This window comes from Elaeis guineensis, chromosome 2 (genome assembly GCF_000442705.2).
Source record: "Elaeis guineensis isolate ETL-2024a chromosome 2, EG11, whole genome shotgun sequence".
In the NCBI taxonomy this organism is placed as follows: domain Eukaryota; kingdom Viridiplantae; phylum Streptophyta; class Magnoliopsida; order Arecales; family Arecaceae; genus Elaeis; species Elaeis guineensis.
In genome coordinates this window covers 90626918-90699006 of record NC_025994.2, presented here as the reverse complement: position 1 = coordinate 90699006, position 72089 = coordinate 90626918, and the positions used below count along the sequence as shown (strand labels likewise).

Here is a 72089-nt window from a genome sequence, read left to right as displayed (position 1 = left end):
GTTTTCACGTGATGAGGAATTTTTATATAAGAACATTCCTCATTAACTTACATCTAACATGATTAATAGAGAAAATACATAATTGCTCTGCCGTCGACATATTTAAATAAATATTGTGAGGTAAGCCTTCTTAAGCAGTTAAAATTCTGTTTAGGGACGTCTACATAATTTTGTTAAAATACAAACAGCCTATTAAGGTACCACATTTTTATAATCAAGAAATCATTCTGCCCTTACCCTCTGGATCCTGCGACGCAGGGGCCTTTAAGAAATAATAAATAACTTTTCTCTCCGCCCCACTCGCCACCCCTTTCCTTGTCCTCCCCTTCTGCCTCTCCTCTGTTTTCTTCTTCTCGAATTCATGGCGATCTCTAGTCAATTCAGCTTCGCGTCTAATTAGGAGAAGGTAAAGAATCCCAGCCATCTCTAGATCCTCTTCAATTCCATTCTATATTGAGATCAGGGTGCTAATATTATTAGAACCTCCAATTTTCTAGATTAACTGGTTTTAAACCAGCGTGTTGCATGCGAGTTCTAGAATTAATTATTTTTATAAAAAAATTATATATAAATTAAAAGATATTATCCATTCGGTATATTAGTGTTGATTGATATTCTCAATTGTACGTATGAATAGATTTTTATATTTTAATAATATAATATTGATATTTAATATTTTTTATTAAATATTAAGAATTGTTTGGAAGAAGAGTTTGAAAATGTGATCTATGGAATGTTAAAAAATTATTTATAAATTAAAAAATATCATCTATCGAGAATGTTAGTATTGATTGATATTCTCAACTATATATACTTCATGCTTTAATAATGTAATATTGATATTTACTATTTTTTTTATTAAGCATTAAGAATTGTTTGGAAAAAGAGCTTGGAAATTTGGCCAATGAAATATTAATTTGTCTCCAGGTGGTATTTATAGATAAAAAAATGGTTGCTTATATGGATAGTCCGAATGATTTATAAATTTTCACTCACTTTCTGTTTATATATATATATATTAGATGTGCGTTAGGAGACTCATCGTCTCCACATGGTTGCGTAATGGCATTCTAAGTTGAATTTGATATTCACTTGCCGTTAGTTTTATGAATGCATAAAATCTACCATCTCGAGCTAGTGAAGGTGCGATTTCAACTAGGCAACGAAAGATTTTCTAATATTTTAGATGATAATGATTTTTTGTTAATGATTTCAGTTTGGTCCACATCTTTAATAACACTAGCTTACGACCCCATTCGATGCATAGGATGATATTTTTTTAAAATAATATTTAATTTATTTTTTTTATTTTATTATATTTATTCTATATATATTTTAAAAATAGTTAAAATAATTTAAAAAAATATATTGTGTGCATAGCCTGCATTACAAGCTATTGAAAAAATCTTATGAAGATCTGACGATCCTAATTCTATAAAGCATCTTTCTAAATCTATCATTTCTTATTATTTTTATCTTTAACCATTTTTAAATCTTTCCATCTCTCCTTTCTCTTCTTCTTCCTTCTTCGAACCTCTCCCTTAAAAGAAGATATACCTTAGATGTTTACTTTTAGCTATTTTTTAATTCAAGATGAAAATAAATTGAATGAACATCCTCCTAAACCCATTATTTTTTATTATTTTTTATCTTTAATCATTTTTAAATGCTTCTATCTCTCTTTCTCCTTCTTTTTTCGATCCTCTCCTTCAAAAGAAGATATACTTTAAATGTTTACTTTTACCTCTTTTTTAATTTAGGATAAAAATGAATTGAATGAATATCCGATCTATTATCATATTTAGACTTATCTAAATATGGATAAAAGTTTGAACAAAGCATTCATCAGTATCTGTATATAATATCTATATCCATATTTGTCACAATTGTCTATTCGAATATATGAGTTTGTTTATAATCTTATTTAATTTTATATACTATTTATAAATTTTTTAAATATATATAATCATATTACTATTCTATTAATTTAATTTATTATTTATTTAGTAATATTTTTTATAATGTAATTATAAAATTTAATTATCTAATTTATATATACTACAAGAAATCTAATTTTTTGATATGAAATTTTAACGATAAATTTTTTTTTTATCGCAAATAGGTATGTTTTTATAACGAAAAAAATTTTGTTGTCAAAAATTAAGTATTTACGATGAAAAAAACTTTCATCATAAAAAATTGACTCTTTTGTGATGAAATATTAATTTTTGTTGCTAGAGGTAGATTTTTAACAACGAATTTTTTTTACAGCTAGAGTTTTTATTTTTTTACGATGAAAAAAATTTTTCATCGTCAAAAATTAAGTATTTACGATGAATAAAATTTTCATTACAAAAATTACTCTTGTGCGATGAAATTTGTTGTTTTTTATGGTGAAAAATTTTCATCGCTAAAGAATTTTTTGTTGAAAAAAAGAAGAAATAAAAATTTTTTGGGCATAATTTTGCCCCAAAACCCTTCACGCACCGATGCCATCGTCCCACTGCACCCTCCCTCTCTCTTCATCTTTCTCTCTCGCTCTCTCACTCTACCGAGCCGTGCCACCGGTCGATCGATTCAAGCCCTCCCCAATCATCGATCGGCGTCATCCCTCCGCACCATTATCCCACTATGCCAGTCAAATCAAGCCATCCCTCGTCGTCGTTCTCCCTCCACCGCAACCATCGTCGTCCTCCCCGGGTTCTCCCTCTCCCTCTCTCACTTTTCTCTCTCTTTCTTTCCCTCTCTTATGGTTGTTTGCTTCTCCTAGGGCCGCCTCCACCTCCACCATCGTCGTCGTCGCTCCGCCTCTACCTCTTCCACCGTCCCTCTTTGAAGTCCGTCGGGCCACGATCTCTCCGTTTCTCTCAAGATCTCTCACGTACAACCCCTCTCTTTCTATGGCTCTCTCTCTTTCACGGTCCATCCTGTAGGTTGCTGCCATCATTGTCGCTGTGCCACCGTCGCCATCACTGTACAACCACCACGATCTGCATCCATCTCGGTATCCCTCTCTCCCTCTCTCTCCCTCTCTCCCTCTCTTTAAGGGATTTACAGGGGAGTTTGAAGATTAGGGCATGGTATATTTTAAATTTTATGATTGTTAAATGGCTGCACAAATCTAAAGCAATAATTTTGACAGTTTGCAGTGTTTTAAATTTTGTTCTCTTTTTTGTAATTGATTTGAGTCGTTAGCCATAATTATGATTATTTGTTGTTTTACTCCTTATACGAAGCATAGTTTGAGATCTGAAAATAATTTAAAAATAAAAATAGTTATGATAATAATATATTAATCATAGCGTAATAAATTTATAAATCTTAAAATTTTCATTCGAAAATAATATATATAAATTAATATTTATTTTTTAATAAAAAAAATATTGATATTGTGGAACATCCGGTGGCCTCCTCTCTTGGAGCCTATTAAGGTAGCAGCACTTGGGGGAGGCTTACTCTATTTTGGGATCGCTGCAGGTGTGGTTCATCATAAAAACGTTTCATTTTTTTTTTATCTCGAATCTCTGCAAGCGTAGGTTTATCACAACAAGCAGCCTGGAGAAACCGTAGTAGTCTAGTAGAAGGGCCAAAGAAAAATTCGTGACACGTATCACCGATGGTTCCGATACTCCCCGACTTCTAAGAAATGATGACAAACATTTATTTGGAACTTAGAACCTTTCATTCGTGACGGCTTATCATTCCCACTTACACGACTCCTTGGAACAAGAGAAGATGGAGATCGCTGGCTCCCACATACATATATACGCATCCTTGGCAATATCAGATAACATTTGGTGGGCCCTCGTTAATAAATGAAGTATCTCTAGTTGCACTCCTCCTCGGTTGGTGCCTCTCCATCATGACTGCTGGGAGATTTTATCTTCTTTGATTGCTGTGTCGAAAATGATCTAAACAGAATAAATACACGTATTATTTTTTAATACATAGCGAGTAGCAATGGCTTTAGTTCACAAATAAAACCATGCGTTTTCTTACCAAAAAAAAAAAAAACCATGCATTCAGTCTTACCCAATGCCCACATCCCATCATCAGCATGATGCATCATCAGCATGTCATGTATCATGTATGCGTGGGCGCATGCATGCATCGAACTCCCTGCACTGATGGCATGGTAGCCGTACGGAAAAGATATACAGGATCAGTCTCGGGTGTCGCAGAGAGAGAGGGGGAGAGGGAGGGGCGTACGCTAGCCGGCAGGGGGTGGAGCGCCGGTACAGCAGAGAGGGTGGGAGGGACAAAAGGGTCGATCTGTCGATCTTGGCGGAACAATCTTCCCTATCCTCCGTTTTGTGATTTTATCTCTCTCTTTTCTCTGTCTCCTCTCTCCCTCTCACAGAAAATTATATAAAAAATAATTTATTAAATAATTAATTTTAAGAAAAAAATTCGGATTATATATATATATATAAAGTTGTCCACGAGTCAAAACAAAAATCCAATTTTTCTTACAAAATTACTAATTAAGTGTTTTTTATGCAAAATTCACTGAGTTTAACCTATGCAAATAATTGTATATGAGGCGCTGTGATCTTTATTTGATTATAAGTTGGAAAATAATATTTAGATGAAGTTTGTTTTTGTTTATAAAATAGCGAATAGATCTGAATGGATATATTCTACCAAAAAAATAGCTTATGCGCTTTCTTATGAAGTTTATGCCCGTCGCAAAAAAATTTGATCAGTATAACTATCTTTATATGTACTTATTTTTCAGAAACCCTTCAACTAATTTATTTGTTTCAGGTTCCAGAACAAATGTTGTCTTTGCTCTGTCATTTTCTTTTCGACGTGCTCTCTATCTCTTCCATAGTAGCACGGAGGGCCATCAAGTATCAATCATACTAGGATGATGGACAAAGTTATATACCAAGGTCTCTGTCCCGTTAATAGCACTTGGAATGGGACAGGCACTTGTTTCATTCAAGAGAATATTTCTTCCATGAAAAAGTTCCAAAGGATGATGTGAGAAGGAATAGCAATATCACTTTTTTATGTACATTTTTCTCCATCTGTGAGTCTGAAGAAAGAGGAGCATGCAAGTAATCAAATAAATTAGCAAGCTCGTAAAGGTGATGAAAGCCCCCTACAGCATTCTCGGGCCTCGTTTTCTAACAAACATTTCTCAGTGCCTATTGATCTTCCATACGGGCTTTAAAACAGTATGTTGGGATATACCGACAGACGACCCCGACCCCGACCGACGGATGACTCCGATGGACGACTTCGATGGATGACTTCGACAGATACTCCGACAGACGATTCCGACCGATCCCGACGGACGACTCTGATGGACGACCCCGACAGACGGCTGTCGACAATATCCGGCCGAAGGTGTGTCGGCCGAACCGACCCATGCTGTTTCCGACCGACCGAACGGCCTAACCCATATTACCGACTCACTGTCGGGGGTGGCAGCCGACATCCGACTTAAGCAAGGCACCAGACCAGCCGACGGTTCCTCCGAGTCATCACCCGACGTCCCGGCAGCTGAATACTGACGTAGGGTTGGCCAGCCCTCCCAAATTCCGTATGACCGCTATGGGCTGCTGTCCTGTCAAGGACGTGCTGTGTGACCATTCTGGAGTATTGTTCTGCCAGGGACATGGGTTGATTTTGACAACCCGCGGTGATTTGACAGTCCACGGTGATTTGACAGTTCTCGACGATTTGACAACTCTCCAGTTGTATGCACCATTAATGGCGGGATCACGCCGCATTCTACTATAAAAAGGGGTAAGGCAACAGTCTTGGTAAGCTCTCTGACGCTCCCTCCAACTCCCCAAGCATTCTCTAGCCCTCCCGAACTGAGCCTCTGATTTTCCGCTGTTGCCTAGTCTCTCTCTAACTTGACCGTCGGAGGGTCCCCGCCGGAGGCATCTCTGGTCTGTGAGGACTTCTCTTGCAGGTGCGCGACACCGGCGATCGGGGGACGGGGGATTGGCTGCAACAGATCAGGCGCGCCAGGTAGGGGCTCGACAGAGGTAAGACAACGAGCTTCACAGAAGCTTGAAGAGACCTCTCGAGATGACGAAAATCAGAGCTCAGCGATTGAGAGCTACCAGGTCGACGAGGCGCTCTTTCCGTCGGGAAGAGCCCTCTCCTTCACCCTCCATGGCGGAGCCCAGCTCTCCGCACCCGACGGTAACCATGGAGGCATAGATCGCGGCGATCGTGCGGCAAATGACCGTCCTGACGGATGCGGTCAAAAATCTCTAGCAGCGATTGACTCAGTTGCGGCGACCACCGGCGGAACAACCGGTGGCGCATCCCATGCCGTCCAGAAGCAGCCGCCGACGCACGCGTCCACTTCTATCTCCTCCTCAAGAGCAGCCGTCTCACCACTCCCACCGAGAAGGGTGGAGGCGACCACAGTGTGATGCCCGCCGGTCTCGACGTCCCTCTCCTTCCCAGCTGGAGCGGGTAAGGAAGGGGAAGCGGCCGAGGACACCGTCCGCCTCACCCTCACATTCTTCGAGAGGTTCGACTCCTAGAGTTTCTCAACACCGATGGTTGGACGACTACGAATGCAGGTTCGAAGAAATCGACCGCCGGCTCGCTCAACTCCAGGTGGATGGCCAGAAGTCTTCGAACGACGTCGACTTTCGGACCACCCAACCTCTCTCCCGACTCATCCTCGACGAGCCGATCCCTAGTCGGCGCAAGGTGCCGCACGTGGAGCCTTATGACGGCTCCACCGACCCAATTGACCATTTGGAGAGCTACAAGGCTCTCATGACAATCCAAGGGGCAACCGATGCCCTCCTTTGCGTCGGCTTCCCCGTCACACTCCGCAGAGCTGCCAGGGACTGGTACTCCAGCCTCCGCTCAGGAAGCATCCGCTCCTTCGGTCAGCTCGAACATGCTTTCGTGGCCCATTTCAGCACTAGCCGGAAGCCCCCACGAACCTCGGACAGCCTTTTTTTCCTCAAGCAAAGAGAAAATGAGACACTCCGACACTTTGTGGCCCGGTTCAACGCGGCCACACTTGAGGTCCGAGACCTCAACGAAGACATGGCTATCTCGGCCATGAAGTGGGGACTAAGGGGGTCTCGGTTCACCTATTCTTTGGACAAGACCCTCCCCCGGACATATGCCGAATTGCTGGAGCGCGCGTACAAATACATGTGCGCGGACGAAGGAGCTTTCGACCGGTGCCTGACCGAGGGCACGGGTCAGAAGGAGAAGCGGAAGAAAAATCGGGCTTCTGCTGAACCCAGCGAGCCCGACCGATAGACGGGTCTCGTCCCGACAACGGAGTCTGAGACCGACGCATCGCGGGTATGACTCCTACACTCCTCTCCCCACTCCTCGTGCGCAGATCCTGATAGAGATCGAAGGAGTGAAGAATCTACGACGGCCTCGGCCTCTGAAGGCAAAAGGCCCCGACCAACATGGCTCGATCGTCGATCGTTGATTCAACGGCTCGATCACCGATCGCCGAACTGATGGCCTTGGCCTCTGAAGGCAAAAGGCCCCGACCAACATGGCTCGATCGCCGATCATCGAATCAACGGCTCGATCATCGATCGCCGAACCGACGGCCTCGGCCTCTAAAGGCAAAAGGCCCCGACCAACATGGCTCGATCGCCGATTGCCGAATCAACGGCTCGATCATCGATCGCCGAACCGACGGCCTCGACCTCTGAAGGCAAAAGGCCTCGACCAACATGGCTCGATCGTCGATCGCCGAATCAAGGGCTCGATCATCGATCGCTGAACCGACGGCCTCGACCTCTGAAGACAAAAGACCCCGACCAACATGGCTCGATCGTCGATCGCCGAATCAAGAGCTCGATCACCGATCGCCAAACCGACGGTCTCGACCTCTGAAGGCAAAAGGCCCCGACCAACATGGCTCGATCGCCGATCGTCGAATCAAGGGCTCGATCACCGATCGCCGAAGCGACGGCCCCGGCCTCTGAAGGCAAAAGGCCCCGACCAACATGGCTCGATCGTCGATCGCCAAATCAAGGGCTCGATCACCGATCGCCGAACCGACGGCCTCGGCCTCTGAAGGCAAAAGGCCCCGACCAACATGGCTCGATCGCCGATCGCCGAATCAATGGCTCGATCACCGATCGCCGAATCGACGGCCTCGGCCTCTGAAGGCAAAAGGCCCCGACCAACATGGCTCGATTGCCGATCGTCGAATCTATGACTTCGTCGTCGGTCTGATCGTCGAATCGCCGAACCAACGGCTCAATCTACATCTCGATCGTCGAGGACACATCGAATTCTACGATGGAGATCGAAGGGGTGGAATATCTACGACGGCCCCCACCTCTGAAGGCAAAGGGCTTCGACTAATGCGGCTGGCTAACTTGCCGACTTAGCTTCAACTAAGAAGGACAAAATGCCAAGACGACCGCAGTCGCATCCGCGACATACCGATCTGATCACGATCGGTCGAAGGATATTCGGCTTGCCACCGTTTATCATACATTCCGACGCATACGCCCAACCAAGGGAGGACAACGGATATTCGACTTGCCATCGTTATCCTATCCGAATACGTCGGACGCTACTCGACTATCAGATTCTGTGGAATGATCGTGTCGACGAGCAACGTTCGGAGGTTGGCCGACCTCCGACCCGACGTGCATGCTCGACCTACAGTCGGGACGACCGACATTGGATCGTTCGTTGATGTGATCGTCAGAGTTGGGGCAAGACGAGATGGAAAACCACTCCTTTCGTCCGAAGCCGTCGCCCACGTGTTCACGCGAGCCAACACGACATCGGACTCAGGAGTGGGGGAGGGCAACTGTTGGGATATACCGACAGACGACCCCGACTCCGACGGATGACCCCGAGCGACGACCCCGACGGATGACCGACGGACGACTCCGACGGACGACCCCGACAGACGACCCCGACCGACTCCGATGGACGACTCCGATGGACGACCCTGACAGACGGCTACCGACAATATCCAACCGAAGGTGTGTCGGCTGAACCGACCCACGCTGTTTTCGACCGACCGAGCGGGCAAACCCATATTACCAACTCACTGTCGGGGGTGGCAGCCGACATCCGACTTAAGCAAGGCACCAGACCAGCCGACGCTGCTCCGGGTCATCACCCGACGTCCCGACAGCTGAATACTGACGTAGGGTCGACCAGCCCTCCCAAATTCCGTACGACCGCTATGGGCTGCTGTCCTGTCAAGGACGTGCTGTGTGACCACTCTGGAGCATTGTTCTGCCAGGGACATGGGTTGATTTTGACAACCCGCGGTGATTTGACAGTCTACGGTGATTTGACAGCCCTCGACGATTTGACAACTCTCCAGTTGTCTGCACCATTAATGACGGGATCACGCCGCATTCTACTATAAAAAGGGGTAAGGCAACAGTCTTGGTAAGCTCTCTGACGCTCCCTCTAGCTCCCCAAGCTTTTCCTAGCCCTCTCGAGCTGAGCCTCTGATTTTCCGCTGTTGCCTAGCCTCTCTCTGACTTGACCGTCGGAGGATCTCCTCCGGAGGCATCTCCGATCTGTGAGGACTTCTCTTGCAGGTGCGCGACACCGATGATCGGGGGACGGGGGATTGGCCGCAACACAGTGCCATCATGTCATGTTGATTGCTTGTTTAGAAATGTTAGGCTAGTTCGATGATTTTATTTTAAGAGCTTGCTGTCGCTCTATCGCTTGTAGGTGTGTTGCAAATTTACAGCTTTTACTTCTCTGATATTTTAAAAGATTAATTATATAAAATAAATCTTGAATTATTTAAGATTTTACTTTTTTTTTCAAACTTTAATTTAGTGCGTTCGGATCATTTGATTTTCAAACTTGTTTAATTCATACTCCAGCTAGAATTTCTGTCTAGCTAATATGATGGAATTCTCATGTAATATTATGTGATCTGCTTATGTAGCAAAAAGAGATCATAAAAAAAGATGGTATCATGTAATAAATACTCCATCGTGATAATTAGATAAAATCAATTATTAGAATTTAAATTAAATAAATTTAAAAGTTGGATGGTCTAATTGTGCTAAATTGAAACCCGAAAAAAAATTGAAAACTCTCAATCAATTCAAGATTTTTTTTTGACTTAATTAACTTTTGTAAACCAATATACCACTAAATTTGAATTTATTTATTCAGCACCACTCCAACCATTTTTGCTATTATTACCTGTCATTATCTACTTTGGTCTACATCATTGAAACGTTAAAACGTTAATTAAAAAAAAAAAAAAAAAAAAAATCCCCGATCTGAACAACTCCCCTCAACCCTAGGTTATCATTGCCTGCCTTTTACTATTTTATTCATGCTCCCCACTTTAATGAAACTTTTATCAGCCCCCCTCCCCTCCTACTCATTAGAATCAAGAACATATGTTCAAGCTTGTTAAAAAGGTTGAAAACGACGGAAACAAGAACTCTATCCTAATCGAAAACAGACCTGAACATGGGCCAGATTTGAACACAAGAAATGTTAAAGTGTAAATAGGCCTGGCCTGAAATCTGATTCAAAAATTATATAGTTTAGGCCCAAGGCCCAGGATAAGCTTTAATTAGAAGTTCCTTGCTGAAACATCCTACTATATCTCTCCTGACCTCGAGGTCCAGCAATGGCCAGGTCCAAAGAATTCCAGGAGTACTGGAACCTATTGATCCGTTGGGGTCAGCAGTAACTTTTCCAAATCCTTTCAAGCTTGATTTATTGGAAGATTGTACTATTAAAGGCTTGTATTTGAAGTCTTGAAAGCAGTTTTAAGTGTTTGCAAGATTAGTTCTCAAGAACATAGACTGGGGGTGATTCATTAATGATCTGTATCTTAAGAAGAAAGATGGGAAGCCTATGCTGGATTCATTTCAAAGACATAGTTGTTAAACAAAAGGGATTTTTGCTAATATCTAGATTTAATACCAGACTTTGGGATTTCATTATTTGATGGAAGGACAATGTGATGTCCATTCTTAGTTCTCATTTCTCCATCTTAAAAAGGTGATTGGCGGCGGAGATTTTGCCATCGAGTTAGAAGTTCTCAATTTACATCCTAACATACAAAACACTGAATATAACTGTAGGAGTTGAAAAAAAAACTTATTAGTTATGACATCATCATGTTTTGCTCACATATCTCTTACAAAGACTGTGATCTTGATATGAATTCTTAATGTATAAAAGTTTTCACGTGATGAGGAATTTTTATATAAGAACATTCCTCATTAACTTACATCTAACATGATTAATAGAGAAAATACATAATTGCTCTGCCGTCGACATATTTAAATAAATATTGTGAGGTAAGCCTTCTTAAGCAGTTAAAATTCTGTTTAGGGACGTCTACATAATTTTGTTAAAATACAAACAGCCTATTAAGGTACCACATTTTTATAATCAAGAAATCATTCTGCCCTTACCCTCTGGATCCTGCGACGCAGGGGCCTTTAAGAAATAATAAATAACTTTTCTCTCCGCCCCACTCGCCACCCCTTTCCTTGTCCTCCCCTTCTGCCTCTCCTCTGTTTTCTTCTTCTCGAATTCATGGCGATCTCTAGTCAATTCAGCTTCGCGTCTAATTAGGAGAAGGTAAAGAATCCCAACCATCTCTAGATCCTCTTCAATTCCATTCTATATTGAGATCAGGGTGCTAATATTATTAGAACCTCCAATTTTCTAGATTAACTGGTTGTAAACCCGCGTGTTGCATGCGAGTTCTAGAATTAATTATTTTTATAAAAAAATTATATATAAATTAAAAGATATTATCCATTCGGTATATTAGTATTGATTGATATTCTCAATTGTACGTATGAATGGATTTTTATATTTTAATAATATAATATTGATATTTAATATTTTTTATTAAATATTAAGAATTGTTTGGAAGAAGAGTTTGAAAATGTGATCTATGGAATGTTAAAAAATTATTTATAAATTAAAAAATATCATCCATCGAGAATGTTAGTATTGATTGATATTCTCAACTGTACATACTTCATGTTTTAATAATATAATATTGATATTTAATATTTTTTTATTAAGCATTAAGAATTGTTTGAAAATAGAGCTTGAAAATTTGGCCTATGAAATATTAATTTGTCTCTGGGTGGTATTTATAGATAAAAAATGGTTGCTTATGTGGATAGTCCGAATAGTTTATAAACTTTCACTCACTTTCTATTTATATATATATATATATATATATTAGATGTGCGTTAGGAGACTCATCGTCTCCACATGGTTGCGTAATGGCATTCTAATTTGAATTTGGTGTTTACTTGCAGTTGATTTTATGAGTGCATAAAATCTACCATCTCAAGCTAGTGAAGGTGCGATTTCAACTAGGCAACAAAAAATTTTCTAAAATTTCAGATGATAATGATTTTTTGTTAATGATTTCAGTCTGGTCCACATCTTTAATAACACTAGCTTACGTCCCCATTCGATGCATAAGATGATATTCTTTTAAAATAATATTTAATTTATTTACTTATTTTATTATATTTATTCTGTATATATTTTAAAAATAGTTAAAATAATTTAAAAAAATATATTGTTTGCATAGCCTGCATTACAAGCTATTGAAAAAATCTTATGAAGATCTGACGATCCTAATTCTATAAAGCATCTTTCTAAATTTATTATTTCTTATTATTTGTATCTTTAATCATTTTTAAATCTTTCCATCTCTTCTTTCTCTTCTTCTTCCAATCTCTCCCTTAAAAGAAGATGTACCTTAGATATTTACTTTTAGCTATTTTTTAATTCAAGATGAAAATAAATTGAATGAACATCCTCCTAAACCCATTATTTTTTATTATTTTTTATTTTTAATCATTTTAAATGCTTCTATCTCCCCTTCTCTTTCTTTTTTCGATCCTCTCCTTTAAAAGATGATATACTTTAAATGTTTACTTTTACCTCTTTTTTAATTTAGGATAAAAATGAATTGAATGAATATCCGATCTATTATCATATTTAGACTTATCTAAATATAGATAAAAATTTGAACAAAGCATTCATCAGTATCTGTATATAATATCTATATCCATATTTGTCACAATTGTCTATTCGAATATATGAGTTTGTTTATGATCTTATTTAATTTTATATACTATTTATAAATTTTTAAAATATATATAATTATATTACTATTATATTAATTTGATTTATTATTTATTTAATAATATTTTTTATAATATAATTATAAAATTTAATTATCTAATTCATATATACTACAAGAAATCTAATTTTTTGATATGAAATTTTAACGACAAATTTTTTTTTTATCGCAAATAGGTATGTTTTTATAACGAAAAAAATTTTGTTGTCAAAAATTAAGTATTTACGATGAAAAAATTTTTATCACAAAAAATTGACTCTTTTGTGATAACATATTAATTTTTGTTGCTAGAGATAGATTTTTAACGATGAATCTTTTTCACAGCTAGAGTTTTTATTTTTTTACGATGAAAAAAATTTTTCATCATCAAAAATTAAGTATTTACGATGAATAAAATTTTCATTGCAAAAATTACTCTTTTGCGATGAAATTTGTTGTTTTTTATGACGAAAAATTTTCATCGCTAAAGAATTTTTTTGTTGAAAAAAAAAGGAAATAAAGATTTTTGGGGCAAAATTTTGCCCCAAAACCCTTCACGTGCCGATGCCACCGTCCCATCGCGCCCTCCTTGTCTCTTCATCTTTCTCTCTCGCTCTCTCACTCTACCGAGCCATGCCACCGGTCGACTAATTCAAGCCCTCCCCAATCATCGGTCGACGTCATCCCTCCGCACCACCATCCCATCATGCCAGTCGAATCAAGCCATCCCTCGTCCTCGTTCTCCCTCCACCACAGCCATCGTCGTCCTCCCCGGGTTCTCCCTCTCCCTCCCTCACTTTCCTCTCTCTTTCTTTTCCTCTCTTATGGTTGTTTGCTTCTCCTAGGGCTGCCTCCACCTCCACCACCGTCATCATCGCTCCACCTCTAACTCTGCCACCGTCCCTCTTTGAAGTCCGTCGGGCCATGAACTCTCTCTTTCTCTCAAGATCTCTCATGTACAGTCCCTCTCTTTCTATGGCTCTCTCTCTTTCACGGTCCATCCTGTAGGTTGCCGCCATCACTGTCACTGTGCCGCCGTCGCCATCACTGCACAGCCACCACGATCCGCATCCATCTCGGTACCCCTCTCTTTCTCTCTCTCCCTCTCTCTAAGGGATTTACGGGGGAGTTGGAAGATTAGGGCATGGTTTATTTTAAATTTTACGATTGTTAAATGGCTTCATAAATCTAAAGCAATAACTTTGACAGTTTGCAGTGTTTTAAATTTTGTTCTCCTTTTTGTAATTGATTTGAGTCGTTAGGCATAATTATGATTATTTGTTGGTTTACTCCTTATATGAAGCATAGTTTGAGATCTAAAAATAGTTTAAAAATAAAAATAGTTATAATAATAATATATTAATCATAGCATAACAAATCTTTAAACCTTAGAATTTTCATTCGAGGATAGCGTATATGAACCAATATTTATTCTTTAATAAAAAAAAATATTGATATTGTATACGCTATTCTCAAATTATCCTTATGGATAGTTTGGATATGTGAGTAAATTTTATATTACATACCATGTGCTTCTACATCAGAGAGTTTCATCAGTATTTTTGGTCATATTCTTTGGGTACATAGCATAATTTTAGTATTTGTGTATCCGAAAAACTGTGCCGAAATACTGTCGAAATTTTTTTGGCACAAAAGATATATATGGCAATGTTAAATTCTCGTGTTCCTGAATGGGATAGGGCCGCCACCCTATAAGTAGGAGATATAAGGCGTTAGTCAATTATTATTACATAAGATTGACTGTATAGTTTGCATCATAAACATGTAGGCATGGATCGTAGTTGGATATCATTGCACGATAAGTTTTGTCCGAGCATATTGCAGGTGTGACGTCTTTCATGAACATGATGTCCAATCACACTAGAGAAGATGGAAAAGCTTATTGTCCATGTCGTCAATGCAGGAATCTATTTTGATATACTGCATTAGATATTCAGAATCATTTATATGAACATGGTATAGATGTGACTTACAAAAGATGAACTTGTCATGATAAAGATTTATCGACTGGCTCGAGTATGTTGTCCAGGCCGTCCCACAAATATGTTGTCAGTAGGTAGATCACCCAGTCGTGAAAGACAAACACTTGGTGTGGAAGATAGAAAAATTCTGAAGGATTTCCATCTGAAGTTATTTGAAGCAAATGTGGAAACGAGATCAAAACACCAGCATCCCATCCCGAGATAAGAAGCTGAGGAGGACAGTAACATGCATGTGAATGATAGATTCCAGCATCTATTAAGAGATGTGCAAAGTGACATTTATCCTGGTTGTAAGAAGTACTCTCTGTTATCCACCGTAATAAAGTTATTATATATGAAGATACTTGGTAAGTGGTCAAACAATCACTTAATTGGTTGCTCAAATTTTTGAAGGACCTACTATCTGAAGGAGAGTTATTTCCATCAAGTTATTATGAAGCCAAAAATTGTTGAAAAGACTCAGATTGAGAGTCGATGACTTGGGCCTATGTTGCAAAAAGATACATGCATGTCCGAATGATTGTGTTCTGTTTCGAAAGGACAAAAAAGATCTACAAGCATATCCAATTTGTCATTCAAATAGATGGAATAAAAATTGTGATAAGGATAAAAAAAATATTGTGCAAGATTTTGCGATACTTTTCGATTACGCCATGATTACGTCAATTGTTCATGTCAAGGCATACTGCCAGTGACATGCGATGGCATAAGGTGTGCGATGCATTACTTAATCTGAGAACTTATTTTCGGGACTTATATGCGAAGATGTTGAGACGAAGTCCGATCAACATATTAGAGAATAAGATTATCATTACTCTCCGTAAGCTCGAGATGATATTTCTTCCTACCTTCTTTGATATCATGGTGCATCTTTCAGTTCATCTTTCACATGAGGCTAGATTGGGTGGGCCAGTACATACAAGGTGGATGTATCTAATTGAAAGATAATTGCATGATATTATAAAACTTATTATTCATTATTGTAAAACTTATTATATATGCATATCAATTGATAATTTATTAGATAGGGAGATGCGAGAATACCAGAGCACCGTCGTTAATAAAGCACAACCCAAAGGTTCACTAGTAGAAGCACACATAATGAATGAATGTATAAAATTCTGCTCTATATACCTTCGAAGAGTGGAGACCAAATTTATGAGGCCGTAATGGAATGTCGATGTTGATGATATTCTCACCGATGGATTGTCTGTGTTCTTCAATATTGTCCGATCATATGGTAAGACAAGTTTTCGAATATTGACACCACAGGAAAAGGACGACATGCATTGGTGTGTGCTAAACAATTGCGAGGAGGTGGAAGCATATATGATATGAGTATACACATTTAATTTTTTCAATATTGATATTGCATGAAATACATACTCGTAGACTCTAAATTAATATATATATATATATATATATATATATATATTATTACTGTATCACTTCAATGAGCATGAGAGTGAACTCAGAAGAATCAATCCTATATTAACAGCGACACGACATAGGAATCAATTCACATCATAGTTTGACGAACGAATAAGCTATGTTAATATTCACCATGACTTAAGATTTATTTATATAGTATTTATTTTGTCAAACATAACCTACTTATTATTCTTTTAATTGTAGTTAGCTCAGCTATGTATAGATAATTCTAACTATATCAGAGATCATTTAATCACACTTGCATGAAAATATGATAGATATGTATTGGTATATTCAACATACGTAGTCAATGGTATGTAATTCTTAACAAAAAATTATGATCGCGATCGAACCACATAGAATTATGAAATAAGCGTGAAGGATGAGCACAAGGGTGAGATAATGGATTTTTTTGATGTTTTGCATGAGGTTATAGAGCTGGGGTATAGTGATCTTCGATTGATCGTATTATTCAAGTATCGATAGCATGATTTAGGACGACTCAGATCAATTGTTATAGACCCTTAGCTCATCGGTGTCCACACCGATCACTTGTAATACGAAAGTGATCCTTATATTTTTGAAAAGCAAGCGAGACTAGTATGGTATGATGAGGACACCAAAATAAAAGAGCTTTGGCGAGTTACAAAAGGGCTCAGCATAGATATTTGTTCGATATCACACTTTTCACATGCCTGAATGATGAAGGTCTAAAGAATGAAGTCCGTGCAACTATTAAAAGTAAAGCATATCAAATGTAAGCACCAGATAACATATTAGTTCCAGACGATATAGTCGACATAGGATAATTGCAACGAGATGACTGTGAACCCGAGGATGTTCCTATTATTGGAATGTCGGCACGGGCATAGGCAAAGGCACAATCTAATAATAATTTGGGGTCACCATCACATGTGGATGATGACTTCATCAACGACGATGATGATAGCACTTCAGGGTCGACGCCTTCTACGAGTCATGTTGAGGACGACTATATGGATACTATTTCAGATTCTGAAAATAATAATTAATATGAATAAGTAATTTAATTTATTTTTTTATTTCATCATGTAGTATTTAAGTTTTTTTGATTACGTACTGATTTGAATTATTTTAATCATTACAGCACTATGGCTGGTCTTGGATGTGGACGTTCGTGAGGTAGATAGCAGGTTTTACTTGATGAAACATATCCTCACTTTAGCATTTTATACGATGAGTCAGAGGATTTAGATGAGACTCAACTGCCCAAATCTATAGAGCAAGCTAGTGCTCAGCCAGAACCCGCCCAGTCGAAAATCATGGCACCGCAGCATCATGCCCCTACAGGTATATCTCTATCAAATTTATAAACTATATATATTTTTTTATTATATATATCCATTGGTAGATGATATATATTCATTTCATGAATTTTCATATGCAGGAACACAGCAGCGACGTGCGGTGCGTGGTCCTAGTAGGGACCTCATTTTAGAGAAATATGTGCATATGCACAATGAAAAATCGAAAGGACAGATATTTCAGAATCATCTAATTGGCACAGAGGCTATTATAGTCACCAATGAGATCAGTCTATACATATAGAATCATTTTTCATGGGCCATCGAAAGTTTCAAGCATGTCATCCCTCAATACCGTGATACCCTTGTCTCTCACATCAAGGTAAGAATTAACTTCAAATGTGCAGGATAATAAAAATGTCCTCATAAATAATAGATAAATCTGTCTTACACATCATTCATGGTCCATGTTATCTTTTCTCTAGTCTCTTTGTTAGACTTCAAGGATGTTACATGGATAATTCTTTGTTACGTGCATAATTCTTTGTTACATGGATAATTCTATGTCTTTGCTTCTTGTTATGATAAATGTTTATATGTGCAGGATGATATTAACTTCAAGGATTGCATCGATGAACAAGTCACAGCATGTATTCTCAAAATGATTGCAAATAGGTACAGAGATCGACGATGTAGGCTTCATATGTACTGCAATCAGCTGCGGACGAAGGAGATTAACTCTGTGACCCAGTCTTATAGAAATTGGGTTGGGTCTAGTGATGATTGGCGGTGGTTATGTGAGCATTTTAAAAGTAAGGCATTTAAGGTATGTTTAGTGTTTCAAGTTATTTTGATATTGTTATGCCCTTTGTTGGTTATAATTGTATGTATTTTTTAGTAACAATCGGAGGCAAACAAGGTGAATAGAAGTGAGATTAATTCTATTCATATGCAAGGGAGTGCCTCTTTTGCAGAAGGAATAAAGAGGATGGTACGTAACTATATTTGTAATTACACGTAAGTTCTTACTGCATATATAAATTACATTGATGTCCTTTTTCTTCTTTTTTTTGTTTGAATATGGACTATCCAGGGTCAACACCTATAGTAAATTCTATCAGAATAAGAGTGGCGAGTTTGTGACTGAGGAGGCGAGGCAGCATCATATAAGTATGGTACTATATTTTGAATACTTTTAAAGTCTTTGAAACAAAGTTATGGTGTTATTTGGTTTATTGTGAAGAAAAAAATGTTATAATTGAGAGAGCACGTGACGAGAGAGGTTGGATCTAACAGCGATGCTGGATCACAGTCCGTTTATTCGATGATAGATGATGCAATCTTGGATATCATCCTCGAGCGGTAGCTAGGGTCTGGGCACAGTATGTGCTCAAAAAAATCACATAGTTTGTCATCCGGTCGGTCTGATGATACCTCGATGTCAGAGGCAGTTAGGACATCGATGAGCATGATGCAAGATCAAATTACTTATTGGATGAATCGCAGTCAGACGCTCGAGAGGATAGTGGCTGCGATGGCAGGATGGCTCGATGTCGATGCCTTTGAGTTAGCACCTCTACAGCCACATGATGCCATCTCTGCACAGCCTTCGTGACACAAATTACGATGCCTAGAGGAGAGAACAAGGCCAACGACTGTGATGATGTATAGTTTGTAGTTTTTTTAATTTTAAATGGTGTATAAACTCATATTTTTGTATCTAATAATGATAGCTATGAAATTTATTATTATTTAAATTTTGAATATTTTTATTGTGTTCATATGTTTTTATGTAAAATATGCTTAATCTTATGAAAATTTATATTTAAATAGATACTTTCGTGGCAAAAATAGTAAAAAGTATTTTATTTCATCTCTAACTTAATTTAACGATAAAATATTAATTTCATCGTAAAAAATAATCAAAAAATTTCATCTGCTATTTAAAATGAACATTTTCATTAGAAATTGTGACAAAATATTTTTCGTCGCTAAAATTATGACGAAATAAATTTTCGTCGCTAAAAATAAAATTTTTTATCATAAATTTTATTTTTTTCTTTATTTTTTAGCAACAAATTTTCATATTTTATCGCTAAATTTGCGATGAAAATAAAATTTCATCATAATTTTAGCATTAAAATTTTATTTTCATAACTAATTAGCGATGAAATTATTTTTTTTGTCACTAGAATGGTGACGAAATTTTTTCATTGCAAATTTTGCGATGAAATTTTTTTTCATCGCTAAATTAAAGACGAAAATTATTTTTCATCAGTAAAATTAAAAAAATTTAATAAATAATATTTATTTTTGATGATGAAAATATTTTTTATCGTAATTTAGTGCCGAAAGTATAAGCTTTTGCGACGAAAAAATTTCATCGCTAATATTTTAAACTTTTTCATCGTGTGATTGAGTAATTTTGACGACATAATAAAATTTTTTCGTTACTAAGATATTTTGCTACGAGATTTTCTCTATAAATTTTTAGCAACGAAAAGTTTCGTCGCTAATAATTTTAGAGATAAAAATTTTATCTTTAGCGATAAAAAAATTTCATCGCAAAAGATCAGATTTCTTATAGTGATATCTTATTCATATTTATACTTTTAATATTTAATTTATATTTTTATTTATTTAAAATAAATATAGATATATATTTTTGTAACCTATTGATATTTATATCGATTTTTATATTAATATAATAAAATAAAAAAATATAGATATTAATATATTGATACCTCATTTATATTTGATCTGATTTTAGTCCTACATCAATCAATTAAAATATTTAAATATAATTTAAAAAATATCTCTACTCATAAAGAGATAGCTATCTTTATTTTTATTCTTAAAATTTAAGACTATGAAATAATATTATTTAAAATATGGTTAGATGTAGTTAAAGGGATCGGAGAGAGAGCACCAAAGGCGGGCTGGAGAATGGGGCGATGCTAGCCCTGGGGAGGGAGATGGCTAGGTGGGTCAGAGTTAGGGTTTAGAGGATTTTTTTCTTTTAAATTTTCTTATAGATGGAAGAGTGCCGACATGGCTGAAAATTGGAATGGGCTGGTCTAATCAGATTTGGGTTGGGCTTGGGCTTGAATATGAGTTTTTTTAAAACTTTCAGACCTAAGTTTGAATGATCCCGCTTGACCTAGCCCACTTTCAACCTTTTAATGTGAAAATAAATCCATAAAAATTTTATGCAGGTTATACCAAGAAAAAAAACCTTATGCCGGAGAACGATTCACGGCGGTCCTCATGAGCCTCACATCCGTAAAGTATTTTTGTGCTGCTTTAAAGTCGTATAATATTTTTTCGTGCAAGACCGAGAGCTCTGATGTATGATGTGCATGTATAATTCTCTATGCGGATAACAAACTGCATAAGAATTTCTATGCATAGAAAGTTTCCAAGCGTCACATGTCCGCATATTTCTATATGCGAACGTAGTCCCACGGAATGTTTTTATCCACTGTAACTTTACTGATGCATGGTGCCCGCATAGTTTTCTTTATGCAGATAGAAAACCGCATAAGACATTTCATGGGCATATAGCTCCCTCGAGCCTCGGGTCTGCATATTTCCTTTTTGTGGATCCAAAGTCGCATAATATATTTATGCGCGAGACCGGTTCATGGAGCACAGTGTCTGCATATCATTCTTTATACGGCATCTCTACCGCATAGAACGTTTTATGCGCAGAAGGTTAACAGACGATCTGGCGCAGTTCCTCTCTAAGGAAATCTCCGCCGAGGTCAAACAAAACCAAGCTGGAAGGACATGACGATCACTTTGCTCCGTTCTGCACCGGTCCCTTTCTCGTCTCCTCGCCAATCTAGGGTTTCTGGTATTTGAAATTGCCATGAATGGCCATTGAGCTTAAGTACCCCGGCCTCGAAGATCCCATCGCAGACTGCACGGGGTATTGTTTCTCTGACATCTTGTGCAAATTATTTATTTACCAGAGGGCTGGGCAGTCGAGGGGCAGGCCGTCATCATCGACGGTGCGCCCGAAGGAGGGAAGGTCATCAGAGGCTGAGAGGTCGGGTGAGCCGTATTTAAGAGTCCCAAGTGTTTTTTCTTTTCTTCTCTTCTTCTTCTTCTGTTTGTTTTTTTTTTTTTCCATATATGGTGGACGGAGGCTGATGGACCTCTAGCGCTGCAACCGCCGAGGCATCATGCTTGTCGGTTGCCACCGATGCCACCTCTAGCGACATACTCTTCCTTCTTTCATCCACAGACATACTCCTCCTTCTTTCATCCACAGTCGTGCCCATTTCAGCGCTGTGCCCTCCCTCTCGGAGCAGTGTCCTGGGCTCGATTGGGATCAAGCCCTCGAGCTCGATCTCTAATTGCATCACACAAAACTCTACATCTATGTAAAACACACGTAGCGGATGAAAGCTTTTGCGTTAGTGCTCCGCCTCCATTTCAGTATGTGTGTGTGTATATATATAAAATGTATCAAATAAGAAAAGTGACTTAATGTGTTGATGAGAAATTATAATAGTAATCTTTAGATTTATATCAACGGTTCAAATGAGAACGTGCTTGTTCAAACTATCTAAATATCTTTAGGATTTATCTATTTTTATTTTTTTTAATTTTTTTAATATCTGAACGTGATGTTTATTTGAATCATTGATATAGATCTAAAAATTATTATTATATTTTTTTATTTTTCATATTAAATTATTATATATATATATATATATATATATAATAGATTAGGTTGTAAACATAAAAAATTCTCTCCCACTGGGGCCAGGATGTGCAATGAAGTAGATTAGCAGTGGTCACTGATGTTTAGCTAAAAGGCGTGCCGGTCCTCATGTCAGAGCAAACACCATGTTTTAGTAATTAATAAATTGGTGCTGTCTGTTTAAGATTCCGTTATATTTACCTGACACTTAAAACCAAGAACTTTTCTTATGCGATACCCTATTGACATTGACAAATGGTAGAGAAGAAACACGATGAATGGCGCATTACATAGAGTAGATCAAATGAACCGACTCAAGATTCAAAATAAATATCAAATAAAAAAATATTTATAAAAAATTATGAAAAAAAATAATTATGAAAGAAAAATATTGAATGAAAAAAATAAATTTATTCGAAGAATAATAAAATTTAAAGCCTCATCCACAAGTTTTCTATGATCTTCCATAATTTTTCGCATGATTTTTTCATGTACTAAGGAGACATCAATGATTGCTTTAAATAGATCATTACACGATGAGAGTTTGATTTCTATCTTGATTCAAAAATTAAAAATTTATTAAAATATAATTTTTAATTATTTTTATAAAAAAATAATTAAATAGAGTTAAAATCTTAAAGTCGTTAAAATTAATGATCAATTAAAAATAAAATTTTAATTAAATTTGAACTTGACAATGAATCTCAATAGCTGCATAGGATAATCAAGTATATACAATAATGAAGTCCTCTCACGTCACTACAAGAAATTTGATTTTTTGCGACGAAATTTTAGCGACGAAATATTTTTCGTCGCAAAAAAGTAGGTTTTTGCAACGAAATTTAAATTTCGTCCCCAAAAATTGGGTATTTGCGACGAAAAAAATTGCGTTGCAAAAAGTTATATCTTTTGCAACGAATTTTTTTTTTTGTTGCTAGAAGTTCATTTTTAGCGACGAAATTTTTTTTCGTTGCAAAAAATAGTTTTTTTGACGACGAAATATTTTTTTTCGTAGTTAAAAATTTATTTTTTGCGACAAAAAAAATTTTGTCGCCAAAAAATTATATTTTTTATGACGAAATTGATTTTTCGTTGCTAAAAAAAAAGATTTTTGCGACCAATTTTATTTATATTTAGCGACGAAACTATTGCGTAGCTAAATTTTATTTTATTAAAAAATTTTTGAATATTTTGCGACGAAAATTTAAATTTCGTTGCTAGAATTGATTTTTAGCGACGAAAGTTTTTTCATCGCAAAAAAATTTTTTTTTTGGCGACGGAAAAATTTTTCGTTGCTAAATTTTTTTTTGCGACGAAAATAATTACGTCGCCAAAAATTTAATTTTTAGCGACGAAATATTTGTTTCGTTGCGAGAAACTTGATTTCCCGATCATTTGCGACGAAATAAATTTTCGTTGCCAAAAATTAATCATTTACGACGAAAATATTTTTGTTGCAAAAAATCAAATTTTTTGGCGACAGAAAATTTGTTTTTAGCAACGAATTTATTTCGTCGCTAAATATGTTTTACTTAAAAATAAAACCGAAGGTATTCTGCCCTAATTGAAAAAACCGCTTGATCTCCGTCCCGGCCCGATCTCCGCCGCGGTCATCCAAATCTTCTCCCTCCCCGATCTCCGACGACAGTCGTCGTTCCCCGGTCGCCGGTCGTCTTCCCGGTAAGTCCTCTCCCTCCCCGCCACCATCCTCTCTCTCTCTCCCTCCCCACCGCCGTCGAGCCCTCCCTCCCCGCCACCGTCGCCGCTCGAGCCCGCCCCCCGTCGCTGATCGAGCCCACCTCCCAGCTTGCCGGCCATCTCCCTCCCGCCTCGCCACCCTCTCTCCCGCCTCCCTCCAATCCCTCTTCTCTGGCCTCTCCCTCCCTTTCTCAGTCTGTGTTTTTTTTTTGTTTTCGTAGGGCCGCCGCAGCCGCCGCCGCGTCGCCGCCGGGACGCCACCGCCGGGCCGGCACCGCCGCGCGATCGCGAGATCGCGAGGGTTCTGGACGAGTGCCGGCTCTCCCACGCCGTGCACACCCGGAAGCTGAGAGAGCTCTCCGCCCTCCGCTCCTCCGCCCCTCCCGGCCTCTTCTTCCCTTCCTTCGCCCGAGCCCTGACCCCTCTCTTCGACTGCGCCCGCCGCTCCCTCGCCGCCGAGCGCACCGTCCGATTCGTCTCCGCCTTCGCCGCCCTTCCCGACGCCAAGGACGCGGCCGCCTCTGGTGCCTTCCTGGAGGAGTTCCTTCTGTTCCTCCTCGTCGCCTCCGGTGCTGCGAACCGGACCGTCCCGGGTCCACCCACACCATGGCCGCCCCTATAACGGTGTCTTCGGGGGGCTTTCAGGGGCCACCGCATGCGGTTGTGGGGGCGATGCCGAGGAAGAGGTTCAGAACCAAATTCAGCTCAGAGCAGAAGGAGAGGATGCAGGAGATGTCGGAGCGGCTGGGGTGGAGGATGCAGAAGAAGGACGAGGCGGTCGTCGAGGAATTCTGCCGGCAAATCGGCGTCGAGAGGGGGATCTTCAAGGTGTGGATGCATAACAACAAGCACACATATCATGGCAGCCCATCATCGAAAAGAAACGAGGTGAGCCGCGGCGGCGGAGGTGGAGGTGGAGGTGGCGGTGGCGAGGGGAATGGCCTTGGCATTGTAGCTGCTGTTCTTGTTTTTAATCTTGTTAGTCATGTTTTTCTCCAATCCCCCTCCCCCTTCAACGAAAAAAAAAATGCTGTTCTTAGTAGTGAAACTGGGAGATTTTTGCGCTGTCTTGTTAGGTTTTGCTTTTAGATCTATTGGAGGAAGACGAGCGATACATGGTAGAGGAGAGGAGACGGTAGAGATGAGATAGAAATGGAGACTTTTTCCCCCTCCTTTTCTTTCCCACTTAATAAAATGGATATTTCATATGAGGTTTGTCTTCTTTGTTGTTGTTGTTGGCTTCAATTATTGGCTTTAATTTCGACACTTTCTTAGTTGGTAGTTCATATGCACAGGGATATTAGGATTGATATATTCTTTAGTGTTTGAGGTCTGCTAACTGTTTGTTTATCTCTTTCCTTCCTCGGTTCCTCCTCAAATTGGTCATTGTATTCATCTCTCTCGCTATTAGCTTTTGTTCATGTTTAAACCAATCATTTTAAGCAATTTCAATTGTATCAATGAGTTTATTATTTTTAATTGTATCAACCGGTGGGGGAAGGAATGGTTGTGTTGATTAAAATTCTGAATCTAAAGGTTAAATTGTGGTCTGGAATTTTTAAGCATGACTTCATTGTTGTCAGACCCATTCTCTTTCCATCTTATTTTCATTTATTTGCTGCCTGTGTGGGAGGGATGCTAGCAGAGTCTGGTTTAGCTGGTTTTAAATGCTTTGAATGCCTTAATGGCTTTCGAAAGTGCTGAATATACCACGTGTCCTTCATTCAGGCTTCTATTCAATCTCCTCTGATATTTTTTAATCATTTTGGTGTAGTATAATGGATGTACTTGGAAAGGAGGGAAGCTTAGACTTGAAAAGGCTAAAGAGCATTACTTTGCTCGCTTGAAACGAGAGTGGGCAAAAGATGTAAACCTAGCAACAACAGTTCATCTTGATATGAAGAAAGATGCAGAACACCTGAAAATGTCAGAATGTTTGGACCAGGAGAAGATGCAGTTTCGAATTTTCTTTCCAAAATTGAGGAAGGTATGCTCTTATTGCTAATGTGTAGCATATTTGAGAAGTTTTGCCAGTCAGAATGATTTTTAGGCAATGTTGTAACTTGAAACATGTTGTTCTTGTTAGATCATTTGAGTTTCAACTTGCGAAAATAGAAATAGTGCAATAAATTTGTATCAATTAGCAGTAGCTGCTTTTTGTATCTAATAAAAAAGTAAAAAAATTCCTTTTCATATTAATGGTGGAGCACATTATTTTGCACAAATATTCTATTACAAAGAAATCATTTATTTAGCTTTTTGGGGCACTTGTTGGAAAATGGCAATTGACCTTCCCATTCATGTGATTTGTGATACTGGATATATATAACATATGTTTTTTATTTGATTGATGCATGTCACTATAAGTTCTCAAACCCTGCCATTGAATTCAGAGCCTTGAGCGATGATTTTTATTGAAGAAATTTATTTAGGAATTCTAATGTATATGTATGTATTTTGTATGTACATCGTATATTTATATTGGTGTGCATCTATATGCAAAAGGTACTATCTACTTCCATAGCTACACAATATGACCAAAGTAGTGTTTCAAGCTTCGCAATCTCGGTACCAGGTACCGTACTGGTATGTTACTGGTTCGATAGAGTACGGTCAGTATGATAAGGTATGTATTCTCACTTTTGTATCAGGATACTACTCCAAACTGGATGGTATGGGTTGGTGCTAAGCAGAACTTAGCGATTTTGCTCGGTTTGGACCAGTTTCCGTGCTGAATCTGTATTGATTTGGTACAGTACCCCCCTAAACTGAGCAGTTTGGACCGGTCTTGCTACACTTGTAGTCTTTTTCTAATGATAATTTAACCTGTGATTTCATAATTGAGGTAATTTCCTATTACATCATATTTGCTTTATGTTAATAAAGTATATCAGATAATCTTGGTTGAGGTCTTCTCCATTCGGCCGCATATTCGGTTTTTGTAATTTTTAAATTTTAATTCTTAGTGTTCTATTTATTGTTTGAAATGTAGAGTTGTTCTTGACAATAACTAAATTTGTTATGCAGGCTTGTTTGATGACAGATGATACGATTTTGGATACCGTCCTCGGGCGGCAGCTAAGATCTGGTCATAGCATGCGGTCCAAAAAATCACGCAGTTCGTCATCCGGCCGGTCTGATGATGCATCGGTGCCAGAGGCAGTTAGGACATCCATGAGCATGATGCAAGATCAGATTAGTTACTGGATGAATCGGGTCTGCACCACCATCGCGACACGTATCGGGTCAGGGATCGACGCCTGGAGGAGGGAACGAGGCCAATGAGTCAGATCATACTTAGTTTGTACTTATTTTAAATTTAAAATGGTGTATGGACTTATATTTTTGTATATGACAAAGATGGTTATGAAACTTTTTGTTATTTGAAATTGGTCTTTTGACTTAGAATATTTTTATTGTGTTAACATACTGTTTATTTAAAATATGGTTGATCAGATAATTTGTATTTGAGCAGGTTTTTTTGAAAAATTAATAAAAATTTTATTTTTTATCCAAAATTTATTTTAGTGACGAAATATTAATTTCGTCGCAAAAAAATTTGTGAACCCAAAAAATAAAATATTTATTATTCATAGCGACGAAATTTTTTATTTCGTTGCTATTTTTGCGACGAAAGTCTTAGTTTCGTCGCTAAAAATTATAACTTTTACGATGAAATTTTTATTTCGTCGTAATTATGCCGACGAATATTTTTATTTCGTCATCCTTATAGTGACGAAATTATTATTTCGTCGCCATTATAGCGACGAAATTTTTTTTTTCGTCGCAATTTTTGCGACGAAATTATTTCGTTGCTATTTTAGCGACGAAAAAAGTTTCGTCGCTAAAAATTTAAACTTTTTGCGATGAAATTTTTATTTCATTGCAATTATAGCGACGAAATTATTATTTCGTCGCCATATATTTTCGTCGCCCTTTTAGCGACGAAAATTTTATTTCGTTGCTATTATAGCGACGAAATTTTTTTTCGTCGCAATTATAGCGACGAATTTTTTTTTTCGTCGCAATTTTTGCGACGAACTTTTTGCGACAAATTATTTTGCGACGAAATCCGTCGCTAAGTTTTGCGACGAAATTAATTTTCGTCGCAAAAAATAAGAAAAAAATTTTTTTAATCAAAATATTTAGCGATGAAATTTTTTTTCGTTGCAATTTTAGCGACGAAAATTTAAGCTCTTGCGACAAAATATTTTCGTCGCTAATACAGTACATAACTTCGTCGTCTGGGTTTACTATTTTTTGCGACGAAATAAAATATTTTCGTCGCTAAGGTCTTTTGCTACGAGGCTTTCTCTACAAATTTTTAGCGACGATATATTTCGTCGCAAATACTATTAGCGACGAAAATAAGATTTTTAGCGACGAAAAAATTTTGTCGCAAAAAATCAAATTTCTTGTAGTGCGTGGTGCAACTTCCATGGCGCTATCTCCTTGCAGGTGTTAGTGAAAGCTGGTGTAATAACCCAGATAAAAAAAAAAAAAAAAAAGGGACGGAAGGAGGACTCCCGAAAGGAGTCTTCTTCTCCGATGAATCCCGATCGGAGAAGAACTCTAGGCCTTTTAGAACTCTAGTATCCCCTATAAATAAGCCTCTCCCTCTCTCAAGACCCTCCACCGGTGATCTTCGAGCCCGATTTTTCTTCTTTTCTCCGAAGAAGCCGCGGCAGCCTCTTCTCGTGTTCGTCGGAAATTGAAGGTCAAAGAAGCCCCCGGAGTTCAGGTAAGGGTTCAATCTTTCTTCCTCTCCCTCTTCTCTTTCTTCCCATATTTTTAAACTCCTCGTCGGCCGTCAGGATCGCCGGAAAATCCAAGAATAAGATGACCCCTGTTTTTGCTCTGTTTCGGCAGGACTCTTCCCTCTCTTTTCCGGCCACCGGCACCGCCGGTTGCGGCGTTCCATCCCCGAGATCGGACCCTCGTCTCTCACTCTTCCTTCCCTGAAAGTTTTGGCCGTCGGTGACCGGCCAACGACCGAAAAATAAAAAAAAATAGGGACGGTCCTCTGTTTTTTTCGAAAATCCTTCGGCTCGCTGGCCAAATCTCGCCGCCGACCGGTCTTGCTTTGTCGCCGTCGAGTGGATGTCGCCCCCCTCGTCGGAGCCCGGCCAACCAACAAGGGGACCTCGCGGTCCCCTGTTTTGGCCCAAAGGAACCCACGGGAAAAGAGAAGAAAAGAAGAAGGAAGAAGGAAGAAGAAGAAGAAAAAGAAAAGAAAAAGGAAAAAAGAAAAAGAAAAAAAAAAGGGGAAAAAGAGAAAGAGAAAAATAAAAATAAAATAAAATAAAATAAAAAGAAGAAGAAGGAGAGAATTTTTCTCTCTCTCCTTTTTCTCTTCTTTCTCTCTCTTTTCTCTCTCTCTACCTTCTCTTTCCAGTTTCTCTCTTTAGATTCTCTCTCTATTTTCTCTCTCTAGATCTTTCTCTCTTTTTGTGGATTTTATCTCTCTATAATCTTTTTACTCTCTCTCTGATTGCATCACAGACCCTAGGATATATTTGAATTAAAAATATGATGATTTGAAATTGCTCCAAAATTCGTGCGGTAGATCTGATCCTAGTCCGATCCTATTCGAAATTTGTAACACTTGATTCATATTGAGTCACCATGATAGGACCTCTGATGATCTCGACCATGATTGCCTCATCGAAAGGATACGAAGATTCTCTCTCCACTTTCTCTCTCTAGAATTTTCTCTCTCTTCATAGATTTTCTCTCTCTAGAAGTCTTATGGATCAGTGGAGGATCCAGATACTTAGATAAATCCTAATTTTGATTAATCCTAAGAGAGATCCTCGATTTGTGTATTAGGATCAATTATCGGTAATTTCTCCATATATGATCTTTATATTTGATCAGGGTTATGAAGAGATGATTGTCTGCAAATGATATCCAGTGGAATATTTTGTTAAAGAATTCATAAATCAAAGAAGAACATGGATTTCTGTGCTTGGATCAGTCACCAGTAAAGGTAAGAATCCCTGTACATGATCACTATTATATATGTGCTATTTTACTGTTGGTCTTGCATCATTGGTTTTGCATCGTTGGATTTGAGATCGATGAATTTGTTATATCTGAGACACTGTTATTTATTTATGTGATTTTGAGCATGAGTATGTTATATCAATACATATGTATCAGCGATTGATGGCATGATTATATGGGTATGAAATATTACACTGCAAAATTTGAATTGATTAATGAAGTCAAATATTATAGTTTCATGAAAATATAAAGAGAAAGAAAAATATGGTTTGGACTGGCCTTGTCATGTGGAATAGCTTGCCAGGAGCTTATGCCTGGGACAGCCCCCACAGACTTATGTGTGGAAGAATATGATCCGAGAAAGATCATGAAAAATTTGATCCGAGAAAGATCATGGCCACTTTGATCCGAGAAAGATCATGAATATTTCGATCCGAGGAAGATCACAGAAATCGATCCGAATAAAAGATCGTCGCATGATCCTGGTAGTCCAAAGCCAAAGCCAAAGCTTAAGCTAAAGCCAAAAAGAAAGGATTAAAGATGATGTGATAATAGAAGAAAATAGAAAGATAAGACATGAAACAATCGTTGAATAAAATTGTTTCACTTATTTAACATATGATGATGCATCTCTTTTGATAAAACAGATAATCTATAAATATTTGCAGTATTTTGGACAGTGAACATCGACTTTTATGTGTTATTATTTATTTTTATTTTCAGATTATATTATTATATTGGTGTGATATGGAAATTCTTACTGGGCTGTAAAGCTCACACCTCTTCATTTTCTTTTTCTTCTCAGAGTTACAAGATGTCCATGGTTGGCTATGGTATGGATTTGTGAGTGAGCGGATGCATAGATAGAGTACCGTTGATACCTGATCAGAGGATTGAAGGAATGTTAATTGTAATTATGCAAGATTTTATGAATTATTATTGAAATTAATTGTTATGGATGTTAAGGTTGTAGTGATTTAATTTGGCCTTGCATATTCTTTAGGGCTTGCTCTAAGGAGTGTGCGGCCATCACGTATCCGACCCGGGTGTTGGGTTCGGGGCGTGACAGCTGGTGTATTTATACAGTCATTACTTATACGTTAAAAAAAGAACTACTAGGAAAGATTTAAACCAAATATCCGGTCGTTAATCTACAGTACGGTTGGAACCAACCACATGAAAATTGCAAATAGTGCTTCATTTGGCTTAAATCGTTGAAAGGAACATTCGGCTTCTGCTTTTAGCCTTTCTAGAGGCAAGAGGAGACATGCTTCATCACATTTCATTTCAAGAGCTAGTCAATGAAAGAAAGAGGAACATCGAATACGCAAGGATCGAAAACAACTCGATTCAACACCAAAATGTGAAGGTTAAGGGGCGTACTGGTTCTCTTTCTCCAAATGTAGCTGTCTAAAGCAAGATTCCCCATTATTACTTCCTAAAAATACAAAAGGCGGCAACACAGCACTGTTGCAGCGGGATTGGAAAAGCCCCACTACAAGATTCCCATCAATATGGAGTTCCACGTCCTAAAAATACAAAAGACGGAAGACCGAAAGCACCACTAACACGTACGTCATTGCACATCCATGCAATCTTTGCCCTCTCAAATAAGCCCAGAACTCTTCAACAAAAAAAAAAAAAATCAAAAAAAAAAAAATTAAAGCATAGATTCTCTGCTGTGCACATGATGCACAATAAGGTGCAATATATGATACGCACCATTCATCATACGATAGCTGTGCATATGATCATATATGATATATGTTAAACAGTCTGTTATCGTGCACAGTCATCCATCGCAGAATGGACGATATATAGTGTATGCCATATGGTACGGTGCACCAATAGGATCCGGGGCCAAAAAGATAAGCCCAGAACTTCTTATATTGCATGATAAAGCTACGCAAAAATACTAACACGAACCTCCTGTTAAAGCACTAGGTGAGCCGGTCAAAGCGTCGTTGTAGCATTGCATTGAATGTTCGTGGACCCCAATCACGGTGTCCATTCCATATCCATGCCTTTGAGGTGAGGCCTGAGTTGGGCATTACTCCATAAGAAAAAAAGATTTTTCCAATAAATATTTGCCTAGAGTTAATTGAAGGTTACTGGATTGTTGCTAATAACAAATTTGTTGAAACAAAAGTCTGCATCCAAGATTCTTGTTAATATATAGAGGAGATCCTGGACATGTAGTAGAAAATCTACACTTCTGTGCATGCATGCATGCACTGCCATAGACAAATTTTGTTAATGGAGAGATGCATCAGAGATGAAGATCTTCTTTGAATATCCTATGGAAAAATGACCAAAAATTATCAAATTTTTTCTCAAGATTTAACAATTTTTCTCCATTTTTATTAGTTTAGGCTAATCCATGAATATCTACAGCTAAGTTTTGATGGGCAGTCTCCAGCAGGACATAGAGCACCAGGATTCCAAATCCGTGGACATGATATAAATACGAAGAACCGAATTGGCCCTCGCGAAGCTCCAAAGGACAATGTTGATTCTCTGGTCCTTTTCTCATTTTAACCTCTTCTACTTTATTCTCCTTCACCTTATCTTTTATTACCACCACCCCTTCTTCACTGCATCAGACTGCCCTCTTCCTTGCAGCGATGATGTCAAGAGGCCTAAAGCCAACCTCCATTCTATCTCCCTTTCTCTTGACATTCCTATTATTGAGTCTTCTCTCATCATCCCAAAGGACCTGTCCGAGATGTGGCACCATGGAAGTCCCCTACCCACTGAGTACCAACCCCAGTTGTGGAGACCCCAACTATTCTCTTCTCTGTGATCCCTACAAACATAAACTACACTTCAATGCTCTCAATGGGAGCACTTATCTTGTCCTCAGAATCCAACCCTTGGCTCAACGCATGGTGCTGCAGCCATCGCCCCTATTGCCGGGGACTTGCATAACCCAGGACATGCCGAAGAGCGAAGGTCTATGGCTCAACCAATCTCTCCCTTTCAATGTCACCTCATCCAACACCATCTTTTTCTTCAATTGCTCGCCACGCCTCTTGATCTCGCCGCTTAATTGCACCACAACCAGCCTTTGCCATCGCTACCTCGAGGCCATGCGCCGAGTCGACCCGAAGAGCGAACTCGAATGCGCAAGTGGACCTGGCCCCTGCTGCACCTTCATTGCTGGTGGAATGCCTTCAGCATACCAGATCCGGCTCCACAGCTCGGGCTGCCGTGCTTTTAGAAGTGTGCTCCATCTGGATCCTGAGAGGCCACCGAGTGAATGGGAAGAAGGTTTGGAGATACAATGGGCTTCTCCTCCTGAACCGACTTGTAGGAGTCAAAATGATTGCTCTCAAAGCTCCTCTTGCTCTGCAACTCGAGGTGGTGGCGGCGTTCGACGTTGCCTCTGCAACAAGGGCTACCATTGGGATGGTACTGCTGCCACTTGCTTAAGAAATGCGAGGCACTCTCATTCTTTCACCAAAGTTCTTATCATCAAGGTAGTGATGGGAGTGTTAGGCTTTTTTTTTTTTCTGACAGTAATCGTTGTCATCATGATAACCAGATATGGTAAACTCTCAAACCGATCAAAGATAGTTAAAGAAAGAGAGAACATGATCAAGGCTAGCGGGAGATCAGCTAGGATGTTTGGGTGGAAGGAGGTGAGGAAGGCAACTAAGGGATTTTCGAAGGAGACGATCTTAGGGAGTGGAGGGTTTGGAGAGGTTTACAAGGGAGTGCTAGAAGACGGAACCCCGGTGGCAGTCAAGTCTGCCAAGGTTGGCAACCTTAAAAGCACTCAGCAAGTGCTTAACGAGGTAGGTATACTGTCTCTTGTCAACCATAAGAACCTTGTGAGACTCTTGGGGTGTTGTGTTGAATCCCAACAACCTCTGATGATATATGAGTACATACCCAATGGCACTCTTTATAAACACTTGCATATGAGAGATGAGGCCATCTTAGACTGGAAGACAAGGCTAAAGATAGCTCTCCAAACAGCCGAGGCATTGGCTTACTTGCATTCCTCAGCTCACGTTCCAATATACCACAGGGATGTCAAGTCTACCAACATTCTACTGGACCAAGAGCTCAATGCCAAGGTCTCTGACTTTGGCCTCTCAAGACTGGCCCAGCCTGGACTAAGCCATGTCTCAACGTGTGCACAAGGGACGTTAGGATACCTGGACCCTGAGTACTATCGGAACTACCAACTCACTGACAAGAGCGACGTGTATAGCTTCGGAGTTGTGTTGCTGGAGCTGCTCACATCAAAGAAGGTCATCGACTTCTCAAGGGAGACTGATGATGTGAACCTAGCGGAGTACGTGAAGCAACGGGCTAAGGATGGTGCAGCGATGGAGGTGATCGACAAGAGATTGTTCGGTGCTGATGCTAAAGTTGGGGTTCTGAAGACTACCGAGCTATTTTTGGAGCTTTCTATTGCTTGTCTGAGGGAGAAGAAGGAGGAAAGGCCTTGCATGAAGGAAGTTGCCGAAGTACTACAGTATATTATAGAGACACTTCATCAGGAAGAGTTTCGTGGTGAGGAATAGGTCATTTAGTTCGTGTACTAGTGTAGTATGATACTCCAATTAATTCTCTCTTTTGGGGGAGAACTCCAGTTAATTCTCTTCGAAAGGTAATCTTATAAATAAGACATGGCTAATGCACAAAGCTCTATTTAATTCTCTTTGAAAGGTCATCTTATGAGTAGCTCTATTTCTTATACATTGTACGTGTCGTGTGCCACAATTGAATCCTACGGCAGCAAGGAGATAAGGTAAAGATGGGAATCAGATCCCTCATTTGATAAAGGGAAAGAGACCTTTGAATCCTTAAAAGATATGTTCCATGTAATATCCGGACGCGTGTACCCTTCCTTTCCAAAAAAAGCCAGTATTCTTAAATAGCGGAAGGGTTGGAACCTATTGGGACCAACAGAGTCCAGTGGATGGATGCTTGAAAACTGACGTTTGATCCATCAAACCTGAGCTGACGTATGCTATCGTGAAAAATCGGTTTTAGTTAGACTCTAATTTCTGAGCTGATCCAAAAGCCACAGATTTAGCTCCCCACTTAATTCTGGACTCCACGACCTAACTCCAATAAAACAAAGACTCTTCGTTAGGGGTATGTAACCAAATCTGTCAAACTGTAAAATCAATCCGAACCCATAATTTAGGATCAATTTGAGTTGATTTTTTCAGATTCGATATGATTTAAATTTTAAAAATTAAAAAAAAAATCAATTTGATTTCAATTTAAATTTTAAAAATAATCTAATTTAAATCGAATCGATTTATAGATAGATAGATGATAGACTATAAGATGACTTATTTTCTTCGATGAATCCTATCTTATTTAGTTCATTCTATAAGCTTATTTAGAATTTAAAATAAATAGCAGCTTATTTAGTATATTTCATAAATTTTTTATTTGACAGAAGTGAAATAACTCATAATTTGACAAACTGAATCAAATTGGACTGAATTTTTTGAATTAGTTTGAATTGATTTTTCATATGGTTGCTTTTGATTTCGGTTTTCGGAAAATAATTCCAGCTAGTTCAATTTGAAAATCGATCTTAAACCGATCCGATTCAAATTGTACACACTCCTAAGAAAGCTCAGGTACGCAATATAGATATAATACTCTACTATACATTTCTTTTTCAGGTTCTCTTTCTCCTCTGTTGCTCCTCGTAGCCCTATCTCAAACTTAAGCATTGGAGAATCTTTGGCCGGGTCAATTCTAGCGACTTTTCGTCCCATGCATCTCAAGCGTATGATTTGTGTGCACGGTGACTCATGCAACAGGCAAGCAATGAACACTTGGACTATACCATGAATTCATACGGCCTTGATTTGATTGAAGGTCAAAGGGCCGCTGACCTCAAACCATTTCGTGTGGTCCAACAGCATTTGGTGTCTCTGCTGCACTACTTGCATTAAACGTTACGTTTGCCATTCATCACCATCCATACTATAGCTGTTGTAGCGGAAACATTGGCGGAGACCTTTGAAACCTCTGTGACGCATGAGAGGGCGGTGTCAAGGTGCAAGGTTAGGCGTCGAGTCGTTGTCCCTCGCTCTCAGCGTATTCGGTGGTGAAATAACTTATTCATCATCCAGGAGAAAAGATTGGCTAACCCCAAAAAAAAATGGATAAGAAACTAAACCACTGACTCACTCCACCAGGGATCTCACCAACCCATTCTAGCAGTATCTGTTCTTGGTGCCTCTTTGTCTTCATGATCTTTTTATCACCCAATCAAGATCCTTTGTGATACGGCCTGCATGTTGCTGAATGCTGCATAGTTTTGAAAGATTGCCATCAAAAGATAGATGGCCATCAAATAAGATGAACAAGATAATCAACGAGCATATATCAAGTAATTCAAGGGATGTCTTATTTGATCGCAATCTATCTTTTGATGGCGATCATTCATGTCGCTGAGTGTGACCAAACCAAACCTAACCCAACCTAATGTGTCACCAACCAACCAAAGCTTGATTTAAATCAACAATGATAATAAAAAGTTTCACTCTAATTCAATTAAAACAAACACAAAAATAGAGGGAACTTGCTTGCTTTTCAGCGGCGCGACCCACAAAAAAATGGTTAGATCGAGGTGGTTCAACAGTCTTCATCTCACTAACCTAATCAGCTTGTGTGCTAAGGAGAGGAGCGACCCAAATCCCTTTGGGATTGAATTTCAAGGATTAAGATAACTAAATATCACAACCAGGCATTTTCTACCAAATTAACTTCTCTCTCCCCCTTTTTTTTTTTTTTTTAGTTTGAGAATTTTTCTAAAGTATTCCTGACCATTCTGTTCTTTCCTATTCATATAGGTGCGGGTTCCATATCTGACTAGGTTCTCCTGTCACGGCCTCAACCTAACCTTGCCTTATTTAGTCCTAATTTTCTCAACGCTTTCCCAACTTGTCGTCACGCATAGCTTTTTGCAAACAGTTGGAAAACTGCCAAACTGATAGATGACAGGTTGGTTTGGGGTTTTTCCTTCAGAACATCAACTACCCCGTGCTTGTGCACGGATGTGCTGCTCCCCCTCAATTTACATGCGATCGTCCGGCATGACCTCCATTGGCCAAGTATTCATTCAAATCCGGGTTGCTAGTGGCTAATCTCTATCCTTGATTGCTAGTGTTACCAATTGGGCTTCAGGGTTACAGCTCATGGCGGGAGAGTCGAGCGTGAGTTATGCAACGACCATGATTGAATAGTTCCTAAACAACACGCCATCTCATTACACAAGGGCCATTCGATTGATAACAGTGGTCGTACATGGATTGTTATGACTCGATAGATTACTCTCGAGTTGGAAAGCGTCTGGACTATATATTTACCATTTGCATAAATCTCTATATCCAATTAATCGTGCATGACAATGTGCAAGAGCAAATGCCAATAAAATTTGGTTTAATTATTATTTTTGTTTTAATTTTTCCCTAGAAGGATGAAGTAGTTGGTATCCTCTCAAATATAATGTGCATGGAAAATAATATTTTCATCTTCATCGAGATCTCAATTTGTATCAATATCGAGCATCATCCAGCGGTATACAGGTAGAGATTCAAATCAGGATAAACTAATAAAATATAAGATATCGACTGGTGTGGCGATATCTTTCTACAAATTTTTGAATCTCTTTAAAATATTAGTTCAATCAACAAATATTAATATTAATATTAAATTTTATTTTAGGTTTATTATATTGATTATTGACCGAGGTATCGACATCCAGGTTGGTTGAGATAAACTGGTATCTTGGTTCCAACGTGACCTTGACCATCCGGCCAGAGAAGTAATATAATGAGATTTAAAATTTTGGCGGCAAATTGGTAGTCCCACGTTTTTCTCGAAAAGAAATTCTCATCTCACCGGGAGAACTAGAAATTACCTCCGACCGTCAATGCGGGAAATTGTCAGAGTAAAAGATTATCTCCGACCGTGTGACAGGTGAGAGGGCGGGGTCATCTGGTTTGGCGTCAAGTCCTTGTCTGTCGCTGATGCCGCGAATCGGGCGAAGCCGTGATCCGTCTCCCGGGTCAAAAATTAACGAACCAAAAAAGAACTGGAGAAACGGAAAGGTATGTCGTCGCACGTCACGGGTTAAAGACGAAAACCGGGCCAGTCAACCAGAATGTCGCCAACCGATCTAGCATTACTGGTTCCAGAGTTCTTTAGGTCATCCTAATCATTTTTATCGTAGCGCTACTCTTTCTGCTACCGACCTAACCAATATTAATGCTAGATATGATAGGTATCACCAACCAGCCGGAAGTGTTGATTTTAATCAACAAATTGTAATATAAAATTTCACTCTAATTCAATGAACACATAGCATCAAATTTAATAAGATCTCATAATTAGACTAGCTGATGTGATGAGGAGAAAAGTGACTCGAATCCCATTGGACTTTCGAGGACTAAGGTAAGTTAATCATAATCTCAATCCCCCAATCATAGTAGTCCGTATGTTAGGTGATGATTAAAATTGAGTGGGTCTTAAACAACATGCTATATTATTCAATAAACAAAAATTCCTTGACGTGCGCAGCAAAGAATATCATATGAGGGGCTTTCTTATTTTGCCACATCTCCTCTAGCGTCTATCTTTAAGAGAAAATCTAAAACTAAACTGGAACGGAACTTCAACCATTAACGGAATCCATCAATGCCATAATTTTAAAAAAATAAACAAAAAAAAAATAAGTGTGCATGTGGAGAGGCCATCCACCCATATCCTCTCTTCTTCTTCGCCAAGCTTCACTCCATTTGTCCACTTTCTTGTCAAGCCATCTTTTCTCCACACGAGGCTTTTTTTCTTCCTTTCGATTCCTTTTCTTTTTCTCTAAATCTCTCTATTTTCCACAATCAAATAAGCTTATAGTATGTATTGAATATTTAATGAATCTATATCACTTGACAATATATATTATATATTTTTGAATATTATTATTTTAAAAATTGCGTATCGGTATACTTAAAAATATATATTAGGATATTGGATGATGGTTTTATTAGGTGTGTATCGTATGGCTATATAATACATATTAGTGAATAACATATTCTGAAAATTATGTATTGATTTGTCTTGATATGTGTATCGGAATACTGGATAACTATTTGCTATGTGTGTACTATTTGAATATTTGCTGTGTATTGATAAATATTATATTTTAGAAATTATGTATCAATTTATCTGAAAATATATACTAAATATTATTGGATATATATAAAAGAAGTTTAAAATATCTATCGGAAAGTCGATAAATATAAATCATCTAGTCATGTATTGTATACTAGTAAATATCATGTTCTAAAAATTGTATACATCAATTTACTTGGATATATGTATTGAAATATTGAAGGACTATTTTACTAGATGTGTATCACCTGATCATTTAGTATATATTGGTGAACACCATATTCTGAAAACTATGTATCTATTTATCGAAAGAGATGTATTGAAATATACTGGATAACTATTTTGCTAGATGTATATATATTATCTAGTCATATAGTATGTGCTTGTGAAAATCATATTTTTGAAATTATCGATTTATCTGGAGGTGTATATTGGGGTATTGAATAACTATTTTGCTAGGTGTGACATCTGATCCAATATTCTGTACCATTTGATCTTCTTCTTCTTCTTCTTTTTTAAGTCACGAAATTGATGTTCTATATTTGTAGGGGGAATCCTATCCTAATTTGATTTTATAGTTTTCTCTTTGAGATGGGCGCTATAGAAAATATAACAAAATAGGAAGCTTGCCAACAGGGTCCTAATTAGACAGTGGTGGTCATACAATAAATGAATATTCATCATGACTTATTGGCAAGAAGCACCTTTTCTACTACATGTTTACCATTTGAATAAATCTGCAAGAACAACTTGTCACGCACGTGAATCTGGAAGCGCAAATCCTATTGAAATTTGGGTCGACATTTAGGTTTCCTTCTTTAGCAGAAGGACAAATTAGTCTGATAACGCCTCCCGTCTTTGTGGTTGGTCTTGAATGTAGATGGTGGTACTCCTAACCATTGCAACAACCACCAACTTCTCTTACTAAATTCTTAACTACATGAAATTCTTAACCTAATTATCTCGGTTGAGATAAACAAATGAACTATAAGATGTCAGATGATATTATTTTTTAATCACTCTTTACCTGCTTAAACATATCTTTAACTAATAAATTCTGAAATTAATATTTAAATATAATTTTTAATTTATATTTATTATATTGGTGGAGATATCTGATATCGATATCTTGTTCACTGAATTCTACTAAAATTTTGGAAAATCTTAGTTCCTTTTGAATTTTCCCATTAACTATATGGATCAAGATAAACACATGCATTATGGTCTCGGCCATCTATCAAGATAGATTTAAAATTAAACCTTGACGATAAATTTGCAGCCTCGTGTGTTTCTTGAAAAGGAGAAGGCCTCAAAATCTCAAATGCATGGAGCATGGTAGGTTGGCAACCCTCCATGGGCAAGTGAATGCGTCCACAAAGAAGAAAGAACTTTTTAATTGTTTATAAGACAAGCAATTATTGATACAAGACTCCAATGGTCAACATGAGATACGCTTCTAGACCAAGGAGTAGCAATCTTGTTTGAAAGCGTCCACACTGTGACAAAACAAAGGCACGAAGGCATCGATGCTGCCATCTCCCATCGACGATGGCAAGATGAACAGCATGCCCTCCACGGGAAAGTAACTAGGCATGAAGTAGTACGGCGGGGCCCCCCCACCAAAATCCAGATCATAGAACGGGAACCTCAGCCAGCTATCCACCTCCAGGTTTGGACACAGCACCGACTTCCCCATGTCCGCCGTCGGCACTAGATTCTCCGACTCCACCACGCCGGAGCTCGCAAAGTCTATAAACGATCGAAAATATCCGTCGTTCACCTTCGCCACCTCGTCGTGGATCAGCTCCGCCGCGAACTGCAATGGTTTGCCGATCAGCTCCGCCACCTTCGCCCGAGGAAACGCCCACAGAACCAAGTTGCCGAAGTACTCATTGGGCACTCGAGGGCTCAACCTCGTGCGCCCGTTCACTGATATCCTTACGTGGGTGGTCTCGCAACCATCTAGCCCTCGGGCCCTCGTCACCAGCCTCCAAAGGTGAGCCACCAAGCTCTCAAACGTGGTGTAGGGCCTGTTGGATTTAGACCCCAGTGAAGCCTGGGCCTTGAGCTTATGTAGGAACTCCTTAGTGAAATGCACCCTGTGAACAACTATGTCATCCTTCAAGGGATTATCCTTACCTTTGTCGAACTTGTTCCTGGTCATGAACTCCACTCCCCTGTGCTTGAACTCGAGCCTCGGAGGGCTGCGAGGGACGAAGAAGGACGCACGGTCGTGCAACGGGAGCGGATCGATGGCGAGACCGCGCGACGCGAGGCCCCATGCAACCAAGAAGTTGCTGGTGGCATGGCCGTCGGCGACTAGGTGGTGCGCCGTGAAACCTACCATCAGGGAGCCACAGGTGAACCGTGTCAGCTGGACCTGGACCAGCTCTGCCACGCCGTGGAGGCTGGGGTGAAAGCTTAGTAATGCCGCTGAGGGTTTGAAGGGCATGGCCTTGTCGAGGGTGGTGTCCGCCGACGCCTCGATGAAGCGCACGCCTTCATCGTTGAGGAGGATAAAGGGGTTACCTTCAGGGTCTTTGCCAAGCCTTCCGGCCCACTCCCGGTATTCGGAGAGCACCCTGGAGAGGCCCTTCTCCACCATAGAGTTAGAAGGGATCGGCGGCCGGAAGGCGTAGATGACGGCAATGTGGGTGTCGTAAGTGACCTTGTCGAAGATGCTTAAGGGGACGCGGAGAGTGGTGGGGGGAGGGTGCCCTTGGTCGGAGGGCTTGACGAGCCGTGAGCTCTCCACTCTCACCATCATGGCTTTGGGGTCGCCTGGCATGGTTTTGGGTTATGGGATTGGCCGTGAGGTTTGAGAAGGGGCTTCCCTGCCCTTGTTGCTTAAGTAGGCTGCAAGCAGTGGGTCATCAGTGTATTGTTCAAGGAGCACGGATCCCCGCAGGATGGACGGCCGCGGACGAGCATGGGGCGTGCGATGCACGCTCGTACCTTGTGTGATGGCCGTCCATCCTGTGATGGACGGCATCTACGGATAATTAAGAAGCCCAGCGTATCTGCTCTTATTAAGTCCTTCGATCTTTTACCAAATAAAAGGCCGTTGGATCCAACTACGTCCGCCTGTTCCTTGTTCTCGGAGGGTCAAAGTTAATTATTTTGTTTACGTACGGCCAGATGGTTAAATGGAGGCTGAATGGGAGTTGATTTCAACTCTATTTTCTGTGGACTGTTCATGTGTTCTCTGCATCGCGCCATTTTAAGTTTTTTTTTTTTTTTTTTTTTTTTTAAGAAAATCCGAATTCACTAAACTATTATAAATATAACTATAAAAATCAAAAAATAAAATATCTAATAATTAATAAAAAAAATTAGATATAGCTGCTCACAATATAGAATCCATACCTACAACAACATATGAAGTCATCCGATCTGTAATATTATTAACTTTTTAAAAAATATATTTATCTTTAAAAAATTGAAAAAATATATCTATTTTTAAATAATTTTACATCATATGATCATGTAATTTTGAAGAAGTTGAGTCCATCAACCACTTTATAATTATCAGAAATTATCTTCCACCAATATAACATGAAAAGCTTTCAAAATATTAATTATAAAAGGTAAGCTTACGCATGCAGTACGTAGCTTCAACATCAAACAGTCTAACTCTGCACTTGTTACCACCATCACAACACTCAAATTTCTGATAACAAAACTTACTCCGTCCGGCTCATCTCTATCAAAAACACTACCATCAAAATTCCATTTCAATTTGTCTTCCCCCTTTTTTTTTTCTTTTCATTTCAATTTTTGTAAGTCTAGCTAGTGATGGTGTGAAAGCAATAATCTGTTAATAACCGGCCAAAGAATTGGTCGTGGGCCACGCGCATCAGGTGAAACCATGAAACCAGGAACATATGCATGCATACATGCTTTTGTGGATTCACCATTAGAATCAAGTTATTGATTCTTACTACCAGTTATAAGGTTCACGATATTCCTGATATCGTCAAGATTTTAAACATTTTCTATTTTATTCTGTGCATATCAACATTTGAGACAATTGAAGGCATATAAGTAACTTAAGTTCGATTACTCTAGGCTGGATATTTTGCACTGCGGAGGATTATACAGGTCTCGGTAGCCATCACATCACCCCATCCCAAATATCAACATCTGTTCTACCAAAAAAAAATATCAACAACGTACGTCTTTTTTCAAAGTTGAATGAGCGAGGTATCCTCCATCATGTTTATTAAATATTATCGATAATATTCAACGTCAGAGTGTTGTCAGAGTGATCCGGCCACTCTTATTATATTATATATGTGATGAAGAGTGAGGGGGGAGGGTGTAGGTTGGCAAGTAATAAAATAGAACTCCTTAGAGTTGAAGTCCTATAAAGTTTACTCAAATGGGATGTTAAGAGCACAATGATCCGGTGAGATTCCTAATTCCAGCTAGCTGTCAGCTAGCAACTCTACAATGCACGAAGCTGGGAAAGAATAGGCTTTGCACATATAGTTAATATAGTTTTCATGGTTTTATCTCAATTGCATTCGTAATTGGGATCTCAGTTTGTTTCCATAATTGATGTTCACCAATACATTGATACTCAATATACGAACTGATGTTTTTTCTTTCAATACATCCGTGTGTGTGTGTGTATATATATAAAACATTTATGCATATATATATATAGACAGACAGGCAGACATATATACTAATTTATTTAAAATATAGCCTGCTATTCTCTCACAATTTCACTATAGGAAGTGGCTTGTGTTGTTGATTAATTATTGGCTAAGTATGAGTTTCTACCGATGAAAAATGTGCTAGCCAAACATGATCAACGTTTTCATAAAAATATGATGGGATAATAAGTGAGGTGGAGCATTCTAGGTCAGCTTAGACTTTGTTCATCCTCAGCTCCTTGGAGCCTCTTGGTTGGTGGGTCGTGCCCACTTTGACAATACATGGAAAGCATCTTATTTAATATATGTTTAGCTTCCGCATAAATCTCTATGAACAACTGGGGATGCATGTGGATCTACAAGTGCAAATTGGCATTGAACATTGGGTTAATTAGCTTTATTCATTGGTAGAAGGATCAATAGTGGTTATTGGTTGGACCAGGGATCAACTGATAGACAAATCCAACTACGAAGTAATATGCCCAACGGACAAAAAGAAAAAAAAAATGATATATGTATGTTTGTGTGTGTTGCTTCATAGTTGGTCTAGTTCATAACTCAACAGTTGATCTGATCCAACTAAAAATTATATAAAAATCAATTAGTTGGCCCTTCCCCCTCATCGTTGTGGTTCTGGACTTAGATATAGATAATGTATTGTCATCATATTTTTTTTAAAAAAGTCTCAAATTTCATACACATGATGAATAAGATTTTTATCCCGGTCCATATCTTGGTTTGCATTGATATCGGGCACCACCAATGATACAATATATGTAAAAATCTGGATTCATCGAGAGGGGACCGGTACCACCTAATGCAATATATACTAAAAAAATCTGGATTCAGCGATCGGGGACTGCTCGCTACCGCGCCTTCTAACCATTGCAACAACCACCAATCCTTGTGTACCAAATTCTTAACTTAATGAAATTATTAAATGCATCAGGAGAAGTGTCTGACTTCTCCCAAGCCACCTCAAGAAAAAAAAAAAAAAAAAAAATGGTGGAATTAAGTACCTTCCTCAAAAAATCTTCAAAAAAAGAAATCTCAGTTGAATTATCTCTTTATATTAGTAATATAATTTTTTAATCATTTCTTTACCTCCTTAAACATATTTTTAATTAATAAATATTTAAATATATATTTAAATATAGTTTTTAATTTAGGTTTATGTTATTGGCTGAGATATCGATATTTTGGTCACTGAATTTTACAAAGATTTTGGATTATCTTGGTTCCTTAGGAATTTTCCCATTAACCATATAGATCGAGATAAACCTATACCACAGTTCATCACGATGTCGGCCAGGTACCAAGATATATTTAAAAAATATATCTTGTGTACCTGTTTCTTAAGAACGGGAAAAAAAAAAAAACTCAAATCTCAAATGCATGCAGCACATGCATGGTAGCTTGGCAACCCATGGGCAAGCCAATGCGTCGTCATACATATATAGAAGAGAGAAATTTTCTCTTTTTAATTAGAAAAGTAATTATTGAGAAAATAACGATCCTAATGATCAACATAGAGACACTTCTTGTACCAAAAAAATAAAAATGAAAAAAAAAAAGAAAAAAGAGAGAGACATTTCTAGACCAAGGCGGAGCAATCATTTTTGAAAGTGTCCACATTGTCTTCGATCAGCGATTGCAAGATGAACAACATGCCCTCGGAGATAGAGGTCGGAATAAGACCTGACAAGTAGTTGTTATTTGACAGGTCAAGTGCTTGTAAGCTCCGGAGTTTTCCAATGGAGTCAGGAACACTACCGGCAAGGAGATTCTGGCCCAGGTCAAGGATACTCAGGTGGAACAATTTCCCGATATCAGGAGGAATGCTACCTGATATTTGGTTCCCTCCCAGGCGCAGCCATTGAAGGGTGGTGGAGAGATTCGCTATGGAGCCGGGCAGCGTGCCTCGGAGCCTGTTCTCATTAAGGTGCAATAGTTGTAGGTTGCTGCAATTCGTCAAGGAATTGAGGAAGCTCCAGTCATCGGCATCTTGGGCTTCTAGTTGATTACTGTCCAGACCTAACCAGTACACAGCCCTGGCAAGGCAGCTAGGCTTGTGGGGATTGTTCCAGTGAACCTATTTCCTGAGAGCTCGATGTTTCGGAGGCCTGATGCATTGGCGAGTGACACGGGGATGGGCCCGTGAAAGTGGTTGGAGTACATGAAGAGTGCCTGGAGTTTTGGAAGAGAGCGGCCCAAGTCGGGAGGAAGAGTGCCGATGAGCTCATTATCAGCGACACCAAGGTACGCGAGGTTCGAGAGGTCGTAGATGGTGGAAGGAACCCTGCCCAACAACGTGTTATGCGATAGCCCGATATCAGTCAGAGTGAGAATGGAGGGAGCCGACTGACGATGGGAAACCTCCGGATAGCGTGTTTTCTGTCAGATAACTCACGTGATATACTTGATAAAAAGATAATTTATTTTTTTTCTTTTAGTATAGAAAAATAGTTTCAAAATTTGCCATTCATATATTCTTTTGTGTTGCTATTTTTATAAATAAATTATTAAAATTTATTCATATTTTTTATAATATTTTTTATATTTTTTAGATTTGAAAAAAATGGATGAACGACGGAGACATTAGAAATGAGAATGTGATATTTTAAAATTAAAATTAAATATTTATGAAAAAAATAATTTAATCATCTTCTGAGTGGATAAGATTTTTTTTTATTTCATGTAAATATTATTTATAAAAATAATTTATATATTTTAAAAAATATAAGAATATGAATAGATTGATCCATAGAAAAGTTGTTCAACTTTTTTATAATATTTATCTATCAAAGAATGAGTTGGTACAATGCACACACGAACAATTATGCCGTCTTTTTAAGGGATGATCCTTGCCTTTGTTGACCGTTCTTGTTCTTGGTTGTGAACTCCACACCTTGGTGCTTGAACTCGAGCTTCGGAGGGCTGCAAGGGATGAAGAAGGTCACACGATTGTGCAAGGAGAGCAGGTCAATGGCGAGACCGCACGTCAAAAGGCCCCATGCAACCAAGAAGTTGATGGTGGCATGGTTGTCGGCGACTAGGTGATGCATCATCAACCCCACCATCAGGGAGCCACAAGTGAACCGTGTTAGCTAGATCCGGACCAGCTCTGCCACGCCGTGGAGGCTGGGGTGAAAGCTTAGTAATTAATGCCGCCGAGGGCTTGAAGGGAATGGCCTTGTCCAGGTGGATGTCTGCCAACGCCTCGATGAAGTGCACACCTTTATCATTAAGGAAGATATTAATGAGGTTGCCTTCAGGGTCTTTGCCAAGCCTTTCGCCCTACTCCTGATACTCGAAGAGCACCCTGGGAGCCCCTTCTCCACCGTAAAGTTAGAAGGGGTCGGTGGTCGAAAGGCATAGATGACGGCAATGTAGGTGTTGTAGTGACCTTGTCGAAGATGCTCAAGAGGAGGGTGCCTTTGGTCGGAGGGCTTGACGAGCCTAGAGCTCTCCACTCTCACCTTCATGGCTTTGGGATCGTTTGGCATGGCTTTATCAATCAAAAACACCTTCCAGCTCAAATCTCACGAGAAGAGGGGGAAAAAAAAATGTCTCTATGGATTTTTTTCTTCCTATATGGCTAAAAGGCTGCATTTGGGCTGGGATTTGGATAGGCCCTTAACAGATGTGAGCTAAATGAGCCAATAGATCCGATGCCTGGAGGATTTTTAACTCAATCATGCAGAAATATTCAAGTGGACCCTTATTAATTAGCAGGATTCCATGCTTATTAGCTGTTAGAACCCTTTGTTGTACTCCTACATGGGTAATCATGATAAATTATGATATTATCTATGTAAGGATGCAGTCACATTTTAAGTGGACCTTTTCCGGTCGCATGGCGTTTGCGCGAAGATCAGTTACATTTTTTTTAAAAAAAAAAATAGTGTTGGAGAATACCGACCGACCCCGCTCATGCCGATTTATAATCGGACATACACGGCCGACCGACCGACCGATTGATCGACCGACCGATTGTCGGGTGCCGTTACCGACCGATCGATGGCTGTCGACCGACCGAGGATATGTCAGTCGGGCAGATCTTTTCCGCCCTCCCGACCGACTGCACCAGGGGGTCCGATGCCCAACTCCCGCGACGTACCCGACTGACCGTCGGAGGGGTCCGAATCTCCACCCGACGCCTCTCAGCTGGCCACCGACCCAAGGTCGGTAGACTCCTCCAATCGCCGTACTACTGCCAGAGACTGTCGGTCCTGACAACAGCATGCGGCACTGCCGCCTAGGGGCATTATCCCACCTAGGGTATGGGTCAACCCTAGTGATTTGACAGCCTCACGACGATTTGACACATTTATGGCGACTCTGACAATCTCCAGTGAATTGACAATTCTTCAATTGTCTGCGCCATTAATGACGGTGCCATACCACGCTCCACTATATACATCGGGGAAGGCAACAGTGCTAGGGGTCTTTTCGAAAACTCTCAGGCTTGCTCCCTCTCTCTCTCTCTTTCCCTCTCTCGTTGAGCTCCTTGTTTTCTTCTCACTGTTGCCTAGTCTCCTCTCTGACTTGACCGTCGGAGGGTCCCCGCCGGAGCCACCTCCGATCAGTGCGGACTTTCTTTTGCAGACGCTCGTTCCTGGCGATCAGGCGATGAGGGGATTGGCCGCAACAGATTGGCACGCCAGGAAGGGGCGAAGCAACGCTCATAGTGACAAGTTAGTGCTTCATCGACAGCATAGGGGATCGTAACCCCCACGGAACCCTAGATGACAAAGACAAGAGCTCAGTGATCGAGGGTCATTGGATCAGCGAGGCGCTCTTCCCGTCGGGAAGAGGTCTCTCCTCCACCCTCCGCGGTGGAACCCAGCTCTCCACACCCCGTGGTGACCACGGAGGCGCAAATCACGACGATCGTGCGGCGGATGACCGTGCTGACGGACGCGGTCAAAAGCCTCCAGCAACAGCCGATCCAGCTGCCGCCATCACCGACCGGACAACCGGCGGCACGTCCGATGCCCTCCAGGAGCAGCCGTCGACGCCCGCGTCGATCTCCGTCGCCTCCGCGGGAGCACCTGCCACAGCACTCCTACAGAGAGGAGGAGGAGGGGCCGCGGCGCGACGCCCACTGGTCCCACGAACGCCGTCCGCCTCTCTTTCGGACTCTTCTGGAGACTCTGCTCCTGGGGTCTCCCAGCACCGACGGACAGACGACTACGAACGCAGGTTCGAGAAAATCGACCGTCGGCTCGCACAGCTACAGGTGGACGGGCGGAAGTCTTCAAATGACGTCGACTTCCAGACCATCCAACCTCTCTCTCGACTCATCCTCGACGAACCGATCCCCAGTCGGTTCAAGATGCCGCATGTGGAGCCTTACGACGGCTCCACCGACCCAATCAACCACCTGGAGAGCTACAAAGCTCTCATGACGATTCAAGGGGCAACCGACGCTCTCTTTTGCATCGATCTTCGATCGGGAAGTATCCACTCCTTCGGACAGCTCGAGCACTCTTTCGTGGCTCACTTCAGCACCAGTCGGAAGCCGCCGCGAACGTCGGACAGCCTTTTCTCCCTCAAACAGGGAGAAAACGAGATGCTCCGATACTTCGTGATGTGGTTCAACGCGGCCATGCTTGAGGTCCGGGATCTCAACGAAGACATGGCTATCTCAGCTATGAAACGGGGGCTGAGGGCGTCCTGGTTCACTTACTCCCTGGACAAGACCCTCTCCCAGATGTATGCCGAACTATTGGAGCGCGCGTACAAGTACATGCGCACAGACGAAGAAGCCTCCGACTGACGCTTGACCGAGTTCAAGGGCCCGAAGGAAAAGCGAAAAAAGGGTCGGGACCCCGCCGAACCTAGCAGGCCCCCGACCGACGGTCGGATCTCACCCCCGCGATGAAATCAGAAGTCGCCCCGACGGCAGACTCCAAGGCCGACACGCCCCAGGTATGACTCCTACACTCCTCTCTCTGCTCCCCGTGCGCAGATTCTGATGGAGATCGAGGGGGAAGAGTACCTGCGACAGCCTTCGCCTCTGAAGGCAAAAGGCCTCGACCGACAGAAGTACCGTCGATTCCACTGGGGCCACGGCCACAATACCGAGCAATGCATCCAGCTTAAGGATGAGATCGAAGCTCTCATCTGCCGAGGGTATCTCGATAAATTTCGAAGGAACCCGCCGACTCAACCAGTCGCCGATCGACGACCCCAGTCGACTGAAGAAGCGACGACTAATCTGCCAACGACCGGGGTCATCAATATGATTTCCAAACGACTTAGCCCGGGGACGTCTGTTGGAGGGGAGCCGACGAAGAGGCTGCGCCCGGATGACGTAATTACCTTTACGGAAGAAGATGTTCGGGGCATCCAAACTTCCCACGACGACGCTGTTGTTGTCTCGACGACAATAGCGAACTATGATGTAAAATTTTTTTTTGTAGATAATGGAAGTTCAACGAACATTTTGTTTTACTCGACCTTCTTCCGAATGCGACTATCAACCGACAGACTCAAGAGGATCCCTACGCCCTTGATAGGCTTCGCCGGAGATGCTGTCGTGACGGAAGGAGAAGTTACCCTGTCCATGACGGTCGGTACCGAACCACGACAAAGCACGGTCCATTTGACTTTCACGGTCGTCCAGGTGCCTTCGGCCTACAACGCCATACTTGAAAGACCCGGACTAAACGCCCTCAAGGCGATTGTCTCGATGTACCATCTCTTGATCCAGTTTCTGATCAAAAATAGAGTCGGGGAGATGCGTGGAGACCAACAACTCGCTCGCCGATGCTTCCAGATCTCCGCTCAAAGCAACAAGTTGAAGGGCTCCCTGACGATCGACAAATTAGACCAACGGAAGGAGGGAGAACGGGGCTCACCGGCCGAACAGCTCGTGTCAATCCCGATAGCGGAGAGCCCCGACCGAAAGGTGTGGGTCGGGTCTCAACTACCCGACCTCGAACGACAACGATTGGCGGAGCTGCTGAAGGCCAATGCCGACATATTTGCTTGGTCGGCAGCAGATATGTCGAGCATCCCCCCGAAGACAATAACGCACCGACTCAACATCAATCCGACGGTGAGGCTGGTGAGGTAGAAGAAAAGGTCTTTTGCTCCTGAAAGACAGAAGGCCATCGACGAAGAAGTGGACAAGCTGCTCGAGACGGGCTTCATCAGAGAAGCCACATATCCCGATTGGCTCGCCAATGTTGTCATGGTCAAGAAAGCCAACGAAAAGTGGAGGATTTGTATCGACTACACCGACTTGAATCGGGCCTGTCCGAAGGACAGCTTTTCACTTCCAAAGATCGACCAGCTGGTGGACGCGACGTCTGGTTATCGACTGCTCAGCTTCATGGACGCTTTTATCGGGTACAATCAGATCTGGATGGTGCCCGAAGATGAGGAGTAACTGCCTTCGTGACTCCCAAGGGCCTCTACTGCTACCGAGTAATATCCTTCGGGCTGAAGAACGTTGGTGCCACCTACCAATGACTTGTCAACAGGGTCTTTAAAGATCAGATTGGGTGCAACATGAAAGTATATATCGACGACATGCTGGTAAAAAGTGCGCAAATTTCAGATCATGTCTGGGATCTCGAAGAAACCTTTCGCACTCTACGACAACATCGGATGAAGCTGAACCCGACTAAGTGTGCCTTCGGAGTAACCTCGGAGAAGTTTCTCGGGTTCATCGTCTCGCAACGGAGAATCGAGGCCAACCCTGAGAAAATCAAGGCCATCATCGACGTGCGCCACCCGAACACCAAGAAGGAAGTCCAGCAGTTGAATGGAAAAATCATCGCTCTCAGCCGGTTCATCTCTCGATCGGCTGAAAGGTGCCTCCCGTTCTTCAAAACTCTGAGGCAGGCGAAGGGCTTCTCTTGGTCGGATGAGTGCCAACGGGCCTTCGAGGATCTAAAGAGGTACTTGGCTTCCCCGCCGTTGCTTGTGAAGCCGGAGGTCGGGGAGACATTGTATCTCTATTTGGCCACCTCCCCCGACGCGGTCAGTTCGGTGCTCGTCAGAGAAAACGAGAGCCAGACCCATCAACCTATCTACTATACCAGCAAAGTGCTCTGCGGTGCTGAAGCCCGATATTCGGAGATGGAAAAGATAATTTTTGCCCTGACCGTCTTCGCACAGCGACTCCGCCCATACTTCCAGGCGCACGCCATTGTGGTTCTCACCAACCAGCCCCTGAGGGCGATACTGCGTCGACCTGATACATCGGGACGACTAGCAAAGTGGACGATAAAGCTCAGCGAGTTCGACATACAGTACCGACCGCGACCTGCCTTAAAGGCCCAGATCCTGGCCGACTTCATCGCAGAATGCCCGACGACCGACCAAGGGTCGGAAGACGTGGACCCCGGGCGAGATGCGGCCTCCAAGCCTGACCCGTTCTCCACCTGGGTACTGCACATCGACGGAGCTTCAAACGCTCAAGGGAGCGGGGCTGGGTTCCTGCTCACCAACTCGGATGGGGTAGTCATCGAGTACGCCCTCCGATTCGACTTCAAAGCCTCCAATAACCAAGCCGAGTATGAAGCACTCCTCGCCGGCTTGAGGATAGCAAGGGAACTTGGGATCGACAGCCTCAGGGCATTCTCCGATTCTCAGCTGATCGTGGGGCAGGTCAAAGGTGAATTCAAGGTGCGAGATCCAGCCATGGCAAAATATCTCCAGAAAGTGAAGGATCTCGTGACGCGCCTCGGGTATTTTGAAATCTCCCACATCCCTAGGTCGGAGAATGCCCGGGCCGACGCACTCTCCAGGATGGCGACCTCGACTTTCGACTCTTTGGGCCGGACGTTCGTGGAGAATCTCGAGCAGCCGAGTATCGACAAGGTCGAGGAGGTGCTACAACTGACGGTCGAACCAAGCTGGATGGATCCGATTGTTCAGTACCTGACAGACGGGATCAGCCCTGAAGACCCCGCGGAGGTCAGGCGGCTCCGATGGTCGGCCTCCCAATATGTGATCATGGATGGCCGACTCTACAAAAGGTCGTTCTCCTTCCCTTGCTCAGGTGCTTGAGACCGACCGACGCAGATTACGCACTCAGAGAAGTGCACGAAGGAATCTGCGGGAGTCACTTGGGGGGCAAATCCTTAGCCTATAAGGTCCTGCGGCAGGGTTACTACTGGCCCACCATGAGAAAGGACGCGGCTGAGTTGGTCCGGAAGTGCGAACCATGCCAGAAGTATGCCAACGTACAACACCGACCGGCCAGCCAAATCACTCCTATTGCCGCCTCATGGCCCTTTGCTTAATGGGGGGTCGACATCCTTGGTCCTTTCCTTCCGGCATCGGGCCAGAGGAAGTTCATAGTCGTCGCCATCGACTACTTAACCAAGTGGGTGGAGGCCGAGCCCCTGGCGCAGATTACCGAATGGAAGATGGAGGACTTCGTCCAAAAGTTCATTATCTTCAGGTTCGGATTGCCACATACCATTATCACCGACAACGGGCGACAGTTCGACAACCAGGACTTCAGAGATTTCTGCGTGAGGTTTCACATCACGCACCGACTGACTTCAGTCGGACACCCACAGTCCAATGGCGAAGTCGAGGTGACCAACCAGACCATATTACACGGGCTTAAAACCCGACTGAATGAAGCCAAAGACCTCTGGATCAACGAGCTGAGCTCCGTTCTGTGGGCTTACCGAACGACCTCCCGCATCCCGATCGGGGAGTCACCTTTCAGTTTGGCCTATGGGACGGAGGCGATGATACCACTCGAGATTGGACTGCCATCTATCAGGGTCGAGCAGTATCAAGAGCCGAACAACTCTGATTGCTGGAGAGCCGACCTAGACCTCCTTCCCAAACTACGGAACGAGGCTCAACTTCGTATGGCTTCATACCGACAGAGAGTGGCCCGATATTACAACGCCAAGGTCAAGCCAAAGCTTTTCAGGCCTGGGGACCTAGTCTTAAGAAAGGCAGAAGTCTCGAAGCCCCTAGACTAAGGGAAGCTAGCTCCGAATTGGGAAGGGCCCTACATGGTAGCGGACACCTACGGACCAAGGGCTTACCGACTGGAAACTCTGGAAGGAAAATCGATTTCCCGGACCTGGAACGCTGACAACCTGAAGTTGAATCATCAATGAACTTTGTACCTGTTCATTCGGAATGCAAATCCAGTTTCAAATTTTGAAGTTTTCACTCTTCGACTGACGATCGGCGCTCGCCAAGAAGGCCGAGTGCCGACGTCCCGACTCGAACTTAATGTCTACATGGAACCGACGGCCCGATCGCCGACGATGCATCGGACGCTCTCAAGGGCCGAACCGTCCATGACAACGGAAGTTAACACTCCTTCTACGGTCGAACTTTCGGGCCAAACGATCGGCTAACTTGCCGAATGAGCCCCGACCAAAGAAAGGCTTCACGCCTGCGCGACCGCCATCGTGACTCACCGATCGAGCTACGGTCGGTCGAAGGAATTCGGCTTACCACCGTCTATCACACGAAGCGACCACTGTCGCGTTCATGACTCACCGACCGAGCTACAGCCGGCCGGGAGATATTTGACTTACCACCGTATATCATGCGGCGCAGTGTAAGTACCCGACACAAGGGTATCGGGATTCGACTTATCATCGTCTCCCCGACTAAACACGCCGGACGACATCTGACTGAATGCGTTGAAAGAGATCCGACTGCCAAGTCTTATCCGACGGTCGGTCGGCTTTCGACTCAACGAGCGCGCCCGACTCACAGCCGGGCGAAGGACGCCCGACTCACAACCGGGCGAAGGATGCCCGACTTAGGCCCTCGACCATCGAAAGGCCGATCCAAGGTCGGAACTTGTTCTACCTTCGTGGCAGCAAGAATTACCGAACGTCCTAACTGATCTATATGAGTTTGCGACTTACGTGTTCAAATGCATTCCACAACACATGAAAAAAGAAAGACGTGCGGAAGAAAAAAGTTTAAGTCCAAAACTTTGACTTTGATTTCATTAAAGATCAAGACAAGTTTACAAACTGGGCTGAAACCCGACTACAAGTATAACAGGCCGAAGCAAAAACAAAAATAAAAAATCGACTAATCCTTAGAGTCGGCCTCCTCCACTAGATGACGGCCGGGGACGGTCAGCGAACCTGCTCTGGCTTCGACAGTCGGGGCCGCTTGATCTTCGGTGGCTTGCTCTGCATCTTCTTCGGCTTCCACCCTGGTGGTGAGGCCTTTCGATGCTGGGTCGGCCGTCTCCTCTGCAGCTGGGGCCTCCGACTCTGGCAGAACAATGCTGCTGAGATCAAGCTCTGGGTACAGGCTTCGAACGACTTTTCGAGCATCCTCGTACCCGATCCGGTACGAAAGGAAGCCGCTCTCTAGAAGCTCTTCTCGGTACTCTTCCGAGTCACGGAAGTCTTCGACGACCCGACCCATGGCCTCCTTCGCCGACTCCGCTTCTGCCCTCGCGATGTCCGCGTCGGCCTGGGCAACGGACAGACCTTCCTTGGCCTTAGCAAGATTTTCGAGGCTTACTCGGAGCTGCTCGTGGTCGGCCTCCAGCTCCTTGGCGAAGCTGTCCCGCTCGTGCCGAAGCTGACGGACAGTCCGGGACTTCTTCTTCGCATCGTCCCGGGTCGACTGCAGTTCCGACTCCGATGTCGCCAAGGCGCCCTTGAGTCGGGAGACCTCCTCCGTGAGTCGGGAGACCTCCCCCTCAAGTCGGCCCTCCCGTTCGACTGACCATTGCAGCTGGTCGACCAGGACGACTTTGTCGGCTTCAACGGCCGCGACCTTGTCTCTCCAAGCCGCGCGTATGTCGCCGAACTTTCGGTATCCGGCCTCTAGCTCGGATATGTTGTAGACCAGCTGCAGAAAGCAAAATCGACCGTCAAGAGATCGGACTCACAGAAATAATATTGAAAACGAAGGAGAGAAGAATTTACCCGAATCATCATCGGGTAGAACGAAGACAGCATGTCGGAGACACGCTGGTTCTTCATCGCCTCGATGTCAGTGGGAAGAAGGAGTGCCTGGCACAGCCTCCTGGCCAAGTCATGGTTGGCCAGGCCTGATGCACTTTCGGGGAGTGGGAAGTCGGTCGATCCTCCACCGCCGACCGACCATCCTTCATCGCCCGACGCCATAGGGGCCTTCCCTCGGTCGGACGCCCAAGCCCTGACGTCGGAGGTGGATGGCAAACTTGAGCCCGACCGAGTCTCGACCGACGGTGCGGCAGCAGCGGGTGCAGGTCGCTCGGGCTCGTGCGCCTCCTCCCGATCCTCCTCTGTCGGCTGAGCGGCCAGTGCGCCATCGACCGACTCATCGACCGCCCTTCTTTCGGGCGAGAAGGCACCCTCGCCCGACGGTCCCTCGGACGGGACTTCGACGAGCATTGTTGGCGCCGACAGTGCGATGACGGGCTCCGCCCCCGACCCAGTCGCTCTGCTCGGTGGAGCTACGTGGGGCCTCTTGGGAGGCCGCGACGGCCCGACCCCTTGCGCCGGCCTCTTTCGAACGGCGTACTGACATACGTCGGCTGCCGTCAGTCTTGATCTCGATGGCATATCTGCAAACAACGACAGACGGTCAGCACCATAAAGAAAAAACAAAAAAAAGAAAAAGGGGAAGAAAAATGAAAGACCGATCTAAGCGAGGGATCGGGCTGAGGCCGGCATCGTACAGGGCCTGCTCGGTGACGAGCTCCCTCTGCTTCGGCACCGAGATGTCCTTCAGCCGGTGGAAGTCTTTCCGGTCCTCAGCTTCCACCAGACTGTTCTCGTTCGGCTCGGTTCGGGGATTCCCCCAACGGACAGGGAACCCCCAAGGAGTGGAAGAGGATGCGAAGAAGAACTGGTTCTTCCATCCGTGAATAGACGACGGAAGATCAGTAATGAAAGAGAGCCCCTTCTGAGGATTGAAGTACCACCACCCTCGGACTTTAGGGTGGGGTCGGAGGACGAAGAAAGCTCGGAAGAGGGATATCCGAGGATCAGTCGGCAAAAGCCAACACAGAAGAGCAAAACTGACTATTAGCCGAACTGAGTTCGGCACGAGTTGCGCCGGGCACAGCCCGTAATAGTCTAGCACATTTCGGACGAACTCCGGGACCGGGAAGCGAAGGTCGGCCCGAAGGTCCTCCACGTAGAAGGCCACCTGGCTCTCAGGCGGGCTGTTAACCCGACCATTGGCACCAGGGGTGAATAGCCGAAACTGCTCCGGGATGCAATATTGCTCCCGGAGCCGATCGACGTTCGGCCCCGATAGTGAAGAAATCTCCACCTCCGGGGTCGATCGAGGGTCGTCAGTCGGCTCTCCCGACCGACTGCCTCGTGGAGATGTTCTAGCCATGGACTGGAACAAAAGATAAGAAAATGAAGAAGAAGGCAGGGAGGGAGACGGTGAAGATGGAGAAGGCCCTTAGAAGAAAATCTGAAAGGAAGGAAGACGGAGTACCTGAAACTACGTGCGCAGAGTTTCGACAGCAAAGTGAGGGGGTAAAAACTGAATATGGGCGACCCTGTATATATAGTACCTCCCGACGGTCGAGATGAAGGCACGATCAACGAGGAGTCCCCAGATCTCGCCACGTGGCATCGTCCGGGCCGTTCGTCGGCCCGACGGTTCGACGCACCCATCCTCAAATCGAGCCACGTCACCTCAATCCGCTCCAACGGACCCGTCCCAATGGCCACGTGCCACGTGGCACAGAGGCCGTGACGTTTCATATCCCCGAAGGGACAGCGGGAACGACGGTTTCCCTTTCCGATGGGACGAGACGTCTGACACCGACAGAACGTCCGACACCGATGGGACACCTGGCGCCGACAGGACATCTGACACCGACGAGACGTCTGACACCGATTGGACATCTGACGCCAGTGAATCACCCGGCATTCATGAGATGCCTGACATCATATCAACCTGCGGTACGGTCGGAACTTGATACACAGAGGATCCACTCCTTTTCGCCCGACGCTACTGCCCAAACGAAGACATCGACCAGCGCGCCGTCCGACTCAGGAGTGAAGGTGGGCAACTGTTGGGGAATACCGACCGACCCCGCTCATGCCGACTTATAATCGGGCATACACGACCGACCGACCGACCGACCGACCGATCGACCGATCGATCATCGGGTGCCGTTACCGACCGATCGACGGCTGTCGACCGACCGAGGATATGTTGGTCGGGCAGATCCTTTCCATCCTCCCGACCGACTGCACCAGGGGATCCGATGCCCGACTCCCGTGACGTGCCCGACTGACCGTCGGAGGGGTCCGAATCTCCACCCGACGCCTCTCAGCTGGCCACCGATCCAAGGTCGGTCGACTCCTCCAATCACCATACTACTGCCAGAGACTGTCGGTCCTGACAACAGCATGCGGCACTGCCGCCTAGGGGCATTATCCCACCTAGGGTATGGATCAACCCTAGTGATTTGATAGCCCCACGATGATTTGACACATTTACGGTGACTCTGACAATCTCTAGTGAATTGATAATTCTTCAATTGTCCGCGCCATTAATGACGGCGCCATACCACGCTCCACTATATATATCGGGGAAGGCAACAGTGCTAGGGGTCTTTCCGAAAACTCTCAGGCTTGCTCCCTCTCTCTCTCTTTTCCTCTCTCGTTGAGCTCCTTGTTTTCTTCTCACTGTTGCCTAGTCTCCTCTCTGACTTGACCGTCGGAGGGTTCCCGCCGGAGCCGCCTCCGGTCAGTGCGGATTTCTTTTGCAGGCGCTCGTTTCCGACGACCAGGCGATGAGGGGATTGGCCACAACAAATAGTGCAGCTGTTGATTTCTGGTCAACAACAGTCTAATATTTACCCATCTATTTATATTTCAAGTTGGTGATTAAAAATGCAAAAGTTACAAATTTCACATAATCCACCCAAGGAAAATTTCTATTCTTCACTATAATAGAATAACAAACCGTGGCCGCACTTGGGCCAAGCCAAACCACAATTGCAACTGGGCCAGTCCAATTATCTCAACAGACAACACAGCCAGGCCCATTTATGCACCAGGAACCAACGTATTTTGAACCGTCGATTTAAAGCCAAGCTTGCCGACATTATCACGACTCATAAGGCGAGGGAAACAAAGGAATCGATCCTTCTGTTCTCAACCGCTTGCCCCTCTTTTCCTCACCATGGAGCTCTCCCTTCTTCCCTTCGGTCGGCAACAGCGGCTTCTAAGCTCTCATCTCAACGCTCTCCACCACCCAAGCCTCTCCCCATCCTCTGGTACCCTTCTGGTCCCCGTCTTTCCCTTCTCTCTGTGGCTTTGTCTAGTCTTGTTACGTGATTCTGGATTCCTTCCATCCAAAAACGCAGCAAGAAGGCTCCTCAAGAAGAGCAAGTTGGTGTCTTTGCCATGTCGCTGTTCCAAGGACCCATCTGCAAGCCTCGCGGATTTGAGTTCGGTCTTTTCTGAGGTTCTTCCTGCAGACGGAAGGAGATGGTTCTTGGGTTTTCTCCTAGCTTCAGGTATATTCTTGGATCCCCTCTTTGATGTGTTTTTTGTTTATTTCTTTTTAACACAGGATTAATTTTTTAGCCTTTTCTTTCAAGATCGCACTGATTATTGAATTCCTGAAACACCCTGGGAAACAGAAAGAAAAAGAATGGCGCCCAAGATTTCACTTTGACAATGCCTTGCTAAAGAATTTGTGATTACTTTTTCATAAATTTTTATTAAAAATTGGTTCTTGGAACATACCTGAAAAAGGAATGTTGACAAGACTGCTGTTCGATAATGCCTTACTTTAGTTTCTGTTTGTTGTTTTCTTTTTATTTTTTGTAATATTAAAAATTGGTAGACGTAATAAGCTGTCAATGTAAGATATGATAGCTTTCCAAGATTGCTTATCGACGATGCTTGGTTTTAATTTCTGTTTGATTTTTTGTAGTTTGATAGGAAATTGGCGGATTTGATTTATTTCCCCCTTCATATAACTTTTGGGTTCATCCCAAAAGAATGTGATATTAGATCGTCATTTAACTTATGCCCTATTTTTGGGTAGTAACGTTCTTGCATGTTCTTCTTTTCTCCAGTCTGATATTTTTCTTACTAGGCATTGTCTTTTATTGAACAGAGATAATAATAGAATTACAAGAACGATAGCTTTTTCAGATCACAACGTTTACTTCTGCTTTACTCAAGATTTAGATTTTTTTTTTTTTTCCTTTTCACATTTCTGAGGTGTCCTAATTTGTAACAATTAGATGAAATGCGATACTGCACAAGGTAGTCTATCTGGTTGCTTTGTTCTTTTAGTTACATGTTTGGCGGACTTCTGCATGCTTGGGAAGATGAAAGGCAGCAGGTTTGGGGTTTTGAACATGATAGCATGGAAACTCTGTCGTTGAAATAAAGGAGGAATGATTTTATTTCATTTTAGGATGCGGTAAGCTAGGAAATTAGAGCTTGAGTAATTATTGTTTGAAATATTTACAAGAAAGGAAGAAATCGGCATGATCTGTATTTGTTTGCAAGTGATTTTCGAGCTAACATAGCATTGGTTTTCATATGAATTCAGCTGCTGGGCTCCATGTTTGTGACAAATCTGATGCCGTTTCCACCAGTCGGAGAGCTGTAAGAAAGTTGTAAATCCATAAACTGTATTGACTCGTGAAACAACAAAAACTTCTCTGGATAAGATCATTATTTCTCTTGTTTTTGTCTTTTTGCAGCTTAGAGCAGCAAAGATACCTGAGAGTGATTTCACTACTCTTCCAAATGGTCTGAAGTTAGTAATTCTCTTTTAATTACTGATATTGATGCAGTAGTCCTTTCGTATTCATTTTATTTCACATTATTTTCCACAATAGTGATCTCCTATATTCAAGTTAGTGTATCCAAGCACTATCTGAATTCATGGATTCTTACTTTTGGGTCACACTTGTTTAGCTATATTTATATGTTCGCTAGGTATACTTTTCTGATATCGGTTACCTCATGGGTAAAATAAGTGGAAACAATGCTGCTGGGTACTAGAACTTGTATGTGCTGTGAAGTTAACATATTTGTAGATACCACACAGAATTCCTAATTGTCATTATGAATTTTGTAAGAATATTAGTTATTTCTGTTTGTGTTTTCCATTTTCAAGTTTACAGTATTAGTTAGGTATTGTTGCTTTGCAGAATTCTCTCTTTCTCATTATTTTATCACTTTTAACTAGGTACTATGATTTAAAGGTTGGAGGTGGGCCTAAAGCTGTGAAAGGATCACGTGTTGCGGTATGATTGTTGCTGTAAGCAAACATTATTATCTTATCACTTGCAGGACTGAATGTCGATGTTGTACAATAATTCCTACCATGCAAGTACATGTATGTGACACCATAATTGCACACCTACAAGCATGCATTTGTATGTTGAGCATGTGCTTGAATGCATGCCTACGTACATCATGCATGCATGCATGCATGTGTGTTCTAGCTGCATAAGGCTTCACTGAAGTATCTATGTGCAGCTGTGCATGGTAAAGTCTTTAATACACCAACAGATCTAAAGGTGGTCTATGGTCCAATTGTATGTTTTATCTTCATATTGTCAGTTTCCTTGAAACAACAATTGCAAGGACTCACTTTGATCAGCTAGTCCAATCAATGAATGCAGACAGTGGGCAATGTTAAGCTTGATGTGGTATGTGATACTAGGTTGGTGTGTTGAACTTGTACTATACTGTCATATCATTTAATGTGCATCACTGATAAATTTTTTAATATATATCTTTTGATTTCGTCAAACTTGCCTGGTTGATTTATCTTTTCTTGGTCAGGATAGCTTTTTCTTTTTCTTTTTTCCTTAACTGAGAAATGACAATTTAAATTGGGAATAAATGAATAACTATCTATTTCAAGAATTCTGCCAAAATTATCATCATCTTTATAAAAATGAAGCAGATTCATGCCATGTTCTTATTAGTGAAATTCTAAAATGCATTCCCCTTAATTGATCTAATAATTTTGTCCAAGTACCAGTTTGGAAATGGAGTGGAACTTGTTATGATCTTTTTGGTCATTCCGATATTTTTTTTTAGTTTTTGTAACCATTCTAATTTTGAATTATGTATCATTGACTTAATCCAAAATATAACTCATATTTCAGAAGTCCAAAATTATTCCATATATTTCCTTCAACCTTTGCTTCCTATGTACCTGTCCCTTTCCTCAAAAATGATGGATATGCTGGTCATCATTCTTGTTGTAGGTACATTATGTTGCCAAGTGGAAGGGTGTAACTTTTATGACTAGTAGGCAAGGGCTTGGTGTTGGTGGTGGAACGGTATGGTAGATTATGTGCATCTCTATCAACTATAGTTTTTTCTTCCTAAAGAAAAGGATATCTTAGTGATTGTTATAAGTTTTGTATACCTAGAAGAAATCATTATGTCAACATGATAACAATGATCCACTTTTCATACTTTTTTATTTTTATCCAGCATGATATCTTGCTCTTTTTATATAATAGTTTCTTTTGCAGTTGACTTCAGATGTAATTCATGGTTTAACATGAATTCTGAAGAATGTAATGCTTCAGTAAATTTTTGTAGCCCTAGCACTACATCTTTCTCATTACTAAAGCTAACTCTGTGCAGCCCTATGGTTTTGATGTTGGCCAATCTGAGAAAGGAAGTGTCTTGAAAGGATTAGATTTGGGGGTTCAAGGAATGCGAGTTGGGGGCCAGGTCTGACTGATTTTCACTTTATATACTTCCAACTATTTTGTGTGTATGTTCATATATTGGTTTCTACCTAGGATAAAGTATGTTAAGAGGCTCTTCAAAGGTCACAATGAGAATGTAGATAATAGTCAACTCTATCTTCAACATAGGATTTCTGTCTTCAAACTCATGATGTGGATAATTGAGGCAGTTTGCTTTGCATTTGCATCATTTTCAACTGAATAATATGCTGGATTTCTAGATGACATGCAAGTATACCTTTTGTATCCTAGAAGGATATTCTGTGGAAAGACATTTGATTCCTAGTTGCATAAGAATCTCACTTGTTGTTGTCTGAAGCCATTTCCATCATATATGGATGGATCCATTAAGTTTAGCAGAATGTATGATGGATTTTGAGCAATAGTTCTAAACAGAAGAAATTTTAGACCAGTCAAATCTAGATAGGTTCTGGCTCCATCTTATTTGTCATGACAACATCCATTATACAAGATATTTATCCTCACACTCTGCCTTTCCCTTAATTGATAAAGCTTAAATCTTGATGCCACTATGTGAGAAAACTTATAATTCAAGCACTATACTCCTAATTAATATACATATTTTGTGGTATCTCAATTATCTTGTAGGAGGCATAGCGCTCCCTTGTTGAGGTTCATTGGTATTTCCAACTATGTTGATAGAATTGGAGTCTGAAGATCTGCCTTAAGCACCCAATTTTCTTTCTTCATCAATAATTTAATAATCATTTAGCTACTAAGGTTGGTAATGGAGAGGTAAACAGTTGATTGGTAGGATTTGGTCAGCTGGCTTATGATCACCATCAAATCACTCAATATTTTGATATTGTTGCTGAGGCCATTGATCCTTGAATTCCATTTTGACTTTCATTCTGGGCTGAATTTATGATCATTGCTTTGCATAATTTTGTACTGTAGATGACGTGTGTGGGTGTGGACATGCACGTTTGGACTAAAGTGACGTAAAAATAAGAATTTTCTATTGTTTACTAGATGATCAAATCCTTTTCTGGGGACTGGAGCTGATGCATATTGAATCTAATGTTCATAATTGTGCATTAGATTCTGAGACGGTTAAACATAGAGTGAAGAGAGAAGCAACAAGGTGATGTCAGATACACCATAAGAAATAGTCAACCATATAAATACTTCAACTTATTTGGGAACCAAAATTTAATGCTGTAATGAAGAGGGTTAAAACCAAAGTGTTTCACTCAGTTAATTCTGCAGTCTTTAAGTGCATAATATTGTTTAATCAATGTAAATGTAGCCATCTTCAAACATTCTCTCTTCGTTTCTTTTACTTTGTACACTGATTTATGGGCATGTGATTTTCAGAGATTGCTGATTGTTCCGCCTGATTTAGCTTATGGAAGTAAAGGAGTTCAAGAAATTCCACCAAATGCAACAATTGAGGCAAGCAATATTGTCTGTTCAATGTCAAAGTGGTTTAGATTCATACCATTTATCACATATGAGTGACACACCCAAATCTTGAGCTCACCTAAATGTGATATTGGCCTTGGAATCTAAGTGAAGAAATCTTGGCCATCTAAAGTACCCTCAAAAAGGCTCCTAATATGACAAATTCAAAAAAAATGTGAAGAAAATTGCCAGTAAGTTTTTTTTTGGCCACTTTTTAACTCAGAAAACCACTATTTTAACAAGTGGTTTATGTGGTTGCAAATGCAGAGGCAGTCCCTGAATCGCAGTGTATAAGTCATATGCATCCCTCTATGCATTGGACTGCATAAGCGGGGCACATACTCTTGGTGGCTGCACATATGCCCACATACTGCATGCGAGGCTGCATTGGCATCTGCATATTGCATACGCTTCTACATACCTTAAGTATTATATGTAATGTCCTTTTCATTTTTCAGGAATGTACTTCAAAGTTTAAACTTTGTTCTAAATCCACAATTTGTCACTTTTGTTTATGAAATATGTACCTCAAAGTTTAAACTGTGTTATAGACTTCTAACCATACTTTGTTCCAACTTATAGTTTACTCTGTTTTGCAAGTTTCAGCATGGTCTATACTTCCCAGGATGCATTGTTATTTTATTAGATTAACATGTTGTGTTATGTTCCAACTTAGAATATACACTCAAAAATCTCAAACCAGTCTGAATATGTGTAATTAATTCTTATTATCTTTTTTTGAAGTTTTCTGATAATTTCTAATTTTTTTTACTATGAATATATGTTTTTTATGCATTTTATTTATTTTTAAATAATTTAAAAAATCAAATCGCATATGCAGCTGTATATGTGCCCTTACCGTGTATACACTATGCAGTAACCTTACTGTGAACATACCGCTTCGGCATTTTAAAAACATTGAAGAAAACATGGGGACTTTCATTGAGAGCTATGACATATCAATTTCTGATATTGGGGACCTTTTTCTAACAAGTCCAAGATCACTGAAATCTGATATTTCTCAAAAATGTAATGCTTTTCCAAAAATCAAAAGAAAATCTTCACTAAATTATGTCTATAGCTTCTGGCCACGTTTTGACCTAGATACAATTGGAATTTCACCAAGGAACATGATTTATTAATTGCAGATATTGAAAGGACATTTTCAGCATTTCAGATAGTGACCACTGAATGGTTTAATGGTCAGTATATGGAAACATGAAATTACAAAATTTGGTCTTTTTTGTAATCAATGTACTACCAAGGAATCATCTACTAAATTTCAATTTCCATAGTTCATATATTGACCACGAAATAGTTTTGTGGTTAGTCTATGAGCAAAATGGTGGAAAACTTTCAGTTCCATCACTCATTTTATTAGTAAATGAAATAATAGACAAGGGGTCTCAGTCTAAGAGCCTGAGAGTAGGGTTAGAAGTCCACCTTCAAGGCAAAAACGACTCTGATCCCACTGCAGATCTTGATCAAAAGCAACACCACAACCCCAAAAAGAATTTAACTCACAAAGAAAGGACCAAGACATCACTTTAAACCAACTACTGACCAGACCAGTCCATGCCAAAAAGAAAGCAGTCCCTCAACGTGCTGGGGTACCCTGTTGGCATGCTGGGAGTGAGTGTCCTGGTGCATTCCCATAAACAACTTGGTCCATGCTTGAAGGAGTTTTGCTGGATGACCTCTCCATTCGTGCAGAACAAGAAAAATGTGATTCAGAACTTGAAGAGTTTTATGTCGCCTCCATGCAATCCAAGTAGGAACCCGCCTCAATCTCCAAACATTCCACAATGACTTCACCGATTGCAGTCTTCCTTTAACCTGAAATCTGTGTTTGGGGGTCATCCAGAGGGACTGCACAAAATTGCACCGAAGAAAAAAGTGCCGGACAGTCTCAGAGGCTTGTTGACAGAGCAAGCAATCTTGACCTCCAACCCACCCAAAAATGTTAATGGTTTTGTGCTCAGTATGTATAAACTCAAAATTTTAGCTATACCATAATTAACGAACTATAGAAGAACCTGCTATTAAATTTCATTTTCCCTGTTCCATATAATTGCGCTATTTAGAAATCAAAATTTGCTTTCAACAAAATTAGAGTGTAAAGATGAACATACCATTAAATTTCATTTCCCATATATAGTGATTCCTGCTTAATTTTATCAAAACACAAAATTTGGGATTTATTTTAGTCAATGAACAACAGAAAGCTATGTCATGAAATTTTATTTCTCATGGATAGTGATCCTGGAATGGATGTGGTCACTACATGGAAATAAGAAATTTTGGGTTTTATTATAGTCAATGAACTACAACCTCATGTAATTTTTTTTCCATGTTTCATAGACTGACCAAAAGAAAGTCATATATGGTTATCATATGGAAGCATGAAACTTGAGCCTTAATATAATCAATGGACTACAAAGGGATCAATTTCATTTCTCATGCTTTATATGGTGACCATAAAATGGTTTTGTGGTTACCACACGGAATAGGAAAGTTGGGCCTTATTGTAGTTGATGAATTATAGAGGAGCCTATCAGATCACAGTGGAGCCTATCAGACCATGATGATTTTCTGGTTTCTAGTGATCATAAGGAAATACAGAGTGTCAACCTAATCACTAAATTACAGAAGGATATATCATTAAATCTCATTCCCATATTTCACATGGTGACCTGGAATGGTTTTGTGGTCATCAAATGGGGGAAAAAAAGGGATATAATATGAATCAATGAACCGCAAAGTAACTTCTTGTTTTATTTCATTTCCATCTTTCATATGCCGGCATGAAAATATGGAAGCATCAATGATCTCATTTCCATTTTTCATATAATGATTCTACAATGATTGTACAGTCACTATACTAATGCATGAAATTTAAGCTTTATTATAATCAATAAACTACAAAGGGACTTGCCATCTAATTTCATTCGCCATGTTTCACATAGTGACCTAAAATGATTTCATGGTTGCTATAAGGGAACATGAAATTTTGGCCTTAATATAATATGAATAAACTACTTAGTGACATGTTATTTAATTTCATTTCTAACTAGAGAGTGATCACAAAATGATTCTATAGTCACCATATGGTGATATGAAGTTTGTGTCTTAATATAATTAATGAACCATAGAGGGATCTTTTGTTACATTTCCCTCACTATTTTTAATAAAGTGACCCCAAAATGGTTCTTGCTCTCTATATGGAAACACAAAAATTGAGCCTTATAATAATAAACGAACTACAGGGTATCCTGTCATTAATTTTAATTTCCTATGCTTAATATAATGATCATAAAAATGGTTCGATGGTCACTATATGTGTGCTTACTATGTGGGAACATGAATTTAGGTTTTAATTATTTATATTCATGAACCAGAGAGGGCCCTATCATTAAATATTATTTCTCATGTTACACTTGTTTCCCTAGAGTGAACCTCTAGCCATTATATGGGAAAAATGAAATCTAGGTACTCATGAAATTTTATGTTGTTGCTCATCCTATTTTTCTATTCTCTTCTATTTGATTCACTGGGACAATTGCATGCCCTTTCATCTGATTCTACCAAAATAAGACTGAATTTTGAAGTCATTTTATTTCTTGATGATTGTTTTCGGGAATTGTCTACTTCCACTTCATATACGTATGCTTAGCTGTTTATTAATGGCATTTCTGGATAAGGCTCTCATGTATTCTTTCTTAAGCTGCAGTTAGATGTTGAACTTCTAGCAATCAAGCAAAGTCCTTTTGGGTATTTATCAATAATAACCCACATTTTCACATCTATCCTTTTCTGTCTCTGTTTGAAAATTTTGTTTCACTATATTGAATTTTGAGGTCTTCTACAGGTCTGGTGTGAAGCTTATTGAAGGGTGAAAATGTATACCCTTTGTTCACCTTGCTGGTTTAGAACAGAGGGCTTGTACTACAAATATTCCACTGTTTTGTTTATCGCAGCAGGCAAGAACTACATCCTGTGAATTGTGGTAAGTTGCAATAAAGGAGGGAATTAAGTCTTTTTTGGACTTCCACATGATTGTTCATTCCATATCTTATTTAAATTTGATGATCCAAAAAAATGCTGTAATTTGGCTGGATTTCAATCATCTTACCATTGTATGAAGAATGTGCCTGTCCCCATGATAGGAATATACAAACTTTTCCCTACTGAACTGGTAATGAAAACATGCATCTATTTTTTCATGCATGAATTTAGTTTGTCTGCATCTTTGTATGGAAGCAGATTTGATGTTTACAGTTCAAACATCTCGGAATGCAGCTAACTCAGGAACATTTTATGTAAGAATATGGCCCTAGGAGATCCTAGTGTTGTAGAAATATCGGTGTCGGATGGTACTGATAGGATTCTGCCATCACATAGAAAACCTTCCTCACATTTGTGGATTTGCTGATTCTGGTGATGGCCATCTCTTCTTTGGGGCAATGATGGTAAAATGCTAGGTTAATTAGCAAGGGAATTCAGTCCTAAAATGGGTTAACTGTTAACAAGTTTTGTTGTTTTATTGCAGGAAATCAAGGAATTTGTTTGGCAAAGGAAAAACGTGAAATTAAGTAATTTGATCTGGTGCACAACAAAATGAAAACCAGATAGCATGACAACAGTTCCAATGTATGTCGACAGTCAGCTTGTAATTATTCTTTAGAAGTTGATTCAATATGCTTTATTTATGGCATATATTTATTACTTTCTTGGCAGTTCTATGGAAGTTTCAAGCCACCATTTTCTCCTTTGAACTCCAATGAACTAGTAATTTCTTTCCAAGACACTTGGGTTCTGTGGGAGTTAATAAAAAATTCTAGTTTTCGAAGTTTTTTTTATTAGATGAATTTTAGCTATAACCCTTCTGTAGAAGCACTGTGCAGTCATGCTAAAGGCGACTGGGTCCTGATTCAGGGAGTGTGGGCTGTCTAAACCCAGTTGCACTGCTTAATGTATTGCTGGAGCTTAACATATATCCGACGACTAAGCAGACTCCCCATGTGGCACTCGATCTGAGTGCCGTTTTATGACCTTTGATTTTTTTTTTTTTTTTTTTAAATTATAGTGTAAAATGGCCTTTAGATTTTGCAAAGAAAGAAAGGCAGCAAACTGGATTCCAAAACCCGTTGGTGGGAGAGTGGCTGGTAGTTTTAACCCAAGGCGACGTAGGAATGGCAGTCACCTCAGGGAAAAGCAATGGAAAAGAATCTTGATGTCTCCCCGCAACTTATACCACTCCATGAAGACTGGCATTTTCAAAACTTGTCTATGGAGAGGGAGAAGAAGAGAAAAGAGGACATCAAGCCTCTTCTTCTTCTTCTAAAGGTTGCCATTCCATTAGCTTTTCCCTTGGCTGGTTTTATTTTATCCACTCTCACAACAAATAGTAGAACAGAGAGAACGACCCAGCCTTCTTGTCCACCACAAGAACAAATGGATAACACCCTTTCCAATTCTCAGTATGAGCATGGGGAGGATGAGAGATCCCATGGCCTGAACACATCCTCCATGTACCAAGAAAAAGGAGAGGATGAACCCGAAAAGAGAGAGCCTTCGGTAAGCTTACATGACTCTAGTTCTCTGGAGGTCACGAGAGTGCGATGTTCCAATAACGTGAGAGAGATTTCAATCAAGCAATCCCAGGATGGTCCAAATTTAGAAGAAGACATTGAAACTCTGAAGTCCCAGATAGCTGCCCTACAAGAGAAGGAACATGAGTTTGATTCCCAAATTTATCAGTACTGCAATCTAAGAGAACAGGAATCTGCAATCCAAAAGCTTCAGATTATGTGCTTGGGTTTCAAACTCGAGTCTCTGGAAGCTCAAAATCAGAGGCTGGAGGACACAATTGTAGAGCTCCGAGAAGGTATGAAACAATATGACATGATGACAGATGTTCTCGGATCGCTCCAGCGGAAGGTGAAGAAGCTTCACAAGACAAACAGACTGCATTCTCGCCTCATTCACCGACAGTCTCTGGACCTTGATGCTAGAGAAGTCGAGTTGTCGATGGCAAAACAAGAGTTGAAACAAGCTACCAAAGAAATTAAAGATTTGGCCGATCAACTGCACCAGGACAACAAAGCAATGGAGGAAAAGCCGGACCAGACAACAATGATGAATCCATCAGCATCAAAGGTTACTTGCTACTGATCTTTGATGAAAAATTGCTGCTAATCTACTTGAAAAAAAAAAAAAAAAAAAAAAGCTAACAAATGATTTCGTGTCTTCTGACAGGATAAGCAAGAGCTAGTGATTGAAGATGATGGCTCGCCACAACTGAGCAAGAAAGAATTGTTAGATCAACTAGAGCTGTTTCGAGAACAGTGGTATGCTGATATGGAGGAGATGATTTATCTAGGATGGATTGGTGCATGCTTAAGGTATGAGATATTGATTAATCAAAAGGAAGAAGATCAGAAGCCGGTAGGAGAGGTGGGAGACCATCTGGTGATGGAGCTACCCATAGAAGATCGGCCTAAGAATTGCATCACCGAATTCCATGATTCAGATTGTTCATCATTAGTTGCAGACGTTGAAAATGCCGGCTTGGATGTAGCACTAGTGAAGCATCATTCAGGCTCCACGAAGCCAAGATTGCTCCACAAGATTAAAGGATGGGCAAAAGGAAAGGGGAGATCTAAAAGATGGTGTGACCGAGACCGGAGCTCCTCGGAGAGATGGTGCGGCCCCAGCTGAAGCATGGAAAGTTGTGAATGGAGATGCTCACGCTAGAGAGAGTGTTGCAAAGAAGTAAATGTCACAAAATATTATGCAAAATTCCTCACAAGCTAAAGATTTGTCGCACTTGCATGTAAATTCTGATCATTATACATGATATCGTTCTTTGGTCAAACAACTATATGGATGCACCACGTTATCTTTTTAGTTTTGCTTCACATCCAGTGCTTCCCTTGCAGAAGATGGTGGTCTGATTCTTTCCATAAGTTAAAGGAAAAAAAAAAAAAAAGGCAAAAGAAAAGGGGAAGATAGCGTCCAGTTTTATATGGAGAATCACGATAACCGTCTGCCTTGTAGTTTAGACATTCCCCGATGTACGAATGCATGTGCATTGTTATCGGTGTCAAGAAAAAAAAAATACATATAAAAAATAAATCGAACTTGGACTTGAAGTAAGTTCTTTAATTCAAATAAATAAAGAAATTCTACACAAATTAATGGTTGATGTGATCACAACGATCTATCAGTTATTCCAAAATTTGTAGAGTTGGGCTCTCAAAATTATTCAGGCATGTGGCCCAGTCCAAGTTGATAGCTGGTAGTTCTACCTCCACCATAACATTAAATAGATGATAGTATTTCGCATCATGGTGTATTCGCCTTGAGAGGTTGGAACCACCGCCTACACGACAGTGTCCTATACTTTAAACCAAGCAGAAATCTCTTCTCGAGTCCATCAATTTGGTTTAGGACTTGTTTTGATATTCCTGCCGAAAAAATCAAGCTTGCTTGTCTGCCCAAATGCATCTTCGAAGAACTTCTTGAAGTCCCGATCTAAATCCCACTCATAAATCTGTTGGTTTGCAAGAAGAACGAAAGATCCATAAAAATCCTTTTTTTTCTTCCTTCCCACAAGATTCGGAGCCATTCATTCAAGATCCTCCTTTTTCTTTCCACAAGATTTGGGTTTGAAGGTGTGGGATTGATATAAGCTATGCTTGAACAAGTGGCTAAATCCATGAATCTGTCAAGAAATTCAGTCTAATCCTAGTAGATTGCCTGCCTTTAATTAGATTTCTTTTCCTATTTTACTAGTCTGTGAACACATTCCATTCTCAAACCCTCCGTCTTCCTATAACAGAGCTATTACCTCCTAATCTAAAATCAATTTTGTAGTTGCTAATAACGGGATAGCCATGAAGCCTAATGTTGTGGTCAAGGGACCCAGGCTCATATGGATGGAGAGTTCATTC

The 72089-nt window shown here is 41.1% G+C and overlaps 4 protein-coding genes across 13 annotated transcripts; 3 read left to right on the top strand and 1 right to left on the bottom strand.

Annotated features, from left to right (window-relative positions):
- The first annotated feature begins 24065 nt into the window (after positions 1–24065).
- Positions 24066–27599, top strand: LOC140855704 (uncharacterized). 4 transcript variants are annotated; one of them, XM_073252145.1, is made up of 4 exons: positions 24066–24192; positions 24432–25098; positions 25985–26197; positions 27238–27599. In XM_073252145.1, exons 2-4 carry the CDS (start codon positions 24817–24819, stop codon positions 27493–27495), a joined length of 753 nt encoding a protein of 250 aa, XP_073108246.1. In that variant the 5' UTR covers positions 24066–24192; positions 24432–24816; the 3' UTR covers positions 27496–27599. The 4 variants fall into 4 exon arrangements, with proteins under 4 accessions (XP_073108246.1, XP_073108245.1, XP_073108247.1 ...); XM_073252144.1 differs by having other exon boundaries at positions 24432–25188; XM_073252146.1 differs by lacking the exon at positions 27238–27599 and adding an exon at positions 26716–27204 and having other exon boundaries at positions 24432–25188.
- Positions 27600–32711: 5112 nt separating this feature from the next.
- LOC105055290 (wall-associated receptor kinase-like 20) lies at positions 32712–34863 on the top strand. The gene has a single exon (XM_010937075.3). It carries the CDS (start codon positions 32841–32843, stop codon positions 34749–34751), a length of 1911 nt encoding a protein of 636 aa, XP_010935377.3. The 5' UTR covers positions 32712–32840; the 3' UTR covers positions 34752–34863.
- A 5887-nt stretch (positions 34864–40750) lies between these two features.
- Positions 40751–42210, bottom strand: LOC105053765 (agmatine coumaroyltransferase-2). Its single transcript, XM_010935047.4, has one exon. The coding sequence runs from the start codon at positions 42158–42160 to the stop codon at positions 40829–40831; it is 1332 nt and encodes a 443-aa protein (XP_010933349.1). The 5' UTR covers positions 42161–42210; the 3' UTR covers positions 40751–40828.
- A 16889-nt stretch (positions 42211–59099) lies between these two features.
- On the top strand, positions 59100–71043 carry LOC105053773 (peptidyl-prolyl cis-trans isomerase FKBP16-4, chloroplastic). 7 transcript variants are annotated; one of them, XM_029267559.2, is made up of 12 exons: positions 59100–59241; positions 59332–59484; positions 60537–60592; positions 60691–60746; positions 61182–61239; positions 62215–62289; positions 62603–62692; positions 64048–64125; positions 67865–67905; positions 68003–68140; positions 68684–68784; positions 68872–68902. In XM_029267559.2, the coding sequence occupies exons 1-10, from the start codon at positions 59148–59150 to the stop codon at positions 68028–68030; spliced, it is 729 nt and encodes a 242-aa protein (XP_029123392.1). In that variant the 5' UTR covers positions 59100–59147; the 3' UTR covers positions 68031–68140; positions 68684–68784; positions 68872–68902. The 7 variants fall into 7 exon arrangements, with proteins under 7 accessions (XP_029123392.1, XP_073108243.1, XP_029123390.1 ...); XM_073252142.1 differs by lacking the exon at positions 67865–67905; XM_029267557.2 differs by having other exon boundaries at positions 68684–68902.
- The last annotated feature ends 1046 nt before the right edge of the window (positions 71044–72089 follow it).

What these genes read in the sequence shown, in the direction of transcription:
- LOC140855704 (XM_073252144.1), top strand. Translation starts at nt 24,817, where the DNA reads ATGGCCGCCCCTATAACGGTGTCTTCGGGGGGCTTTCAGGGGCCACCG. An exon ending in CTGTTCTTGTTTTTAATCTT is followed by an intron (nt 25,189 to 25,984) that starts GTTAGTCATGTT and finishes ATTTTGGTGTAG; the next exon opens with TATAATGGATGTACTTGGAA. An exon ending in TCTTTCCAAAATTGAGGAAG is followed by an intron (nt 26,198 to 27,237) that starts GTATGCTCTTAT and finishes TTTGTTATGCAG; the next exon opens with GCTTGTTTGATGACAGATGA.
- LOC105055290 (XM_010937075.3), top strand. Translation starts at nt 32,841, where the DNA reads ATGATGTCAAGAGGCCTAAAGCCAACCTCCATTCTATCTCCCTTTCTC.
- LOC105053765 (XM_010935047.4), bottom strand. Translation starts at nt 42,160, where the DNA reads ATGCCAGGCGACCCCAAAGCCATGATGGTGAGAGTGGAGAGCTCACGG.
- LOC105053773 (XM_073252139.1), top strand. Translation starts at nt 69,352, where the DNA reads ATGGAAAAGAATCTTGATGTCTCCCCGCAACTTATACCACTCCATGAA. An exon ending in TGAATCCATCAGCATCAAAG is followed by an intron (nt 70,294 to 70,392) that starts GTTACTTGCTAC and finishes GTCTTCTGACAG; the next exon opens with GATAAGCAAGAGCTAGTGAT.